The sequence below is a fragment of the Magnolia sinica genome, chromosome 3, assembly GCF_029962835.1.
Source record: "Magnolia sinica isolate HGM2019 chromosome 3, MsV1, whole genome shotgun sequence".
NCBI lineage: Eukaryota > Viridiplantae > Streptophyta > Magnoliopsida > Magnoliales > Magnoliaceae > Magnolia > Magnolia sinica.
The window spans coordinates 76,466,829-76,538,917 of record NC_080575.1 but is presented as its reverse complement, the minus strand read 5'-3'; the positions used below and the strand labels follow the sequence as shown (position 1 = coordinate 76,538,917).

The window sequence follows — 72,089 nt, the reverse complement described above, 5'->3', positions numbered from 1 at the left end:
TCAAAGGAATCAAAAGCCAGCCTCCCACCAAAGTCTCCCAATGAAAAACCTTCTTCAAAACTCTGGCGTCTACAGCATCTCATCAAAACTTGTAATTTTTTTTATCGCCTTCAGAACTTTGCTAGAATCATGCTTGTTTGTCAAATTTTATTTTTTATTTTTTGTGAGAATTTGCTTGTTGTCAAAGCTACAGTTGTGTATGCTTATACTTTTATTTGTAGCAGAAGGAGATTTCTTTAGCTTTCACCATTTTTTAAAAAAGGCAATGGCTACGGATCTAATCTTACTTTGGTTACGGATCTAACGCATTGGCTACGAACCAACTACAGGAAAAAAAAAAAAAAAAACGTAGCTATTAACCTATAGCTATGAATTTTGTCTGTTGCCTTTTCTCCTTTTTTTGATAGTGATCAATAAGATGTTGTAACTATTAAGAGGTTGTACTATAGTTCAAAAAAAAAAATCGTTGGATACTAAATTATTTTCCAACCCCTTACCTTTATAATTCATGTTGTTGAACTATTGTTCCATCATTTTTTTTTTAATATATCTGAAAAAGTCATATTGTTTTCGTGCATTTCTTCAATGTTGTTGTAATAGTAAATATCTACTCCAATTGTTGATTTTTTAATGTGTTTCAAGAGGACAGGTTTTTCAATGATATGCCTACCACATTGCATAAGAGTAATGCAAGACTGCCCATTTTTGGAGGTTTGTGTCCTTATCTCACATATGATGCTCTTGTGCATCTTTGGAGGGACAACATGTCTAATTTTGCTTCGGATCTTCACACAAGAAATGTTTACTATAAGCGTGGATGGTTCTGTACTTGATCTAATATCCAAAATTATGTTGTATCTTTGCCTTGGATCACCTGGGAAGTTTTTGAAGGAAAAGAAAATGTGTGTGTGTGTGTGTATTATCACTGATATATCCCTTCTTCTCTTAAGCTATGTATATATTATACCACCAATATCACCTGTCATCTCTATAGTTCTCTAGTTTGTATACATTGCAGCACTTTATCAAGATTTTTGATGTCATGAGAATAGCCTTATCAGCCATGAAACTATGAATACTGTAATACCCCGAACTTTTCAATACCGAGAATTGAAAGTCCTCAAGTGTTACCGTAAATTTAACCTATTATGTACACGTGTACAGTACCAATCTATCTAACCTAACCCTACATCCATCCTCCAACGTGAATCTGATCGATTAAGAATGATCTTCATCCATAAATCAAGTCATCTGACCGTTGATCATGTGGTCTGATAAACGTACCTTCCCTTGACTAAATCGGTGAATAACTCTTTATCCATAATGATTTGAATGTAAGTTCTTTTGTAAGGATTGTTTAGATGTGGGCATAGAACCACGTAGAACCATTAGATTTCACAAAAATCCTAGATCAACAATAATTATGAAAATGTCATTAACCTAGACCCCTGAATTCTAGATCACATAGTTCCCATGATCCGTTTCATGTAAAATTTTATATCAGGCCTAATTATCATAAATTAACCATACGCGTCAAATTTCAGCCCTTAGATCGTAGTAAATTAGCTACTTGACCTCTATATCCATTCATACACTTACTAGATCAAGATTCTGACCCATCCATCTTGTTCACCCCATATGGATATACTTAACCTCCGATTAGAATTTCAATCCGAGGAACTTACACATGTAAACAAGTCACTCGAATCTAAGAGTATATGTATCATACCCCTAATCACTCCAGAAACACAGCTTATGACCATCCATTTACGAAACTGACCGAACATCCACTGACATACATGGCCAAAGTGCTAACCATCAAGTCTCCTTATTATTAACAAGTCATCTGACCACCCATCATGTTTGGATCCGCCAAATGGGCGATGTAAACATCATAGCAAACTGATCATCATGAGGATCTTAGGGTTTAGGTCCCAACTGCCCGGTAACTTGTCAATCAGAGGAATACAAGTATTATTTTAGAATTTTGAAATATATTAGCCATTAAAGGATAATCTTAGTCATCCTTGAGAGATTAGAGCTTAAATTTGGGCGACGGAAAGAGCGTGAAAAATATTGCCTGTCAAATTTCATCACATTTGGACGGTAGACTCATGAGTTACGGATGGCAGAAGTTTTGAAAAAGAAAAGGGGTAGAATTGTAAATATGGTAACATACATGGCACTGTGTTGACGAGAGTTACAATTGAAGTTTTAAACAGTGAGAATTCTCGCTACTCGGCGGGACCGTGTAGTCCACAATTGAAATTTTAAACAGTGAGAATTCTCGCTACTCGACGGGACTGTGCAGTCCACTTGATTAACTAAACTACTCCGTTTTCGACAGAGTATCCTAAATTGATGTAACAAACCGGATAGACGGAATGGATCCCTCGAAAGAGCATCACAAGGGACTTCACCTGATGTCATAGCCAATACACGTGTTTGAACATAGACTAATGAGCATTTGTACGGTGAACTAATCAAATGTGTTGTTACCCACCTGGAATTTAGAATTTCCCTATAGTTAGGTCCCTGAGACTCTTTTTTAACCGTTGGTGTTTAACTTCGAGGCGATCTGACTAGCAGGCAAACTATAATATACAATTAGAGCTAAAAACAAGTGAAATTTTGGTGTATGGCCCACCTGGACCTTGGATCTGCCTCACCTTTGGTAAAAGACTCTGATTGGGCCCTTCAAGTGGGGTAGATGGGGTGGATCTATCACAAACATCATGGCGGACCCCACATAGCATGCACATGTGCACAACTAGTGTACACACGAGGTGCACCAGACTGCCTGCATAGTCAGACAAGCTCTAACTCATGTTTTTCCAAAAAAAAAGGAGAAAACTCTCCTTCTCTCCTCATTTGCAGCAGCTGACGGACGACAATCCGTTTCCCTTGATCAGTGGCCCACCCGCACGGTCCATCTGGACAATCCAGACCATCCATCATGTCCAGGGATTGGGTCCCACCAAAACCCACCTCACCTCGTACCTTGATATGTACGTGCGTGGGCACAATCCTTGCCGCAAGTGGGCTGTACAAAACCAGATTTTCTAAAAACGGAAACTGCCAGGTTGGCAATTCGCGTGAAGTGGAGACTCTCGATCTCAACCATTCATTTAGGACTATCCTTAGCGCCCATTTCAAACCACCCCAAGGTTTTCTGCCCACAGTAAAAAGGAAAACCGCAAATGGTTTGGTTTTGCCAGCTGTATTTGGAGACCGATGTAAGCCAACTCAATCCTAACCATTTATTCTTCACCCAACAGCCTGGACGGATTAGGGGAAGGTGTAGAAGAGAGGGGATTCAGCTACAGCGTCCTCCCATCTTGTTAGTGCAACCGCCCGAGAGAGTTGGGCCTAGGGCTTCCAAGCTCACCCATTGGGAAAACACTGATGGAGCTTCATTTCTCAGCTCCTACAAGCATTGTGAAGAAGATTAAAACCCCCTAGTAGCATCCTTTTGAAGAAATAAGTTGCTGTCAAAGAATCGCCATTGAAGCCGGGTTGCCTTCCTCGCTAAACTTGCACCGTTGCTGGTGTTGGTGAGGTGACGGATTTCGAATCCAAAACCACCAAGGTGTGGCCCATGGAATCATGGTGCTTATAGAGAAAGAGAAGCTGATGAAAGGAGGGCATCAGACTCAGCAGGTGGGTGCATGGCTTAGTGTTGCACCAAGTCGAGAAGAGTGCAAGACGACTGCTGCACTAGTGCCGAGTCTGGCCGAACCACGAGGTGGGCCTGATGTGCCTGTGAGTGTCTGACCTCCCTAAACAGACAAAAGAAGGAGATGGAGAGAAAGAGAGAAAAGAAAATCAGAGAGAGGGAAGGCGCGGCTGCTGTCTCATGCGGGTTTCCTGCCGCACTAAGTCGACTCAGTTCGACCATGACTGAGTCGGGAAGAGTAGGGTTGTGTTGGATCCGATCTAACCTCCTTGATGGCCTAGCTGTGAAGAGAGAAAAAAATAAAATAAAAATAAATAAGAGAGAAGTAGGAGGAGAGAGGAAGAAGATGCAGGTAGAGGAAGAGAGAGAGAGCCACCGCTGAGTCGACTCGGCTGAACTCCCTGAGTCCAGCGGTGCGAGTCGGGTCGAGGCTGGCTGATTACAACAGAAGAAGAAAATGGGAAGAAGAAAGAAAGAGAGAAGGAGAGTAGATGGGCGGTTGTGTTGAGCCAAGTCAACTCGACTCGAACGAGTTGACGAGGTGAGCCCACATCTTTTTGTCCAGATTTAATTTATTTTAATTATCATCGCTATTGTTATTACCATTTTTTTGGATTATTAAAATTAGATATGATTTACCATTAGAAGATTATTCATATGGGTATTAGTTGATTCATATAAAAATCTTCATTATTAAAATGTTAAAATTTTACCTTGTCATTCTTAAAATATTATTATTAACTCTAGAACACGTTATTTATTTTAATCAGAATGACTATTAGTGTCACATTGGCTAAATGTTAAGGATATTGTTAATATTACTAATTGTTTTGGAATTATTAGCAATATGATCCATCGTGGTTGTTGTTAGGTAATTTAATATAATAGTAGCCATGGTTAATATTTCTAAATTAATAACCAATTTATTTGACTAATCTTATTCACTTATTATTGCCTTTGATAATATCATCCATGACCATACAAAATAAGAGTTCAAATCCTATAAACAAAACCTAAAAATCTAGCCTAAGCCTAAACCTTAGGGTGAAACCTTAAATTTAAGTGATCCCAACCCTAGGTTAAAATCCTAACCATAAACAATGTATAAGGCTTGGATCTAATTGTATAACCTTATAATTTATGGTAGGGTTCGGTTCTAAGGGCGCAAGCACTTAGCGACATTGGTAAGCGATTCAAAGTGTAAGGTGATGATTCTTCCCCTTGAGCTTTCCATCTTCTCATTAGCTTAAGTTATAGTTTTTATTTATATTTGATATCTCTCTCTTATAATCACATGTGTTAGCTAGTGAAAATTGAATTGCTATATTGCCTGCTTAATATTTATCTTGTATATTTGTTCATGAATTATTTGTGGATTACTTATGGAACTTAAACTGGCACATCAGTGGGTAACCCCCATTTATAAATGTTCACCCATACTTGGGATGTAACTCGATTGATGATGATTGCTATGGACCTTCGATCTAGTGGTTATTGAGTGGTGGTCTAGATGGATCAATGATGTGGCCCTACCATCCAGGGTTGTTGTGTCTAATGGTTTTTAAGGATGATCTTTATCGTATGGTTTTGATATTCACCCTATGTGGCATATTTTGATACTCGCCCTACGTGGTTTTGTTTTGATATTTTTCCTATATGGATTCGATGTTTTATACTGTGCAACCATGCGATGGTAAGCCCCATATACTGTAATATGATTGACCACTAGTCGATGAGTTTCCATTAAACATCCTAATATGGTAGTCTCATGGGCCAGGGATGGTGGTAATGGGACACTATGCCCGAGCCGTCGGCCTACGCTGGGTCATGTGCTCCCCATAGTGACCGTGAGCATATTTAAATTAGCTGATTGTAACTGGACTAATAACGGTTTGGATAATCATGCATTCATAGCATATTGGCGATGACGGGTGGCTATTTTGGATGCTGTAGCACGTGCCCTAGAGTTGTTAGGGTATCGTTTCGCTAGCTCCCAGACCACCGACTATCGACCCCTGTCCGACTGGATGATTTTCCCAGGTCGATGATTTTCATGGGTGACGAGCCCAAGTCCGACTGGATGTGCATCCCCAGGTCGATGTGCATTCACGCATCCATGCATTTAAAAAAATTGCATCATGTGTTGTTTTGATTGCCTTGTTTTTTTATAACTATGCTTACCTAATGTGGCGGTGTGTAATCTTGAGGGGAATTCACACTGAGCTGGCCACTCATCCATCAAATATACAACCGTACAAGTAAAACAAGTGGCCCAGATGATGTATATGTTCAGACTTGATGAGGAGCTGTGCAAGTGCCATGGATGCACGGCCGTATTGCTATGAGGAGCTGCGTGGTCATATGGCTTACATTTATATGCTTTCTATTATTTCTTATGTGTGAAAATCTTGTAATCGTTAATGTTGAGACATTGGTTTGTATAAGTCATTATGGGCAACCTCTTGTATATCTAAATGTAATTGAAAATTTTTCTTTCTGCTTACTTGTCCATTCTACGTTCATCTGCTTACTCTGATAGTTATATATATATATATATATATATATATATATACACACTCGAATTTGACCATCCTTTAACACTCGGGTTTTTGGGAAACGAGTCATATACTCGGGTCCTGAAGATTCGGGGCATTACAAATACCCAGTATTCATATGAGATAGCATTCACTGTATTTCAGGACTTGATGAAAATTTATAATTTTGCCGGGCATTTTAATGTGAAGTATTGCTTTCTTACTTGCAGCCCCTTACTGTAACACCTTACTCATGTGAACATGTCTCATGTTTGGGAAATCCTACTCATTAGGAGGGCCTCACTGCCTCTCTATGGATGTAATTAACCATTTCCATTAAAAATAAATAAATAAATCAAGGTAGGTCGAATGATCCCAATCCAACTGGTAGGATTGTCCAATGGGGTGTGAATTTTGGGATATGGCCCATCCATGGTAGGACCTACTTGATGGTTGGTATAGATCTCATTTACATTTGCCACTAGTACAAAAAGTGAGTTCCTATATAAAATGTCTTTCTTTAATGTAGGTAAGATTTTTGTTGTTGGCAATGAATACAATGAGGATAACAAGCCCTCATAACCTGCTCCCCAAAAGAATCACCTCAATTCAAGTGGAAATAAGCTGCACCTATTACTACAGCGGAAGAGGATGACATACTTGTGGGGTATTGATTATGAGGTTCCTGGAAAATGCCTAAATCAAAGTCCTATTTCAGAAGATAAGTAAAACCGGTTTTAAAGGAAGCACTAAAATTAGCCAATACGTGTGGCTAGCTTGAATCTCACTAAGGTCTCTCTCATCACTATTTTGTTCAGTGCTAATACCTATTAACTTTAGTCATGCTTATTTATTCTAATTAAGCATAAATTTATAGAAAGAATTTCATAATTGATATTACATCTTTGTAGTTCTCTTGATCTTATTACAGGTCCAAGCAGTTGCATTAAATCAATATGTGACAATTCTTCTTAATAGCTCTTTTCATCACTCGATGGTCATGGTAAGAGAACATCATTCCACTTTTGAACTTTTCTTGCTACCTATTTACCTTACAAGAATTGTACCTTGCATTGGGCAATGAGCAGGCCAGATTGGCCTGTGGGTTCGAGACCTGACCTGAATGGGTTGGACTTGAGCCTAATATAAACCCACTCACTGGCCTAGCCCTAATTTAAAATGGGTTGGCCTAAAGCATAGGTTGGGTCAGCCCACAGTTTAACTGACTCAACCTACTTTTGAGGCAGGTTTCAACTAAACTAATTGGGTAGTGGGTCAGGTTCAAGCTAGAAATATGTGTCAGGTTCAAGCTAGAAATATGTCTGTTTAAGTAAATGGATCAGGCTTGTGTTGAACCTTACATTAGACATATAATCTCATGTTAGGGGCAGGGATAATAAAAATAAAATAAAATCAGTTTTACATGTGATTCAGGTGGGCCACACTGAAGAAAACAAGACATCCACCCTTGATTTTTATAGGGCCCACCGTGATGATTATATAAACCCCGGTCCAAACATTAAATTCTATGCCAAAATTTAGTCCTAGGGCCCAAAAATATATACGTGATTCAAATGGGCCACACCAAGGGTAACGATTTGAAGAGTGGATATGGACAATGTTTCCAATCATGTGGTCTACTTGAATCATAGATGGGACTGAGTTTTGAGCCCTGGTCCTAACATGGGGTAATGCACCTGGTAGTCGGGATGGATTTTGACTGTTGGCCCTAGCCTCCAATGATAATTACTTAAATTAATTAATGGGGTAGGGTAGCTTATTAAAAAACTTTCTAAAAAAGTTACTCATAAATACAGTAGTAATGGGGCATCTTGTAAAACTCTCTTTCAAGCTTGTGTGTATATAGTATGGTGCTGGCCCGTCAGGCTTTCAAGCCTGCCTCACTTTCGGCCATACTTGGACTGTGGTATCAGGCCCGAGGATCGGGCTTAGACTTAATATGCAGGCCCTTTTTCAATTGGGTAGAGCAGGACTGTGTACAACCTAGGCCTTAATGTAGCTTGGCCCACCTATGACTATTGGAAGGGCAATCCTGTGATACAAGAAAAGTGTCGTGTAGGTGGGCTCTAAATCCACCCCTACCATCAGATGCATGGTCCTATTTTAAGTCCAAGAATTTAAATCAACTCCATCCATTATCTAGGTAGACCACAATTATTTCATACATGGCAACCTTCACCTTACAAACTGTTTCTTTTGATGTGGCCCACCTAAATTATATATTTGCATGAATTTTGGGTCTCGGTTAAGTTTTGGTCTTGCACTTAATGGCTGGAGTGGATTTTATATAATCATCATGGCGAGTTCTATAAAAATTACGGGTGGACATCCCTCCCAACTCTTTCTGTTGGTGTGCCCCCACCTTAATTACAAGTCAGTCTAGTTTTTTGGCTCTATGATTAATGTGAGACTACACATCTAATGGTTTAAGTGGATCTCACATATACATTACTATGGGCCCCATCAAAATCAATGTTATCATGATCAAATTCATTTTTGAAGGTGTAAGTCCAACCAGTTGGACCACAGTAACAGTAACTTCTAATTTATTTAGTGAATGGACCTGCAAGCCATTCAATAGACTGAACTATAGTGAGCTTGACCTCCAAGCCATTCAATAGACTGAACCCATAGTGGGAAACATTTGTCATGGAAATCATCCCTCTCCACTTATCAAGTAGCCACACTTTTATCTTGTTATTTATCAATTGCTATATGTTTGTTTTCTATGGTGTGGTGTGGGTCACTTAATGAGTGGATAGGATGATCCTCATGGTGGGACTAATTGTAACGCTTGGTAGCAAAGGGGTCGGGACAACCCTCACCCTTATTCATGATTCAAGTGGACCACACAATTAGAAACAGTGTATAGGGAAAACCCTTACCCTCTTAGTTGTTTATCTTGTTATGGTCCACTTGAATCACGGATGGGCCTAATCTTTGGGATGCAAGCCTAAATTTTAGTGTAATGTTTGATGGATGGAGAGGATTTCATACAATCATGGTAGTGAACCCTGTAAAAGTCATAGGTGGATGTAATCCGACCTGTGGACCACTAGACGTGTGGACCAGCCTAATTTTTTGGTCTAGGGTCCTAAGTAGACCTGGGCATGTCTGACCCGATCCGGTGGATCTGACCCGATCTGACCCGTTCCGAACCAAACCGATGACCTAGATCGGGCCTGATCGAGTGTGTCCATCCAAATCCGATTATTTTTTGGGTCGGGTTCGGATAGTGGTCTATCCGGACAAATCCGACCCGACCTGACCCGGACTGGGTAGTTGGGTAGTATAAATACTATTTTTACCCTAAACCCTAACCCACCCAAATCATTTTTACCCCTCTTTTCTTACCCTACCCTCTCCCGCCCGAACGAGCGAGCGCTGCCCTGCCTGCCCGATCTTCTTCCTCTCCTCTTCTTCTTCGACGCTCGATCCGAACCCACCAGGCACCAGTTGCTGCTTGCCCGACGCCCGTATTCTGCTCGTCCGACCGTTTGCTACCAAGGCCTATTCCGATCCGCAACTTAATTGTGAACTCGTTGTCTGCTACCAAGGCCTATGACCTCCTGATCCTCTTTTCTCTTAGAATGAAGACCCCTCTAATCATTACAAGGTGCATTGCAAGGACGGTATCTTCTCATCCATTAAAAAAAAAATTCATTTTTCTTCCCTTTCTTTAAACATTTTTTAAATGGAAACTTCAATTTTATTAAGACCCAAAAAGAAAAAAGGGTTTTAGCAAAGAATGGTGAGAGATCGTCCTCGCTCCTAGAAAACAAAAGAAAAAACGAACAAACAAGGACAATCCTCTCTAAGTCAAGAAGAAATGGCTAGCTGGCAGCATGAATTAAAGAGTTCCAATATCTTATAACAGTGGAGAAGGAAAACCCTCTAAACTCTGGACCCGGTAAAAAGGCACCTGCTGAAAAATTATGCGTCACAGACACGGTTTGACTAGTGGTCGGTGCTATTTGGACCCCGCCATGATTTATGTACTTTATCCACGCCGTCCATCCATTTTGAAAGATAATTTTAGGGCTTTATCCCAAAAATGAGGTAGATCTAAATCTCAGGTGGACCACACCATGGTAAAAACTAGTGATTGTATTTCCACCATTAAAAAATCCTAGGGCCTATTTTAATGGTTATTTGACATCTAGCCTGTCGATTATGTCATACAGACTTGGATGAAGGGAAAAAATATATTTCAGCTTGATTCAAAACTTTCGTGGCCCCAAGAAGTTTTTAATGGTGGGCGTTCAATCAACACTCTGCGGTCCACTTGAGATTTGGATCAAACTAATTTTTGGGTCATATCATAAAATGATCTGGAAGAATGGGTGGACGGAATGGATGAAACACATACAACATTAAAAGTGGAATGACATACGGTCTACATATGCACCTGTCCCCCAATAGATGATCGGATAGTCATGGTTCCTGCACGTGGCATGCAAAGAGTGGGGGAGGCCAGATGAACAGCTCAGATGTCACATGTGTGACGGGGGAGTGAAGTAGGCAGAGAATGTCTGCTCAAGCAATTAATGTAGGGAAATCGTCATCATAGGGAGGGATGCTTGTCGCGATGGCCACCGAATCCATGTATTAAATAACAGGTGTAATCTCATTAAGAGATCTCTTTTGCAACTTCACCCCGTTCTCTCTCCCCAACATCTGCCCTGAGGTTTCATTCTATACATCTTGACGTATTATAATTATACGTCGCAAGTTTTGATATTTCAATTTTCATGCGTATTTCTAATATCCAAACCGTTTATACAATGTTACTCACATTGGAATGATGAGCCGCAAGAAACAAAAACTTTACATTGGAACATTTCGACCTTAGACTGTTTCTCTTTTCATTTGAACATGGATGATATCTTTAGTTATTTAATTTAATTTTTTTAATGGATATATCTCATAATGAGTTATTCCTATCTTTTAAATGGTTTGAATCATTGAAGATGATATCTATTCGACGGATAAAGTCTCGAAGTTTCCTGCCATAGTACATCAAGATGGATCCTAGCACAGGGGTTATATGATACTCAGGTAGCGTACATCGCTTGATACGCAGATGCTAAAAAATAGCGTACATTGCAGACTCACAATCTAAAACTTAGATCGGCTGAGCAATCTTAACCTTTGATTCTCTACTAGTTAGTTGAGATAGAGCCTTGGATTAATTTTTAATCATCAAATTAAATATGGAACAAGCACATTTTCAAATCATCCAATAACCATAAATTTTCCTCCGTGGGACATCTAAACTGGGACCCATGATATAGACAGACTGATTTAATTTACTGTATGCCAGGTATGCATTGAACCGTGCCGTGCCCAATCCGATCCGACTCGGTTTTTCTAACCGAGTCGGACTCGGATCGTCACCGACATTCCCTCTTGGCTAATGAAAAACGTGGAACTCTATTTTTTCCTAATTCATCTGTGTCATACAAGTGGTCCGCCAGATGTGTGGACCAGCCTGTTTTTGGTCCAGGTCCCAAGGGGGAAATCATAGTAATCAGTTAAAACCTTCCAAGTACTCTAAACCAATTTGCACTGGTGCACTATATATATATATATATATATATATATATATATATATATTCATGACAAATTGCCCTGCATGGTACATCTGACCACAATGCTGGGAGTCAGGACACGGAACGTGTACTATACAACTCAGCCCGAATGTGGCCCGACCTCCCTATAACCATTGTAAGGAGAGATCTTATAATACAAAAGAAACTTATACTTGGGAGGGCTCCACTATGTTGTTTATGTTAAATCCACCCTAACCACCAAATGTGTCATCCTATTTTAAGTCCGAGAACCAAAAATCAGCACCATTCATTGTTAAGGTAAACCACACAATTAGAGAAACAATATATAGGGCAACTTTCACCCTACAAATTGTTTCTCTTGGTGTGGCCCCACCTAAATGACATGGGCCTAAATTTGGGTCAAAGGTCTAAGTTTTGGTGTAGCATCTAAATGGCTAGAATGGATTTTATATAATCATCATGGTGGCCCTATAAAAAGCAAGGGTGGATTTCTCTCCCAACTCTTTCCTTGTGTGCCCTACCTTAATTACAAGCCAACTTACTTTTTTAGCTCTATGCTTAAACGTGAGATTACATATCTAATGGTTTTCACATATAACACAGTAGGCCCCATCAAATATCAAGGAGTATGTCTTGGTTGTGACCCGAAACCAGTAATATGGGTGTGACCCTGACTCTAGGGCCCTCCTAGATGTATTCAATACTATATCTAAGACGTCCATCATTTTGAAAGCTTATTTTAGGGCATGGGCCTAAAAATTAAGAAGATACAAATTTCAGGTGGACACACTGCAGGAAATAATGGTTGTTGATCATTAAAATCCTTTGTTGGCTCAAAAGGAAAGCTAAGATTTCTTTGTTGTACGCGCACCACTCACTCTCTGACACCTACCACCCCTGATCGTCCCCCACCTCAATTTTCTTAAAGGCACTCTTCGATTCCGATTCCAAAGAGATTGATCCATATCAGTTTTGGATCAAGCTGATATTTATTTTTCCCTTTTATCTAGGTCTGTGACCCTAGAAAATTTTTAATTATGACTGTTCAATGACCACTATATCCTGTGGTGCAGTCTTCAAATTTGTATCTACTTCAATTTTGCGACCATGCCCTAAAATAGGATGGCCAAACCAATGGACAACATGAATATACATCAAGGTGCGCCTACAGTTAGGGTCACACCCACATATATGGTCCCAGGGTTGCTGCCAAGTGGTGCTCAAAGTGAAGGTTGGCATAGGTAAAATTCTTTTTTAAGGGTTGTGGGGTTATAGTCCACCCAATGGATAACTTATAATTTATTAAGTGAAAAGATCTCCTTGAATGTTGAACCAATGGTAATATTTTATGTATGAAAATCATACATATTCACTCATCAATGGCTATACACTATTTTCTATGGTGATGGTCACTTTAGTGGATAGGTTGCCACATGGTGGGGCAACTTATCGAGGATTGGGATTTCGCAAGCACTTAATTGGTAGGAGTCGTCCACTAGGTGGACCTTAAACTATAGTCCAACCAGTTGGACTCAAGACATTCTCTTTTTTAATATATTAGTGTAAACCACTATGAGATGAATGGCCACCCTTGATTTCTTAGTGTCACCCTTCGGTCCAGCAAAAAATAATAATTTGCAAGGGCTACTTTGTGGCTGCTTCTTGAGGCAAAGGCCCACCTTTGGATGAGTAAAATTGTTCATATAGTGAGAACCATGCAAGAGGGATCAGAGCCAAGAAATGTCCACATCGGACTATCCTAACCAGTAAATTGAGTCTAGTTAATTGTCATTTTGTTAGAGAAATAGGTTGTTCAAATGGAGGAGAAACCGGGCATGGCAAATGTGATATGTCTTGACAGAGTAGTGAACATTAATTTATGATAGTTTCCTTGGTGCATAAGCCAATGTTGGACTTCTTACAAACATCACAATGGGCCCACCTAGGTTCCAATGCAGGGCCCACCCGTTTTGTGAGCTAAGTTTAGGACATAAAGCCAAAAATGATCCCAATTCAATACTCAATTGGGCTGAAATGGTGTGGACTGAACATCCATAGTTGAAATATTTGTAGGGCTTCAGAAGATTTGAAGAAGTCTAACATTTGTCTTCATTTCATCCCAGTAGAATGACGTTACGATCGGTATGGATGGCACGTAAACATCATTGACGACCCAGGGAGTTTCAACGGTAGGAATTTCCCTTCCTACCTTTTCCTTTAGTGTGGCCCACTTGAGTCTTTGATCCTATTCGAATTTATCCTAAAGATCTAAAATGAGCTCACAAAACGGATGGACGGGGTGGATTTCCAACAAACATCGTAGTGGGTCCCACCTACGTTTCCAGCGCAAGAACTTGGCGGCTTTAGTAGGAAATCCGCGGAAGCGTATTGCGTCCTACCCCGCCCAGACAAAGATCCGTCAGGTCAAGGATCCATGGTCCCCAAAGTGATGTAATGGTCTTATCCACACCATCCATCCATATTTGCAAATAATTTTAAGTTATGAAACTCAAACTAAGGCGAAACCAAGGCTTAAATGGACCACAAAGTGGGGAACGAATGTCCACCATTAAAAACTTCCTGGGGTTTGCAGAAGTTTCGGATCAAGCTGATATATATATATATAGGGAAACGCTCACCTGCGAACCAGTTCGTACGTACTACGTATGAACTTTTTTGAGAACCCATCATACGTGAGGTGGATCCGAAATCTGAACCGTTCATGTGAAGCAGCACCTCCTGAAACCCCCAGGGCCCAAGTTTTACTTTGATCTAAAACCTTAATGGGACATGAAAGATGAAAACAGTTTCCTCCCTTGATTTGCATTTCTCTTTGCTATGGCCCACTAGAATATTAAATCGGGGTGAAAATTTGTCCCATGGGGTTTTATGGGATTCCGCATCACATGGACCGTTCAGATTAGACTCCCATGGCACGTGTGCAAAGGTGCGCACGTGCGTAGGTGCGCAGGGGAGCATGACTATATATATATATATATATATATATATATATATATATATATATATATATATATATATATATATATATATATATATATATATACACTATATGCTCGATCGTATAGAACCATTCCATAAGGTCGGGTGTTGTCACCACCTAAGCCGTTGGATGGGGGATAAATTTTCTACGATGAGAGATGAAGGATAGAAGTAACCGAGTATATGCTCGGCCCTATAAACAGGGGATTTTACCCCATTCCCCTGTTGAGATCCCGCACACCTCTCTCCCTCAATCCCTACGACTGCTGTCCCTCTCTCTCTCTCTCTCTCTCTCTCTCTCTCTCTCTCTCTCTCTCTAGCCACGCCCGCCCTCACCGACCTCTCTCTCTATCTCTCTGTCCCTCTCTCTCTACGGTGAGAAAGAAGCCCTCAAATTACATATAGATTCTTTTCAAATCCAACTTAAAAGTAATGCAATTGCAATTTGGAGCATGGTTCCTCAATTTGAATGCAGAGGAAGGTAACTACAATTAGGTTGTTTCTGCTTCATTAGCCTTATTGTAATTCAATGTGATAGTGTATCCAAACACAACCTGATCCCTTACAACTGTCCTTCTTTCACCATTGCTTTGGCTTGTCTCGTGTCGAATGGACTACTGAATACTTTTATTGCTCTATTTTCAGTCATTTTCAGCTCCATTGCTAATCGTTGGAGGAAAGTCGATGTGGCTGTCGTCGTTCGCGGCCCGCCAAACCTTCAATCAAGTGTTGCAGCAGATTGCAGATCATGAACCATATGGGGCACATCCAATGGACCAATCTTCCACTTCAACAACCACAACTTTTGAGTTATAGGAACTTTCCACTAATGTATAAAAGATGAGAAACAGTAACAGATCAAACCTCGAGAATGAAACATGGCGAGCACATCTAAGGTCTTGTAGCAATCATTTGAAGCTTCAAATTCGAACCTCCAGTAGGCCGATGCCATTTGGCCAGCTTGGTTATTGCAAGATCCAAATGCAATTGAATTAGCTATATCTGGGTGGTAATTGTTAGTTGGTAGGCAGCAACAATTAGATCATTTGGAACATTACTCATGTGAAAACTCAGTTGTAATTTCTATATTCAACCAAGACCTGACTCAAGCCCGACCCAAACCCAAACCATGTGATAAATGGGTCGGGTTTGAGTCCTCTGCTCTTACTGATCACACCAGCAAGGGTACTGCAATGAAATCCCAACAACAGCCTAGCAGGAGTATTGTAATGAAATCCATAACAAATATAAATCAGCAGTTAAACATATAATGCAATGGCAATTCACAATTCACAAAATCATTGCTAGTTGAACCCTAAATAATGGCGTAATTCCAATAAACTTTTGTATTGGGATGGGTTTGTGGTGCATGAAATGTAATGGGCTGCTAATTTTGTTGTATTAGCTGTTGTTGGTCTCTTGTGCCAGTGTTGTAACTCAATTGTCATATTCGATAGGTGAGGCCTAGATTTTTATTTATTTAAGCCCCGCCCAAAAGAATGTGTATATTTTTCAATTAATAAAATTTCAGGTGGTGCGATAAATTCAATGGTATGATCTTTACATGTATTCTACAATGGTCACTACAGGTGTTGTGCAATCATGGTCTTATCAGGCTCACTTTTCATTTTGCTAAACTTATTAGCTCCCAAGTTCGTTCATGCCTCGTACATTCTGAAAATGGTACCACCCTGCAAAATCGTCGCTTTGGTGCAGAATGGTGTGATGGATCCGGGGCATTCTATCAAGGGGCCACCTAATTCAACTTCATCACCATTATCCTATCATTTCTCCCAGCAATTAGAGCAGCTCCTAATTAATGAGCCGTCAACCCAACAATCATGCCACTTGAAGTCCATGACTATCAAATCAATTGCACATTTCCGGAGAGAAACATATTTTATAGCAAGGATTCAGGAAGCAATTTAAAGATAGAAACTGCTTCCTGAATCCCTATTAACCCAATAATCATGCCGCTTGAAGTCCATCCACTATTCGCCTGTTAGTTTGGATTGATTCACATGTTTTCCAATCTCATGAGCTTTATGGTCAAAAAATAGATTTAAACGATATAGTATTTACATTAATAAAAGCATATTTAACCATTCTGATAGATTTTTAACCTCCTTTTTAAGGCCATCCCTTCAAGAAATGGAAACCACAACCACACCCACCACTACCAAAAAAAAAAGGGTTAAAGGCTACGGATAAAAGCCGTAGCTAATAGAAAATAATACAGTTTTAGTCCATAGCAAGACCGTAGCCATTCATTCAAATACAATCATCTAAAGTTGCAGCTCGCGCAAGCTTGATCGTGGCAGGGAAAACAATGTAAACCAACAAGGACAATGACCATCTTCCTCTTTAAGTAGCTTCTCTGTATTTGCATGAATAAATTGCAATCCACAAAGTACTTCAACCATCTTCATTACAAATTAGAGAATGCAAGGAAGATCAAACAACAATTTCAAGAAAATTACATCCCAAACAGTTATGACTATGAATGGGAAAGCTCTCCTACTCTTTGGAAGATTATAACCATCCAAATTTTGGACTTTTCCAGTTGAATGATGACAACCCCTCCAAGTAAGGAATTGAATTTTACATTTATTGGCAAATCTCAATGTGTTAAGAACACATTCACAACCCCTCCATTAAATGCAGCACTTCACGAAAACCTGCAGCCAGGAAATCAGCCCCATCCAAATCTTACATCCATGCTGTCCATTTGGATACACCCACCCAACTGGGTAATGTTTTATGGATTATATTATGATTTGGTGTTGATGATCTTACTAACCAAAACAAACAGCTCTCGCCTATCATCTATTTCCACATCACTGGGCCTTGCCTAAAATCTTGAACAAAGGCAATCGCCAATCAAACTGCACCTAATGAAGCTCCAGCAGATACTAGCGCCAGCAGATGCCTTCGACACAGCCCAATAAATAATAATTCCAGCAAAATCCTTACACATTCAACCCATTTACATAAATAATCCACATTCATAAAATTCACATCCATTCCAGATTTGACCAATATGAAAAAAAAAAAAAAAAAGAAGGAAAAGAAGAAAAAATTCACATTCTTCCAAATTTAATCCATATCATAAATAATTCACATTCTTCCACATCCACATTTAATCCATATCATAAACAATCCACATTATTCCATATTTAATCCATATCATAAACAATCCACATTCTTCCACATTTAATCCATATCATAAACCATCCACATTCAATCCATATACACAAAATTCACATCCATTCCAGATTCGACCTATATGAACAAAATGTAATAAAAAGAAAAGAAAAGAAGTTATTATGTGTTGCCCCAAGTTACCAAGGGAAACAAAGAAATCATGATTGATTTGCTTCTTCTTCTTTTTTAAGAAAGATGGGATCAAACCACTTGTACCTTTGTTGAATCTGCCAAAAAACTGTACAATGATTCGGGTGGGCACCACAAAAAAGAAATGGGCCTCACCTATCGTATAATATAACCTTTTCTCTTTTATAAAACTAGCAGATCGTTGTCTTCAATACGTACACTCTACTGAATACTAAGCTTGGGACTGCAAACTCTCTCTTCCCCAAATGCGGAATAAAAAATTCTATAAAATTACATGATAGGAAACAATGAGTATAATAGGTACAACTTATGGATAACAAAAAAAAAAAAAAAAAAGAATTCACCCCCATACAAACAGGCCATAATACTGCAGTTTCACAACAAGACATGTAGGAGCTTAGTTATTGTTCTTAATAAAGGAGCTTTTGAACAAGTAGTACAAATACAGAGAAAAGTTCTCAAGTAGAAAAATAGAATAGAGAGAAAAAGAAAAGAAAAGAATATGGACAACTATTCTTACATGTTTTTTTTGTTAACAATCATCTGCATCAAGGATTTCCACATTTCTCAAAATACCTTGATTCAAATGCTTAAGATTGCAGAATCTAGGCAGCCATTCTAATAAATCTTATGCTCTTGACAGAAACTACACACATTACAGGACAAAGCAAGAAAAAAAAATGCATATTAGAAAATCTTAAGTTTTAACAATTTCTCTTTTTTTTTGAAAGATTTGAAATGTGCCTATGTTTGCAATCTTTCAATTAGAATGTGCATCCAAACACAGCCTATGTTTGCAATCTTTCGATCTCGATCATCAGACCAAGTTCAAAAGGTTGAATTATAGAACAGATCCAATGCAGTTGTGAGTGTAACAAGTACAAAAACTGTATCTCAATTGCCTTTACCTATTGCTGCTGCATTGTAATGAAAATCACATGAAAAGTTGATAAACCAAATATCACATTCTGGCACAGGGTATTTCTGAAGAATGTCAACAACGTAAATAACATAAACATTGTTAAAGATGTGGAAAGATAAATGACTAACACATACAAACATGATAAATACCTGAGTCTGCATAAACAGCAAGCTGGTGCAAGCTCCTCCAAGGATTCTTCAATCTATAACCGAGGCAAAACAAAATTCATTTGTAACGATGAATCAAGTTGTTGTTTTAGGGTGATATTACCATGGAGGACAAGTCCATTGATGAGATTGTTGTAGTACTATAGGTCTTTTGGGCTGATAACTCAGGCCTTTTAGGATCATATTAACAAGGAAGTTTCAGTGATGCATCTAGGAAATTGATAACTCAGTTCACATACAGGTGCAACTCACCATTTAATGATCCGACCATTCTCTATGAGGAAAGAATCCTAGCAATTTGGGAAGAATATTATTAAAGATAGAAAAGTTAAGGCTATCTAATTATTATTTTTTGAAAAGGGAAAAACCAGATTAAGTGATGGCATTTTAGATGGCATTTTTTTTTTCCAAATCTAACACATTATATTCCAAAGGTTTGCTAGAGTTGGAAGCACAATCTCCACATGCAATCCACACCAAACTACCATGCGTAGGGATAGAGCTGAGAATCATGTAAGACCTACCATGTAGATTTCATTCCAAAGCTAGACCACTCAACTCATCATGTAGGACAAATTATCAGCAAGAACAAAGAGATGCACAACAAATGATCCAGCATTTATAGTAAATAAGTAGCTTTAGAAAATTTGCACATTATTGCCATGAAATGAACGTAGCATTCATTTAGGAAAAAATCATAAGTAAAATGAACTTAGCATTCATTTAGGAAAAAAATGAAAAATGCACAATACTGCCATGAAAATGAAATCAATCCATGTCGTCGAACTTAAGAGCAGTGGATGCTTCGACAACTCCATGATCTATAATAGGTATGTTTTTAGCAAACAATTTCAATTTATTCTTGCGTACAGAACCACCAAAAAATAAAATAAAAAATTAGTTATTTATACATTGAAACTTAAAATCGAAAGTATGCATGTATATGTATATTCATTTAAATAAAAGGGATAGAACTCATACATGTATCCGATAGCACAAGCTTGTAGATATTTAACAAATTGTGCCTTTGGTACTGATCAATCTAATCATGTGAGATTATATAAGTACTTTAAAATCGAAAGTATATATTAAGCATTCATTTATCAAATGATATTAATAGTTGCTTTATTAATACCTTGATTAAACATCCTACCACGACCATGTCCTATAATCTTTCCTCTTGGCCTACCAACTTCTTTTCCCTTTCCTCTTTCAACATTAGTGCAAAATTTGTGTGAATAATGAATATAGATTAAAAGAATGCAATGCATGTAAGAAATCAAATAAAAATATAAGAAAAAATATATATACCTAGCTTTTTCAGATAAATTATCAAGTCGGTTATATATAGGACAATTTCGTTTATCATGCCCAATAACCCACTTGTTACACCCACGACATAATTTACTTTTCTCCTCCCTGCCAGATTTAAATCTTTTACTCGTTCGGCCTTTAGTACTAACAACCATCAGATCGAGTACTACGTAGGAGTTCTTAGAATGTGCATTGACAAATATATTGCTTTCACCACCCTCAACATTCTTACCAATACTGGTTTCTTCTTCAACTCTACATTTTTTACGAACATTTACAACCAAATCTCATAAAGCTGACAACACAGGTTCCATTATTTCTGGAGTCCTCGTTCCTTCATTTATTAAATAGTTCATCATACGAGATATTTCATTGTGTTTGAAGATGGTTGACTGATCAACGTTTGAAGATAGAGGAGTTGAGTCACTTCTATGGATTTCTTTTGTATTACGTGTCCACCTTGTAAGTATATAATGAGATGACCTTTTTATGATAGATTGTTCCTTAAACACAACTAATAAATGCCTGCAAACAATCCCACGAAATTCGAAGCTCTGACAAGTACAAGAACCAAGCTATTCATCGTGGTTCCAAATTATTATATACATTTTATCATTCCTTCTATAGTCGAATATATTGTATTTACTTAATGGTCCTTCCCTTTCCACCAACTTATTAACAAGTAAAGCACTTTCCTTCACCTCAACTTGAAAGTCATAAAATACTTCTCTTGTATAAATTTTTGTCATCTCCGTTTCAATATCGATCGAGGTTATTGCTACAGGTGTACTATATTAAGTGTCACAATCTGCTTTCAACTCATTATGCCGACGTTTTTGTAAAGCACGATCATATCCTTCTGCAAATTCTAATAACGTTGACCTATGACCTATAAAATAATCAAAGAAGGCATTCATGCCTTCACTTCGTTGTGTCGTTGACATTCCTACATGAAATGTGTTCTTCACATAAGCCGAAATCCACATTTTACATATCATGTACAAATCTTGTAGCCATTTATTTTCTTGAAGGTTATAATTTGCAATCATTTTGGACCATAATGCATCAAATTTAGCTTCCTCATCACACATATATACACAATTTCTCCTATCAATGTTGAAGGATGAGTTCTCATTAATAACTTTACCTAACTTCTCTGGAAGCTTCTGAACAATGTGCCACATGCACAACCTATGCTCAGTATTAGGAAATACACTTGCTATTGCAGCAACAATTGCTGGATCCTGATCTGTGATTATAGCTTTCGGAGGCTTCCCACCCATAGCTTGTAACCATGCTTGAATAACCATTTGAAATCTTCAATGGTTTCACCAAACATAAGCTCGGCACCGAATAAAATAGATTGCTTATGGTGGTTGACTCCGACGAATGGACCAAAAGGCATATCAAATTCGTTTGTCTTGTATGTTGTGTCAAAACATACAACGTCACCAAAAGCTTCATAGTCTATTTTTAAAATATTATCTGCCCAAAAACAAGATGTCAATCTACATTCATATCAATCTGGATTGCATATGTAAAATTATCATCATTCATGTGCTTCTTTTGAAAGTAAAGAAGCAACTCTTGAGCACTTTTTCCATGTTTGTCACACCTTTGAATTTTAAGAGCATTCTTTCCATCTTCATCAATGAAACCCATTTTCTCATGCCCTCCAGCTTCATTCGTAAAAAAATTTAACACTTTAGCTGGACCAATACCTGCTTTCTCATTTTATCCATGATAACCTTATGAGAATCTGTAAAATGCCGATGTGATCGTAAACAATGAACCTTGCTTGGACTCATTAAATTGTGACTGTGCTTCCACAAATGTCCTAACTTCCCATCTATCTGATTCGTTCTTGCAAACTATAATTTTTGCCTTGCATTCGCATCTTGTCATAGCTCTTGGTCTCTTGTTATGATTTGTTGCTTCAATATACTTGCGATGTCGATAGCCTTCCTTAGAACATATAAAACTTCACATAATTGTTTCACCTGTTTTCATACTGTTCTGTATAAAACCTTTTCGTATGCTAAATCCACACCATTTGGCATACTCATTGTAGAAATCATATGCAACATTTTCAGAAATGAACATCATAGCAACTATTGGTTTTAATTCTTTAGGTGCTTCTGGAATGAATTCATATGGTTGTGAGATTGTTTCTCCATTATGGTTTGTCTGGTGTTCATCGCCAAATGGATTATCACCTATGGCATTATCGGTACTACATGAACCGATAGGGGGGCCCAATTTCATTCTCTACACCTGCATTAGGTTGTGACTCCATTTCCCCAACCACGAGTTCAAAGTAAACTCCGGCGTTTAACCAAAATCTACGAAATAAAGATGATAGCACAAAAATAACTGTTTATAAATTACAAAAAAAAGTAAAATAAAAATAAAAAACAATACTAATAACCTTTAGCATAATCTAATGGATCATATTAGGTAGACCTGGCAAGCAAAATTTTCCATATGGTGGACCTACCCAGATATGGGAGACTTTTAGCACGTGGTTGATTGTGGAGTGTGATAGATGATACACATAAATTTATAAATTGGGTATATGCATGCAAATTAATCCGAGTTGTGCGATGCATGCAAATTAATCCAAGGTGCAGGTTGTGGTTTAGACATATAATGAACCAAATAGGTAGTAAAACCAGTCCACTGTGCACACATTTTGTATGATGTTTCGCTAAACAAAATGGCCTTTTTTTTTTTTCCTCTGTGCTCAGCACAGAAAATGCAGAAGTGGGGTCCAACTTTTGGTGACCTAGTGTATTCATCTTATAGCCCTATTGTGGATTGACTATGCCCCAAAATGCTCCTCCATCTGATGATATTAGCAATCAGATTGGTGACCTGTAAAACAAATGATTTGTCCATCCATCCACATTTAACCAGAGAAAACTGCCCAATCATGTTAGTAAGATTTCCTAATGGGGAATATTTTGCAGATGGCACAGTAGGCAAATGTCCTTGATAACAAAAACGTGGGCTTGCCTGTCCAGTTTCAGATAGATAGAAAAAATAAAAATCAATAAAAATCCAGTGTGCCAATCTATATTGCCCCAAAGAGATTAGAAAATATATAAAGCTCAGGCTGAACAGGTTGTAAGGCTCCAGTTCAGGGCAGAGCCCCTTGTAGTGAGGCCTACTTCACGCATACAGACTACAATTTTTGTGGGCACCCCATCAATGGGCACTACTGCTTAAACCACCCCACCAGAAAATCCTACCCATCTTATTATTGGCCAGCAAATTATCCCTATAGGAACAGGATAAAGCCCACAAATTGGAGGACTAGAATTCTTTGACAGATTAGCATTATGGTCGATCGTTATAGAAACCAGGGCGCAGAAATTTAAATGACTGAAAGGTAGGTCCCACCAACGCTGCTTGCCATATCAAGCACCATATATTTCCTAATAGGTAAAATGACAAAAGAAAAATCAGAAAGAGAGCCACTCTATAAATCCAACAATCTGCATACCTTTATGGGACTTGAAAGAGTACACTCAAAATGAAAAAAAAAAAGTCCTCAAATCAATCAGCAGGGTGTGAATATCAATTCTAAGAGAAAGGAAATTACCGTAGAATTGTGATAGATGATCTTCTCTAGAGTCTGCCTCAATTCAAGAAGCCCTCATGCGGCCGATGTCGAAAGATCGCACCCTCTGAGCTCCAAAATCCTCAGCCGCCCGAACAGAAGCAATGAGATCGGTGTGGGGTCCCGGGCTGGTTGTGGGAGGACCGACACAACCTTCAGCCCACAGAGAGAGAGAGAGAGAGAGAGAGAGAGAGAGAGAGAGAGAGAGAGAGAGAGAGAGAGAGACGGTGGTCTTAGGGATTGAGGGAGAGAGGTGCGCGGGATCTCAACAAGGGAATGGGGTAAAATCCCTTGTTTATAGGGCCGAGTATATACTCGGTTAGTTCTCTCCTTCATCTCTCACCGTAGAAAATCTATCCCCCATCCAATGGCTTAGGTGGTGACAGCGCTCGACCGTATGGGATGGTTCTATACGGTCGAGCGTATAGTACCTTTTCCCTACACACACACACACACACACACACACACACACACACACGAGGAAACGCTCACCTGCGAACCAGTTGGTACGTACTACGTACGAACATTTTTGAGAACCCATCCTACATGATGTGGATCCAAAATCTAAACCGTTCATGTGAAGCAGCACCTCGTGAAACCCCCCAGGCCCAAGTTTTACTTTGACCTAAAACTTTGATGGCCCATGAAAAATGAAAATATTTTCCTCTCTTGATTTGCATTTCTCTTTTCTATGGCCCAACAGAATTTTAGATTAGGGTGAAAATTTGTCACATGAGGTTTTAAGGAATTCCACATCACATGACCGTTTAGATTAGACACCCATGACACGTATGCAAAGGTGCGCATGTGCGTAGGTGCACAGGGGAGCATGACTATATATATATATATATATATATATATATATATATATATATACATACACACACTTCATCCAGGTCTACGTGACATTATGAGTAGGTTGGATGGTAAAAAAACATCACGTTGGCTCTTAGAGATGTTTCAACGGTGAGTGTCATTATCACTGTTGCCTCCTTTCGTGTGTTTCACTGGGGATTTCTTCCTGCCTCAATTTTTAAATAATATCATAAATTGATCTGAGAGAAGAGATTAACGGAATGGATAAAACCATTACATCACGGTGGGCCCCACAGAGCCCTGCCCGGACGGATTATTGTCCGGGTAGGGCAGGACGCAATCCGCTGTTCAAATCCGCGTCGCTTAGTATGGAAGGAAATACCACAACGGTTATCTCTGATATGAAACTTAATACCCAAGGGGAAAAAAAAAAAAAATTCAAATTTCTCTCATTCGGCTTCTCTCGCTGGGCGCCCCCTCTCCCTTTCTCTATCGTTCCCAACGTTCCTCTCTCTCCCTCATACGTCGTCTACCCCAGCGTTCCTCTCTCCCATCTGGTCTCTCTCAGATAAAACCCTCGCCATTCTAGGAATTGGTCATTTTCCATGACCTTTATTGAATTGAGGTTTCTTGCTCGCTGATCCCTCACAATTTCTAGGGTTTCTTTCAATTTATTTCGAGAGATAGGGTTTCCTTCAATTTCTATTGCCCTTTGCATATATTCTTATCTGTTTCTCCCCCTCCCAAGAAATCCCCTCCCCCCAGGAAATCTAACGTCTCTCTCTCTCTCTCTCTCTCTCTCTCTCTCTCTCTCTCTCTCTCTCTCTCTCGAAATTCATCTCTCCTCCTTGGGGGATACGAGGTCTCGGAGTGTCTCAAGTTCTCCTCTCTCTCCATCTGTCTTATCAATTCCTCATCCCACTCTCTCTCCGAAACTCGAAATGACAGAGCATATCTGGAGGTTAGAATCAATATGGTGAGGAGTTGTACTGCCTTAGGAGAAGGAGCATCGAATAATGATACTCAGCCACTTCATTGGGTCATCATCATCATGGCCGCAGCTACGAAATCAACATGGACAACTGCAATACCAGATAGGAGTCTACCGTTGTTGCTCAAGCCCAAGCTATCTTCCATCCCTATGCTTATCCTTACCCCGGTGCAGTTTAGTATCCACTTCTTCCCCCTCTCTTAAATTGTTCATTTTCTTTAATACAGCACATGCATTTTAGCATATTCCATAAAAAAGCCCTTCCATATTTTAGATTTAGGATTTTTCACAATTCCACTGAATGTGGCTTCCTGACCAAAAGTCGTTACTTATTCAAATTGTTTTAATGGTTGGGCTAGTTTTTAGTGACAAAAACCTTTGATGTGCCCAGGCCATTTCAGGTAATCCTAATCATTCATATGCTTGGGCTTGTTTTGAGTGACCTTTTGGGTTGTAGGAATATAGTAGTTGAATTTTGAGTGATAAGCCATCGCTATGTCCATGCCCATATACATTAATCCAGTCAGTTGAGCTGATCTGTGGGTCCATTTTCTATCATCTAAAATGTTAAATATCACATGGACCATTTCTAGTGATCCAAGCTATTATTGTAGTTTGGTCCAATTTGAAACTGTCAGTATGTGGGCTTATTTTATTAAATTCAGGCAGTTCATATGGTTGGCTCGTATTAAGTGATCCAAATCATTAATATGGTTGGGTTTCCTTTTACAATAATCCAAACCTTTCATATGAATTGTCCCATTTTTAGTGATCCATACCTTTCATATGAATTGTCCCATTTCTAGTGATCCAAACCTCTGACATGCTTGGTTGTGTTTGTGATGATCTGATTTCTATAGGATTCTGAAGAATTCAAAATTTATTAGACCTGATTTCAATGCAATCCTGTTCAGATTACACAAATCTAAAATTCAAAACTCAGATTTTAAGCCTAATAATAGCAGGTTCCTGAAATCCCTCTGGGGCATGGATTTTCCCAATTCCCAACTTACACTGCTAAGGCACAAACTATCTTGCCAATCATTAGAGACTTTGTATTCATGAAAGCATAAATGGCAATGCGTATTCTACTCTTTTCACGGGATAAGGTTGGCTGCTCAAATTTAGTACAATCTGTGTGGAAAAATCTGTCTTACATTCGATCTGAATATTTTGTTGGTTGTGCCTGTGACAGTCTATTTTCTGTAGGATTTTGAAGAATTCGAATTTTATTTGACCTGATTTCAATGTAATCCTGTTCAGATTACCCAAATCTAAATTTCAAAACTCGGATTTTAAGCCTAAAAGCAGGTTCTTGAAATCCCTGTAGGACTTGGATCTCACCAAAATCCAACTTACACTGCTAAGCCAGCCAATCCTTCCCCCAGTTAGAGGTTTATTAAGCCACCCGCATATGAGGCTGCCCAATCTACATTCCATCACATGTGCCGCATATGCACCCCCCATATATGAGGGTGTCCATATATATTAAGCCACCAATATATGAGGCTGCCCAATCTACATGCCATCACATGTGTCGAGGTGCAACACTTGTAGAAATCCAAGCCGTTCATCAAGCAAAAAATCAAGTTCTTCAATATTTTCATATATCTAAACCTTGCCCAACTCCCAGAGGCATATCTGAACTAGTGTGAAAATGCTCCTACATTAATCACCTCCGGTGAGAAGTGTTGAATACGGAACCTCCCACTCTGATACCACTTTGATGTAGGACAACTAACCATTTGCTCTAAAAGCTTGAACTGATAGAGCATGGCAATTCAATCCCTTTATTTCATAGCCCAGGCTCCACTTCCCATGGTTTAGGTCCTTGGCCAAACCCCCCTCGTGGGCCCCATATCACATGAGTTTTGCCTCCCACGAGCCACCCGCCTCACACAAGCGCCCACCCTGAGTATGCCGCCACATCCGACAGGCCACCCCACTCGAGCTCGATGTGAAAATGCCATTGCATTAGTTTCCTTGACAGATTGGTGACTATTTTGCATTTAAAGGCATGTAAGGGGGATGCTTGTGTGCCCAATGCTGCTTGGCATGCCTTTCACATTCCAAAAGGGGCTTTTGAAATTTTGGATTTTGAAATGCTCACCTGATTCTCTCCCATGGGGCTATTTGGATGCAAGAGTCACGAATTACACTTGCATTATTCATTGACACACTTTTGCACACAAAAGGAGGCAAATGATGAGGACATGCACATCCAATTTGATTGTTATAATTGATTTCAAATCAATTTATAAATTGCTCCGACTGCAACTTATTATTGTGGAATTACTCTATTTTCTTACATTTGAATCTTTATGCATTTGTATTGTTGTGTCTTGTTTGACACAAATTGATAGAGTAAACAACATTGTAGGGGCCTCTATTACTTTTCTTGTGTCTAAAGCTTAATTTACGTAGTGCATAACTTTCATGAGAGAAGTTAGAAGGGTGCATCTCACTGACGAAACTATGGGACTTATCTCAAATCTAAGATTTGATCCTCAAACAAGTCTCTATCCTCTTATTACATTTACTTCTATGTTTGCATAAAGGGTTAAGTGGACATGAAAATGTAAAAGAGCATACTTTGGAAGCAACCACTTTTCTTTGGATGAGCACGCACTTTTCAGGAGCTGTGGTTTAACATGCTTCCTTAAAGCTATTGACCTAGCTTAGAATATGTTTAATCATTAGAAGAAGGTTTGATTGTATTGGGTCCCTCTAGTTTCCTATCCCTCTCAAAAAACTTGATTAGGGATATCCTTTATTAGTAAAGGTTTGATCATTGAATCTAGATTTTCTCCATAATATGGGATCTATCTTTGGTTAACCATTGTTCTAAAAAATCACTTTGATAAGATGATTCTAACCATGATCAATGAATAAGATCGATGACCATATTGCTTATACTAGAATGGCTTGACCATCCATCATTAATGTGCCACCCTCGAAATCTCTTTATGATCAATAGCTATGAAAATGTACTAACCATATTGATTATAGTATAAAGTTTCGATTATTGGTCTATACCGTTCATCATGTGGAACCCACTCAATTTATTTTTAATTTTTATTGAAGGGATCCTAACCTTTCGATGAATGGAAGGGAAAATGGATGGTGCATATTAATTTTGCCAGAAAAGGTTCCTCTCAATGTGATCACACCTTTGGTTACCTTGTAAGTGTTCAAAACTGTCATCGGTTATAGGAATTTTCTGCACGTGGTGACGCTCCTTCTATTGCTATTTTGTAATTGCTCTCATTTCTTTCTTTCTAGACATTTAGGCTTCCTATTATTTGAAAATAAATACTTTTCGATGCTCCCTCATACCGCTCCCGCTTGTGCTGCTAAGAGCAAGAGCATGATCTCAATACTTACAACACCATCTATTGGGCTCGTTTTGTTAGTTAAAAGTATCTTCACGGTTGTAATTGTCTTCATTGGTGCGAGTGAAGATGGCGTCAAAATGTTTAACTCAAACACCGTATGTTGCATTCTAAGGCATTGTTAAATGCCTTGAGAGACTATAACTTTGACTCTTTTATGGGGTAAGAATCATGTGAATTTTGACTTATGTCGGTTATTTTAGCATAGCCACTTAGATTATGAAGATACTGAGTAATATTTGGCTAGGTTATTGAGAAAATGATTGTTGAGAAAATGGTTAATCTCCCTCCAATCTTCAATACTTGACATAAGAACATCGATCATGATAGATTACAATTCGTGCTGCTATAGTGCTCTAATCTCATTTTAAGATTGAAGCCTCTTTCCACGACCCATCCCAATGGATTTGTTAAGTTGATCCATCTATTCGTAATATTTGAGGTTGGTTCTCAGTGATCCACATCGTTAATTTCGTAGGACCCTCTTCAGTTCTATACACAATTCAAACAATCAATTTTCTTTTTACAACGATCTAAATTCATATGATTTGGCCCATTTCTAGTGATCCAAATCTTTGACATTGGCCATTTCGATGGATACAAAACATTGACATGCTTGGGCCATTCAGTGGATCCAAATTGTTCACATGATTCGGCACATTCGGCGATCCAAACTCATCATACGATTGAAGCTGCTTTTCATGATCCAAACTCATAATATGATTGATGCTACTTTTCATGATCCATGGCAATGGATATGCTAAGTTGATCCATGCACTAAATTTTGTAGGAACCTCTGCAGCTTTATAAATGATCCAAACTATTCATATGATTTGGCCCATTTCTAGTGATCCAAACCTTTAACATGCTTGGGCCATTTCAATGGATCAAAATCTTTGATGTGCTTCGGCCATTTCAACGGATTTGAACTTCTTAGATGATTCGGCCCATTCAGCGATCCAAATGCATTATATGATTCGTGCTGTTGTTAGTGATCTAAACTCATCATATGATTGAAGCCTCTTTCCATGACCCATCCCAATGGATATGTCAAGTTAGATCCATCTATTCATAATATTTGAGGTTGGTTCTCAATGATCCGCATCGTTAATTTTGTAAGACCCTCTTCACTTCGATATGCAATTCAAACAATCAGGTTTCTTTTTACAACGATCCAAATTCATATGATTTGGCCCATTTCTAGTGATCCAAATCTTTGACATGGGCCATTTCGATGGATAAAAAACATTGACATGCTCGGGCCATTCAGTGGATCCAAATCGTTCATATGATTCAACTCATTCGGAGATCGATACTCATCATACGATTGAAGCTGCTTTTCATGATCCAAACTCATCATATGATTAAAGATCCTTTTCATGATCCCAACTCATCATATGATTAAAGCTACTCTTCATGATCCAAACTAATCATATGATTGAAGCTGCTTTTCATGATCCATGACAATGTATATGCTAAGTTAATCCATGCCCTAAATTTTGTAGATCCCTCTTCAGCTTTACAAATGATCCAAACTGTTCATATGACTTGGCTCATTTCTAGTGATCCAAACCATTGACATGCTTGGGCCATTTCAACGGATTCGAACTTCTTATATGATTTGGCCCATTCAACGATCCAAATGCATCATATGATTCGTGCTGTTGTTAGTGGTCTAAGCTCATCATATGATTGAAGCCTCTTTCCATGACCCATCCCAATGGAAATGTTAAGTTAGATCCATCTATTCATAATATTTGAGGTTGGTTCTCAGTGATCCACATCGTTAATTTTGTAGGACCCTCTTCAGTTCGATACGCAATTCAAACAATCAGGTTTCGTTTTACAACGATCCAAATTCATATGATTTGGCCCATTTCTAGTGATCCAAACCTTTGACATGCGCCATTTCGATGGATTAAAAACATTGACATACTTTGGCCATTCAGTGCATCAAAATTGTTCATATGATTCGGTTCATTCGGCGATCGACACTCATCATACAATACAATAGAAGCTGCTTTTCATGATCCAAACTCATCATATGATTAAAGCTGCATTTCATGATCCAAACTCATCATATGATTGAAGCTGCTTTTCATAATCCCAACTCATCTTATGATTAAAGCTGCTTTTCATGATCCAAACTCATCATATGATTGAAGATGCTTTTCACGATCCATGACAATGAATATGCTAAGTTGATCCATGCCCTAAATTTTGTAGATCCCTCTTCAGCTTTACAAACGATCCAAATTGTTCATATGATTTGGCCCATTTCTCGTGATCCAAACCTTTGACATGCTTGGGCCATTTCAATCGATCAAAACCTTTGACATGCTTGGGCCATTTCAACGGATTTGAACTTCTTATATGATTCGGTCCATTCAACGATCCAAATGCATCACATGATTCGTGCTGTTGTTAGTGATCGAAACTCATCATATGATTGAAGCCTCTTTCCATGACCCATCCCAATGGAAATGTGAAGTTAGATCCATCTATTCATAATATTTGAGGTTGGTTCTTAGTGATCCACATCGTTAATTTTGTAGGACCCTCTTCAGTTCGATACACAATTCAAACAATCAGGTTTCTTTTTACAACAATCCAAATTCATATGATTTGGCCCATTTCTAGTGATTCAAATCTTTGACATGCGCCATTTCAATTGATAAAAAACATTGACATGCTTGGGCCATTCAATGCATCAAAATTGTTCATATGATTCGGTTCATTCGGCGATCGACACTCATCATACAATTGAAGCTGCTTTTCATGATCCAAACTCATCATATGATTGAAGCTGCTTTTCATGATCCATGGCAATGGATATGCCAAGTCGATCCTTCCCTAAATTTTGTAAGACCCTCTGCCTCTTTAGAAATGACCCAAACTGTTCATATGATTTGGCCCAAATCTAGTGATCTAAACCTTTGACATGCTTGGGCAATTTCAATGGATCAAAACCTTTGACATGCTTGGGCCATTTCAATCGATTTGAACTTCTTATATGATTCGGCCCATTCAGCGATCCAAATGCATCATATGATTCATGCTGCTGTTAGTGATCTAAACTAATCGTATGATTGAAGACTGTTTCCATGACCCATCCCAATGGATATGTTAAGTTAGATCCATCTATTCATAATATTTGAGGTTGGTTCTCAGTGATCCACATCGTTAATTTCGGAAGACCCTCTTCAGTTCTATACACAATTCAAATAATCAAATTTCTTTTTACAACAATTCAAATTTATATGATTTGGCCCCCATTTCTAATGATCCAAACCTTTGACATGGGCCATTTCGATGGATAAAAAACACCTACTTGGGCCATTTCAATGGATCAAAACCGTTGACGTGCTTGGCCATTTCAATGGATTTGAGCTTCTTAAATGATTCGGCCCATTCAACGATCCAAATGCATCATATGATTCGTGCTGTTGTTAAACTCATCATATGATTGAAGCCTCTTTCCATGACCCATCCCAATGGATATGTTAATTTAGATCCATCTATTCATAATATTTGAGGTTGGTTCTCAATGATCCACATCATTAATTTTGTAGGACCCTCTTTAGTTTGATACGCAATTCAAATAATCAGGTGTCCTTTTACAAGATCCAAATTCATATGATTTGGCCCGTTTCCAATGATCGAAATCTTTCACATGGGCCATTTCGATGGATAAAAAATATTGATATGCTTGGGCCATTCAGTGGATCCAAATCGTTCATATGATTCGGCTCATTCGGCAATCAACAATCGTCATACGATTGAAAGTTGCTTTTCATGATTCAAACTCATCATATGATTAAAGCTGGTTTTCATGATCATGATCCAAACTCATCATATGATTGAAGCTACTTTTCATGATCCAAACTCATCATATGATTGAAGCTACTTTTCATGATCCATGGCAATGGATATGCAAAGTTGATCCATGCCCTAAATTTTGTAGGACCCTCTGCCGCTTTTCAAATGATCCAAACTGTTCATATGATTTGTCCCAAATCTAGTGATCTAAACCTTTGACCTACTTGGGCCATTTCAATGGATCAAAATCGTTGACGTGCTTGGCCATTTCAATGGATTTGAGCTTCTTAAATGATTCGGCCCGTTCAACGATCCAAATGCATCATATGATTCGTGCTGTTGTTAGTGATCTAAACTCATCATATGATTGAAGCCTCTTTCCATGACCCATCCCAATGGATATGTTAAGTTAGATCCATCTATTCATAATATTTGAGGTTGGTTCCCAGTGATCTACATCGTTAATTTTGTCGGACCCTCTTCAGTTCGATATGCAATTCAAACAATCAGGTTTCTTTTTACAACGATCCAAATTCATATGATTTGGCACATTTTTACTGATCTAAATCTTTGACATGGGCCATTTCGATGGATAAAAAGCATTGACATGCTGGGACCATTCAATGGATGCAAATCGTTCATATGATTCGGCTCATTCGGCGATCGACACTCGTCATACGATTGAAGCTACTTTCCATTATCCTGGACTCATCATATGATTAAAGCTGCTTTTCATTATCCAAACTCCTCATATGATTAAATAATGGCTATACACTATTTTGCACTAGATTATCCTCATGGTGGACTAACAAGCACTTAACTCGTAGGAACTTAACTAGACCCACTTTTAAATCAGGCCAAAATAATGGGACTAGAAGTTGACCCAATTACTATTATGAATCCAAGTCTAACGGACGCACTCAATAAGCGGACCTAATTATACTCTTAACGGTGAATAAGCATGGAGCTATATGTGGGGTCCTTAAATCATCACAGTAGGCCCCCACAAAGGCATTAAGTTGGACCCTAATGATCGTCCAGGGCAAGGGCTGAGCCAACTACTCATATTAAAACTAAACGTGGCCTATGTATGGGCTTAAATAAGGAATCCCATTGGGCCCTAATGAAGGGTTCCACTAACAGTGTGAACCGTTCATGTGGCGTGGCCCCCCGTTGGCCTTATGCACTAAAATGATCTGGTAAAACGGATGGGCGCCATGGCTTTCAAGTACATACATCATGGTGGACCCCATGGCATGGGACACATTTTGTGTGGACAGCGTGGCCCACAACTATGGCCCCTGTATGAACAGCCTGGTGGGCCCAAGGAAGGCTACAAAGGTGGACCCATACTCTAATACTAGCTAAACAAATGGATGGCGTGAATATACCATAGATCTCCTAGCTGGACGGCTTGGATAAAACATTACATCATGGTGACCCCTGCCCTTAAAAAAAAAAAAAAAACTATCGAGATTGAATAAACCCAAACATCATGGTGGACACTGTCTATTGGACAGTGCTCTATGGGCCCCAACATTATATATGCGTTTTATCCATGCCGTCCATCTATTTTTCCATATCATTTTAGGGCATGAGCCCAAAAACCAAACAGATCCAAATCTCAAGTGGACCACACCACATGAAAATAGTGGTGATTGAATGCCCACCATTAAAAACTTCCTAGGGCCGATGTTATTTTCCATCCAACCTGTTGATTAGGTCACAGAGACCTGACTTCAACCAAAACTTTGTGGCCCTAAGAAGTTTTTAATGGTGGGTATTCAATCACCATTGTTTCCTATGGTGTGGTCTATATGAGATTTGGATTGTCCTCATTTTTGGCTGTTGGCCATAAAATTTATCAGAAAAAATGGATGAATGGAGTGGATAAAACACATACATCATGGTGGGGCCCATAGAACACTGTCTAGGCAATCCTCTTCCTCAATCAAGACTGTTCCAGAGGACAGAGAGAGAACATATGCATCACGGTTATTGCCGAAGGAAGTTACAAATGGGGCTCACCCATGCCGGGTCCACGTGACCCAATGGGCGGGTGGGGTGGCCCAAAACATCACGGCGGAGCCCCACATGTGCTGCAACGGTGGGCCCCACCAGGTTTCAACAGTGGTCTTCAATCTCTACCATTTCAAGTGGTGGGACCCACTAATCTTTGGATCAGATGATACTTATGTTACACCTTCCACACTTGTCACACGTGACATAGTGAACAGGTTTGATGTCAAACAAATTTCACGGTGGGCCCTAGGAAGCTTTCAACAGTGGACATTCATTTACCATTGTTTCTTACAATGGAGTCCACTGTAGCTTTAGGATCAAGCTAATATGTATGTTTTCACCTCTCCCAGGTCTCGTGTGGGTCATACATGGGTTTGGGGGCAATCGACCACCATGGTGAGCCCCACCCTGATGTTCATACGAAATCTGCTCATCATGTATTGATGAGCATCTACTCCTGCCATCATGCAGATCTTGTCCTGTTTGAGCTTGGGCTTAAAAATTATGGCATTCATGGAGTATGGCTTAAAAAATTTGGAGGGCGAGTGTCCCCCTATATACTTGTGGCCTAGTTGATTCAAGATTCTGCTGACTTTTTAACTTCTCTGTCTACTATTGGTTCACACACAATGTTTGGAGTAGATTTCAAAAATACATGACAGTGGAACACCCTAGCTAAATCACATCTTTTGGTCAAACGACCTTTCACTTCACTTAAGTAGTTTGCCAAGCTACATAAGAGAGTGGATTAGGAGGCAGGCCCTGGGCCACCTAAGACAGTGAGGCTAGGGCATCTTAATATATGTATTCTATATCTAATTTTCCAGATCATTTTAGGGCCTGAGACCAAAAATGACAATCCAAATGTCAGGTGAACCATAGTATAGGAAACAATGGTAATTGAACACGTTACTACTAAAAACTATGTTTTCTAGTAGTAACGTGTAGGTTTCTCTAGAAAAATATGTTTTCTAAGCTTCTTTGGTTCAACTTTCATTTGAACATGTTGAACCATTTTAATTATAAATAGAATAAATTGACCTTTGGGAAGTGAAAACCTATTAGATGCATATTCCTGTACAAGGGTTTCGTGAAACAGCAGGTCTGTCCCTCATTTCTTCAAGGCCGACATAAAGAGCTAATGGAACTGTAAGAGGAGGAGAGAACTTTTGAGAGAAATAGAGAGGGATGTCTCCCTATCTTATTTAGGCTATAGTCGGGCCTCTTTTCCCTTCGCCTGCGACGGTTAGTGTTCTTTACACTACTAATAGAAGAAGAGCAGCTGTTACCGCAGTTTTCTTCACTTGTTCTTTTCTCTTCTTCTCCAATTTTCCCTTCTTTCCGTTGCTTCTCTTTCCTGTTTTGGTGGACTCCAATGCTTTTACTCTGAGGCAGTGTTTTTTTTTTTTTTTTTTGGTGTAATTGCATGATTTTTCTTTTAAAATTTTCATTTATCTTTCTGACTTATATTTGTATTTCTATTCCAATACTCGGATTCAAATGGCCGCGAGTCAATGAATGATTTCTTTCTTATTGTTTGCAATGTATTTGACTTCTTGTTATTTCCCATCCTTTAGGCCGTCAATCTATTTCCTGGTGAAATAGATTATTGGGAAGGCTATTCTTAGTATTCTAGTTTTTTTTTTCTTGGATGTTGGGAATGAGTTGTCAGGACTCAGGAGAGGAGTGGAAAGGCCTTTTATTTTCAAAATATAATTTTTGGATGGGAATCTGTTTCCCATCATCTTGCAACCATCTTAAAGATGGAATCATCAGTTTTTGGGAATTCATTTCCCACACTTCCCCAGTACCTGAACACAATCACTAATGAATTACATTTCCCTGGGATTGGATTCCCATATATTTCTATATATATGGTCTGAAATGGTAGGAAAGGCCTTTTATTTTATTTTATAGGAGAGTTGGATTTTAGGTGCTATTATAGCAAATTTGGAAGGATTGAGTTACCAGAAAATCTTGTCAGTACAGAGATAAGAGGTTTTGAAGCTGCTTTTTTTTTTTTTTCTTTCTTTCTGTCTTGGAGGTAAGTTGCATTTAAATGATACATGTAGAAATATCACATTTATTGAGCTTGGGTAGAACTGATATTGAATGAGGGTGCAATGGAGCTTACTGGAAGGGATGTTAGTGAGGCAAATATAAATAATTATTATCGAAGATGTTTCAAGGTGGATGATTCATTTGTATTTCAAATCCTAGTGATATAACCTGAGCTAGAGTTTGTGGATGAAAATTCAGATCTGCCCTAGTCTCCTATTCTAGTAAGTTGCTTCTACTCCCATCTTAGCTATTGACCTAAATTAATCTTCACCATCTTTTACTGATGTTTGTTATCATTTTTTGGATGTGGATATTGTTGAAACTTAAAAATGCAATCTTACTATCTTTAGCAATGAGCTCTTTTTAATAAAGATGTAGGGTGTGTTTCATTGCAACAAATATCATGAAATTTCATGATTAATCAATTTACTTTTGTGCAAAGTATCATGATATTTCATGAAATTTGGTGTAACCAAATGCAGCCGTAACTACATAGTGTTCCATGCATGCTTCAATCTTTATAAATGTTTTTCATCCTGCCCCTTCCGTGTTGCCACTGCTTTTCACTCTTTTTAAATGTCATTGGCTTCCTCCTACTTTATGGGATAAAAACATATTGACTAACTTTGCAGGGATACTTAATGCTAATTGATGGTATATTGAACAAATTAAATACTACAAGTATTGTTTTATCTTGTTAATTTCAAGCAATATTGTGCTTATGAAGCTGCTGTGCTATATGGCTATGTATATTTGTTTACTTGCAGGTGCTCTTCTTTTAATAACTTGTTTCTTTTAAAAGAATTTACCCTAAATAGGGTATCAATAGGATGAATCCTAGAGTACCATTACCCCAGGCCTACTGAGGTTCTCATTGTTCTGGGTTTGGGCCTCTTTCATGTAGGACCTGAACCCAGGCATAATCGGGATTAGAATGATGCTTGAGCTGATCATGGCATGCACTCGTGCTATTACGTTAGTTAGTTGTCATCATATTTGTATTAATCAGGCCCTTGTTGCAGTCTTGCTTTTAGTATTTAGCTTATAGATGTTTCCAAATAACTGTAGACATCTTATCTTGCGTATGATGATTATGGCATTGTTAGTTCCTGTAACTATGCCTATCAAATTCTATTTTGATCTTCTGTTTTTCAGCCAAAAAGATAGTTTTTAGGATCATACTTATGGCACTGTAGTTCCTGTAATTGTCTCTAAAATTCTATTTTGATATTCTGTTTTTAAGCCGAACAGATACAGTTTTCAGAATCACACCCGGTTTCTCTCAACAGATCTAGTTCCTATAAAATACACAATTTGTTTTATCTTTGCATGGTCTGGTCATAATCACTCAAGAACCATACATCTACATTTGAATTTTAAGGAGTACACTGCTTGGCCCGAATTACCGTTGTTTTCATTATACCTGCATTCCATGCAGGCTGGTCCATTTCTCACTTATATACCAATACAATAAATAAGTCCGGTTGCTTGAACCATGGATGAATGTTGCACAAAGATTACCACATCGAGCAGTTCTAATCATTCAATGGTCAGCTTGCAAGCTTTAGGTGGTCTAGGAGCTGGTATAATAGCTCTGAGGTACCCAGGGATACTGTACTGGGGCTTTACAAATGTGGATGAAATCCTACGCATGGGGAAGAGTGCTTCAGCACCTGGAATTTGGCTGTTGACTCAATTGGTGGGGGCCAAAGTTGTGGTGACTGCTCTTTGCAGGGGATCTGGGCTTGTGGGTGCTCTTTATGCCCCAAGCTTGATGATCGGTGCTGCTCTTGGTGCCGTGTTTGGGGGTTCGGCTGCAGAAATCATCAATTCAGCCATCCCAGGAAATGTTGCTGTTGCCCAGCCACAGGCCTATGCTCTGGTAATATTTTCTAGTTCTTGTTTGGTTGACTCTAAACGAACATTCATCCATGCGATTTGTTGTTTGTTGGTATGAGTACGTGCATATAGATTTATATTTCCTGACCTCTCCATGCAGGTCGGGATAGCTGCTACTCTAGCTTCACTTTGTTCAGTTCCCTTGACATCCGTGCTACTTCTGTTTGAGCTGACAAAGGATTACAGAATTTTGCTTGCACTCATGGTAATTTTCAGCCCAGAACTTGTTTAGAGAACTGGCATTTCTTTGTATTTTTAAAAGCTTCCTGTCACAATCTAAATCTGGTCAAGGATGTGTGAAGCTGTTTTAACTTTGAAAGTGCCTAGAGTAAATTGATTCTTCTTATGGAAGCTGGTCACTTGTTTTGAAGTTCACTTGGCTAAATTTAACTTCCTAACATGGACAAGGTTGGCTGCTACGATTTTGAGTGCAAAAATAAATTGTGTTATCTGTAAGAGATTTTTATGATGATCAATCAAAAGGACTTCTGCTTTTACCTTCAAACCTGTACAACCTATGACTAAAAAAAAAAATACACTTATTTGATTAGCTGACTATATGATTGATGGACATTTATTGGAGGTTAAAAAAATATCTAACTGTACTATTTCAACAAGTATCCACAATCAGTGGTTAGAATTTGTCGACCAATCTGATTCTTCTTTCTTTCTTTCTTTCGTCTTCTTCTTCTTCTTCTCCTCTTGTGTGTGTGTGTGTGTGTCTGTACTATTTCAACAAGTATCCACAATCAGTGGTTAGAATTTGTCGACCAATCTGATTCTTCTTTCTTTCTTTCTTTCTTTCGTCTTCTTCTTCTTCTTCTCCTCTTGTGTGCGTTTCTTTCTTTCTTTCGTCTTCTTCTTCTTCTCCTCCTCTTGTGTGTGTGTGTGTGTGTGTGTGTGTGTGTGTGTGTTTGTGTGTGTGTGTGTGACCATGTTTAACTCAAAAGGTCAGTACTGTACCAGCTATTTTCTCTTTTGTATCATTATTGACTAATGGAAAATTGGGGATTAACAGGCACGCCTTCAGGTTCCTGAAACAGTTGTCCAGCAGATATTTTTGTTAAACAGCCTTGACGTGGAGCTTTATAAGCATGCGCAGGAGGACATCTTTGCACAGCAGCAGAAACATCTTGCCGAGAAGTTGGATAAAGTGGTAAGTCCGGATTCCTAAGATTGTGTTAGGTCACATATAATACAAATCACTCGTATTCAGTTGGCTATCTTCCTGAAGATCCACCAAATGCTTCTCTCGGAGATTGTAAAATTATAGCGTATCTAGCAAAGCTGTTCCAGCCCCCTGCTTTGCTGTTCTGTTTCGATGATCAGTTTCAAATATATTGTAACCATTGGAATGGAAAACTAGCCAGAAGATTAAGACGTGTTTGAATGTACAGTTTAACAGAATCAGAATAGTTCAATGACAGAGAGCGAATGGCCAAAAGTGGAGGTGGGGGCATTGTGGTCTGTAATAATAACCAACTGCCAATTACAATTCCATGTGTCTCAAGTTGGCTTGAAACAATGAAAATTGCTTCTGCATCCCTTCCATGAAAATCTCTCTCTAAACTCTAAAAACACCTAAACCCCCCTGAGAATGCCCAAAAGCTTCATCTTATTTCTCTGAGGAGCAATGGACGAGACGATGGTCTAAGGAAAGGCTACTTGGGATGGTCCAAACCGGTGAGATCTTACCCTTTGTTTCTTTTCTTAGTTAGCTTAATCTTAGTATTAGTTTTGATCTCATATCTTTCTTTTCTAGTTCATCCCATTTCTTTTCCTTTTGCTGGATTCATCCATCCATCCATCTTTTCAAAACTCTTTGCATCTTGCTCCCCTATGGAACAAGCTTGTATTGTAGATCACTAGCAAAATTCCATAGGGAGGCATTTAAGAAGTCATTCATAGTTTTGCAATTAGACAATCCTGCTGATCCCATGAAGGATCGATCTGGAGTTATTTTAAGTATCGAATCATGACTTTACATGCATCATATTAATTTTGTAAACATCAGCCTTCAAACCATGTTTTTAAGATCAAGGGAAATGAAGGGAGTATCTGGTGAGACAGACGTGATTCTCTTGTTGTGTAGTTGATCGACCATCCCTTTGCTTTGGCTTCTTTATTATTTTATATTAAAATTCATAGTTTGTTTAATCTGAGTTATATAGGATCTTCCATAATTCTCTTGTTTTCTCTTCATTCTCTTTTCTTCAAAACCCAGAATGTGAGAATAAGCAAATTATGAGAATTTCTTCTGAGGTCACTTTTTGTTTCTCTTCTTTGTAAGGTTCTTTTCTGTCGCGTAGATTTGTTTAGTCTATATTTTAATTGCGTTGATTTCACTATCTTGATAGGGATTATATTTGAATAAATTAGGATTAATTGCTGCTTGAATTAGATTTGAATAAATTAGGATTAATTGCTGCTTGAATTATATTTGAATAAATTAGGATTAATTGCTGCTTGAATTAGATTTGTATTCATCTCTCTTATTTTTGAGTCCTCTCATTCTGAAATATACTTCTGTGCATCTCTGAAATCTGGAGGAGAATGAAGATTGGCATCACTGATACTGATGCTGGTTTGTCAAAGCCAAAACATGTGTCACCATGTCCAACGCCAATCGTCTGACCTTCAATTTCTCATCTTGTTTCCCCTTATTTTGGCAAGATCATTGTTATAGATATGTCCCATTCAGTCTCTGTTAGTTCGATTCTGGTACTGTTTCATTTATTGATTAATTGAAATCCAATTTCATTTGATTAAAAAAAAAAAAAACAACATAGCTATTAACCTATAGCTACGAATTTAGTCTGTAGCCTTTTCTCCTTTTTTGGTAGTGATCAATAAGATGCTGTAACTATTAAGAGGTTGTACTATAGTTCAAAAAACATAGTTGGATACTAAAATATTTTCCAACCCCTCACCTTTATAATTCATGTTGCTGAACTACTGTTCCGTCATTTTTTATTTTATTTTTTAAAATATATCTGAAAAAGTTGTATTGTTTTCTTGCATTTCTTCAATGTTGTTGTAATAGTAAATGTCTACTCCAATTGTTGCTTTTTAATGCGTTTCAGGAGGACAGGTTTTTCAATGATCTGCCTACCACATTGCATAAGAGTAAATGCAGGAATGCCCATTTTTGGAGGTTTGTGTCCTTATCTCACATATGATGCTCTTGTGCATCTTTGGAGGGACATGTCTAATTTTGTTTCGGATCTGTCACACAAGAAATGGTTACTATAAGCGTGGATGGTTCTGTACTTGATCTAATATCCAAAATTATGTTGTATCTTTGCCTTGAATCACCTGGGAAGTTTTTGAAGGAAAAGAAAAGGGATAGAGATGTAGATGGTATATTTATTATATCACCGATATATCCCTTCTTCTCTTTAGTTATGTATATATTATATCACCAATATCACCCGTCATCTCTATAGTTCTGTAGTCTGTATACATTGCAGCACTTTATCAAGATTTTTGATGTCATGAGAATAGCCTTATCAGCCATGAAACTATGAATACCCAGTATCCATATGAGATAGCATTCGCTGTATTTCAGGACTTGATGAAAATTTGTAATTTTGCCAGGCATTTTAATGTGAAGTATTGCTTTCTTACTTGCAGCCCCTTACTCCTTACTCATGTGAACATGTCTCATGTTTGTGAAATCCTGCTCATTAGGAGGGCCTCACTGCCTCTCTATGGATGTAATTAACCATTTTCATAAAAAAATAAATAAATAAATTTAAAAAGGTAGGTCGAATGATCCCAATCCAACTGGTAGGATTGTCCAATTGGGTGTGAATTTTGGGAAATGGCCCATCCATGGTAGGACCTACATGATGATTGGTACAGATCTCATTTACATTTGCCACTTGTACGAAAAGTGAGTTCCTATATAAAATGTCCTTACTTCTTTAATGTAGGTAAGATTTCTGTTGTTGGCAATGAATACAATGAGGATAGCAAGCCCTCATAACCTGCTCCCCAAAAGAATCACCTCAATTCAAGAGGAAACAAGCTGCACCTATTACTAGAGCGGAAGAGGATGACATACTTGTGGGGTATTGATTATGAGTTTTCTGGCAAATGCCTGAATCAAAGTCCTATTTCAGAAGACATGGAAAACCGGTTTTAAATGAGGCACTGAAATTAGCCAATACGTGTGGCTAGCTTGAATCTCACTAAGGTCTCTCTCATCACTATTTTGTTGAGAGCATTATACCTATGAACTTTAGTCATACTTATTTATTCTAATGAAGCATAAATTTATAGAAAGAATTTAATAATTGATTTTACATCTTTGTAGTTCTCTTGATCTTATTACAGGTCCAAGCAGTTGCATTAAATCAACATGTGACAATTCTTCTTAATAGCTCTTTTCATCACTCGATGGTCATGGTAAGAGAACATCATCCCACTTTTGAACTTTTCTTGCTTCCTATTTACCTTACAGGAATTGTACCTTGCATTGGGCAAGATTGGCCTGTGGGTTCGAGACCTGACTTGAATGGGTTGGACTTGAGCTTAATATAGACCCACTCACTGGCCTAGCCCTAATTTAAAATGGGTTGGCCTAAAGCGTAGGTTGGGTCAGCCCACAGTTTAACTGACTCAACCTACTTTTGAGGCAGGTTTCAACTAAACTAATTGGGTAGTGGGTCAGGTTCAAACTAGAAATATGTCTGTTTAAGTAAATGGATCAGGCTTGTGTTGAACCTTACATTAGACATATAATCTCACGTTAGGGCCAGGGATTAAAAAAAAAAAAAAATCAGTTTTACATGTGATTCAGGTGGGCCACACTGAAGAAAACAAGACATCCACCCTTGATTTTTATAGGGCCCACTATGATGATTATATAAACCCTGGTCCAAACATTAGATTCTACGCCAAAATTTAGTCCTAGGGCCCAAAAATCTATATGTGATTCAAATGGGCCACACCAAGGGTAACGATTTGAAGAGTGGACATGGGCAATGTTTCCAATGTGGTCTACTTGAATCATAGATGGGACTGAGTTTTGAGCCTTGGTCCTAACATGGGGTAATGCACCCGGTAGTCGGGATGGATTTTGACTGTGGGCCCTAGCCTCCAATGATAATTACTTAAATTAATTAATGGGGTAGGGTAGCTTATTAAAAAACTTTTTAAAAAAGGTACCCGTAAATACAGTAGTAATAAGGTATCTTGTAAAATTCTCTTTCAAGCTTGTGTGGTATATAATATGGGGCTGGCCTGTCGGGCTTTCAGGCCTGGCTCACTTTCGGTCATACTTGGACTATGGTATCAGGCTCGAGGGTCGGGCTTAGACTTAATATGCAGGCCCTTTTTCAATTGGGCTGGGCATGACTGTGTACAACCTAGCCATTAATGTAGCCTGGCCCACCTATGACTATTGGAAGGGCAATCCTGTGATACAAGAAAGGTGTCGTGTAGGTGGGCTCTAAATCTGTATTTATGTTAAATCCACCCCTACCATCAGATGCATGGTCCTATTTTAAGTCCAAGAATTTAAATCAACTCCATCCATTATTTAGGTAGACCACAATTATTTCATACATGGCAACCTTCATCTTACAAACTGTTTCTTTTGATGTGGCCCACCTAAATTATATCTTTGCATGAATTTTGGGTCTCGGTTAAGTTTTGGTCTGGCATCTAATGGCTGGAGTGGATTTTATATAATCATCATGGTGAGTTCTATAAAATTTAAGGGTGGACATTCCTCCCAACTCTCTGTTGGTGTGCCCCCACTGTAATTACAAGTCAGCCTAGTTTTTTGGCTCTATGATTAACGTGAGACTACACATCTAATGGTTTGAGTGGATCTCACATATACATTACTATGGGCCCCATCAAAATCAATGTTATCATGATCAAATTCATTTTTGAAGGTGTAAGTCCAACCAGTTGGACCACAGTAACGGTAACTTCTAATTTATTTAGTGAATGGGACCTGCAAGCGATTCAATAGACTGAACTATAGTGAGCTTGACCTCCAAGCCATTCAATAAACTGAACCCATAGTGGGAAACATTTGTCATGAAAATCATCCCTATCCAATTATCACAAGTAGCTGCACTTTTATCTTGTTATTTATCAATTGCTATATGTTTGTTTTCATGGTGTGGTGTGGGTCACTTAATGAGTGGATAGGATGATGTTTACACTAGTTGATCCTCATGGTGGGACCAATTGTAATGCTTGGTAGCAAAGGGTTCAGGACAACCCTCACCCTCATTCACGATTCAAGTGGACCACACAATTAGAAACAGTGTATAGGGAAACCCTTACCCTCCTAGTTGTTTACCTTGTTATGGTCCACGTGAATCACGGATTTTGTTGTAATGTTTGATGGATGGCGAGGATTTCATACAATCATGGTTGTGAACCCTGTAAAAGTCAAAGGTGGATGTCTCTCTACCAATTGTTTCTTGGTGTGGCCCACTTTTCTTTTTTGAAAATTCAAAGCTAATGCTACTTGCACGAAGACTGATTTAAGAAAATATGCAAGCTGCAAACATGTGGAAGATATGGGCCGCTCATCCATGTCATTATCATTCCCTCCTGGCTAATGCAAACCGTGGAACTCAAATTTTTTTTTTTTCCCTTATTCATCTGTATCATACACGTGGTCCACCGGACATGTGGACGAGCCTGATTTTTTGGTCCAGGGTCCCAAGGGGGGAAATCATAGGGAGCAGTTAGGGCCAGTCTACCAGAGTAACACTAAGTTCAGCCTGACCCACATCAATTTGTATTGTATATCTGCATCGTTCATTCGTATTTTCAGCTCATTTTAAGGCATGGACCTAAAAATGAAGCTATCCAAATCTCATGTGGACCACATCACAGGAAACAATTGTGATTGAATGCCCACCATTAAAACCTTTATGCGGCCCACAAAATTTTTGGATCAAGCTGGTCTTTTCATATTCATTTAATCCAGGCTTGTGACTGTATCAACCAATTTATGGAAAAAAACATTATGATGGGCCTTAGGAAGTTATTTTATAGTCGGCATCTAGTCACCCTTTTATTTTTTGGCATGATTCACCAGAGATATGTATCTGCTTAATTTTAGACCCATGCCCTAAAATGACATAATAAAATGGCTGGACGGTGTAGGAGATTCAAAACTCGAGTGGGTAGCAAGGTAGGAAACAATGAGAATTTAATGTCCACCTACGTTTTGTATTAGGCCAATATTTTGGTTTTTTCAGTCTATCCTAACAGGAATGGATGGCGAATACACATCACATTAGACATGGAGATGTTTCAAATTAGGCATTTCCCTGCCCACTTTTTCTTGGAAACAGATTGGCTGGTGACCCTACCACTAGATCGGTAATCCATGGGCCCCACCACCATGATGTATATGTTTCATCCATGCCATCTACCCATTTTCCAAATCATTTTATGGCATGAGCACAAAATGAGGTAGATCAAAATCTCAAGTGAACCGCACAATGTTGATTAAACTCTCACCATTAAAAACTTCTTGGGGGCTACAAAAGTTTTGGATCAAGTTGATATTTATTTTTTCCCTTCATCTAGGTATGTATGGCCCAATCAACAGGTTGGATATCAAATAAATAGTATCCTCCGCTAGGAGATTTTAAACTGTGGACATTCAATCGCTACTTTTTTCCAATGGTGTGGTCCACATGAGATTTATATCTTCCTCATTTTTCGGATTAAGACATAAAATGATATTGAAAAATGAATGGACGGTGTGGATCAAACAAATACATCATGGTGGGTCCCACAGAGCACCTACCACTAGCCACCTGGCTAGTGGCAGCGTCACTAGCCAAACCGCGACCCTTTTTCTTTGATATGCGACCCACTTGGGTGTTGGATCTGCTTTAATTGTTGCATCATGCCATAAGATGTCCTGAAAAAATGAATGGACGGTGGATTTCTCACCAAAATCACAATGGGCCACTTAACCTAATCTTGCTTAATGCACAAGCAAAGGCTTCTAATGGTTGAATTTTTCTCTCATTTTTTCTCCACGTTCCTTTTTCTTTCACCCTTTTAAACTCGTTCCAAAAAAGCGCCGACTCTCCTCTCTCTCTCACTCTCTCTCTCGACCCGCAGCGACTCTCCTCCCTCCCTCCCTCCTTCCCTCCCTCTTGATCGACCCGCAATCTCTTTTTTCTCGACCCTCTCTATTCGTGTTCTCTGCCAACCCTCTCTCTCTACCTCATCTGTCAGTATTCATTCTTTAACCTACCCTCTTTCCCTCTCTCTCGTCTAAGGACCCTATCCGTCTAGACGGGCCCCTCCAACGGTATGCCTCGGAGAACCTCATTGAAGGCTTGCCTGCAAAAGTTGGCATCCTAGATATTTCGGGCATCTTTACAACACAAGAAAAACCAGGCTACATGTCTAAATCGCTGGATATCCTAGCCTGTGAGTAGAGATGGGATCTGGAAAATCAGCAACATCTCCGTTATTGATGTTTGTGGCTCCATCTCAAGATGTCGTTGCTGATGTATTGATTTTCAGGTTAGCATCTTGTTTCTTTGATCTGTTGTGTCTCAGTGCTTTTAGGGCTTTTGATGGTTGAATTGCGGTGAAGTTCTGTTTCTAAGGTTTTGATTTTCGCTTTATTTGGGTTTAAAGGTGTTAGGTTTAATTGAACTCTTTTTCTTTTTGGTGTTGGGAAATGTGATCGAACTAAATAGACGTTGATACTAGTGTGTGAATTTTGGATGTTTATGAGAAGTGAGGGACTATATGATCCCCTACCTTATATGTATTATCTCTTGGAGTCTAGAGTTCAGAGCTGTGGGTCCGACATTTTAATGATTGTAAAACGTTGGTTTTATTGTCCCAATCATGGGGAAAAGTTCCTCAAAAGAAGAAAAAAAAAAAACGTTCCCAGAGTGGAAGATCCTCACATCCAATCTTTCATGTAAGAATGTTTGCCATGCTATTTTGTTGATTGTTCATTTAGTGGCCACCATTGGAAGGCTTAGCATTGTCCCATCTGGGCAATTTTTGTGGCCCCATCCATGGTGGTTGATAGTGTGTATAACTGAGCCATGGGTCTCACTTGTATGGGCGTGGGGCCTGATGCTGCTAACTATCTTTTTGCTGATATAATTGTTGATGAGATGGAGCGGTTGATTACGGAACCTGCATTGATCTCTATATGGGCATTGGAAATAATTGGTAACTAGCTCTAACCATTGAAGAATCAATTTGTCTGTGCCCGTGCAAAAATACAAGGGTATTATTTGAAGGTTTTATTATGGATACACAACTTCAAATCATCATCATTACGATCCACCTTATCCCAAGCAATTAGGTTAGCTACAAGAATCCTTTTTGGCTACCCAACATAAAATGCTGATAGTGTTTTCTAGTCGGGTGTTGAAATTAGGATGTTGTACCGTGCTAGTTGGATGCCAAGATCTATGTCCAACAATCAAATCTATTGATGTTTTACAATGCTTGTTGGATTCAACATCCACTAAAAATTGTTGTGGGTGGAGGAATTTATTCATAGGATATTTTGACATTTTGCCATTGAATGCAGATTGTTGAGGTATTTCCCTTCTTAACTGTCAATTTGTTAGCTACTAAGTTTAGACTTGCAATCTTTTCTTGTTCAAGATAGTTGGTGCCTAGGTCAACTGCAATTGGCCGGTTTTCATAGGTTGGCATCGCATTCAATGATCTAAACATTTTATATGATTGAGCTAATTTTTAGTAATCCTTAGTGGTCTTATGATAGGGCCCTTATTTTGTATGCCAAATCTTTTACACAATTGGGCTTGGTTTCGATGATCCAAACCTTATTATCACATAGACCATTTCCAGTGGTCAAAACTACATCCATAAGTGTCCAATTTGAATGATCCAAACCATTGATATGATTGGGCTCGTCTTCTCCAATTTTGTCTGTTCATATGGTTGACCCATATTAGTGATACAAACCATTAATATGATTAGGTCTGTTTACGATGATCTAAATTGCTTCTATGATTTGCCCTATTTCTAGTGATCTAATCCCATGATATGATTTGGCATTTTCAGCAAGTCCAAACCATTCATATGATTGGGCTCATATTTGTCTATCAAAATGCTTAATATGATTTAAGCCTCCTTTAGTGATCCGGACTCGTCATATGATTGAGTCCGTTTTCAGTGATCAAAGGTAATTGATATGCTAAGTTGATCCATATCTTTCATTTGATTGAGTTGGTTCACATTAGTCAATATTTCTATATTGTAGGGCCCTTATTTAGTGCTATAAATTGTTCAAATGATTGGAGTTGTTTTCAATCTAAACCATTCATTTGATTGCTTTGTTTATGTGATCCAAACCATCTATATAGTTAGTCTTGTGCTCAACAAATCATTCAGTGGGTGCCATATGCGCAAAAATCTTTAGTGATTCAAATTATTCTTATGATTGGGCTCGTTTTCAGTCACTCAAAACTTTTATACGAGTGCACCTATTCAGGGGATTAAAATCATTCGTATGATTGTCTATTTTAAGTGATCTAAACCCCTTCATTTGTTTGGATAAAAATCAATTGGTAAACTTAGGCGTCTGCTTACAAAGTCAATGAATGAATGTTTTACAGTCTTTGTTGGGTTGGAGAAGAAAAACAATCGTTATGGGAGGAGAGGAATCTTGGCATATCATTGTGCTTTTCAACAATCCCTACTAATCATACGATTGACAAGTTTTTAGTGATTCAAATTGTTAATATGGTAGAGTCTGTTTCCAACAATCAAAACCGTTCATATGGTTTGGCCTGTTTTGTGACACAACCCTTTGTGGATCTGTAATTGTGGTTTCGCTCATTAGAGACAATTGAATGCATGAGTCATGCACAAGGGGCCCATTTTCAATTATCCAAGCCAAATAAAAAAACATTGACATGCTTGGGCCATTCAGTAGATCCAAATTATTTATCTGATTCGCCTCATTCACTGATCTAAACACATCATACGATTGAAGTTGCTTTTCATGATCCAAACTCATCATATGATTAAAGCTGCTTTTCATGATCCATGGTAATGGATATGTTAAGGTGATCAATGCCTAAAATTTGTAGGACCCTCTTTAGCTTTATAAATGATCCAAACTGTTCATATGATTTGTCCCATTTCTAGTAATCCAAACCTTTGACATGCTTGGGCCATTTAAATGGATCAAAACCCTTGGCATTCTTGTTCCATTTCAGTGGATTTGAACTTCTTATATGATTCGGCCCATTCAGCAATTCAAATGCATCATATGATTCATGTTGTTGTTAGTGATCTGAACTCATCATATGATTCAAGCCTCTTTCCTTGACCCATCCCGATGGATATGTTAAGTTGATCCATATATTTGTAATATTTGAAGTTGGTTCCTAGTGATCCGCATCATTAAATTTTGTAGGATCCTCTTCAGTTCTATACACAATTCAAACAATCATATTTCTTTTTACAACGATCCAAATTCATATGATTTAGCCCATTCAAAGATCCATACTGTTATTATTTTAGGGCCCTTATTCAGTGCTACAAACCGTTCAAATGATTGGACTTGTTTTTAATGATATAAACTATTCATATGATTGCTTTTTTTTTTCTTTTTTCTTTTTTTTCTATGATCCAAACCATCCATATAGTTAGTCTTGTCCTCGACAATTCAATTAGTGGGTGTTGCATGCACCAAAATTGTTAGTGATTGAAATTGTTCTTATGATTAGGCTCGTTTTCAGTGACACAAACCTTTGATATGTGTGCGCCTAATCAAGGGATCAAAACTGTTCATATGCTTGGCTGTTTTAAGTGATCTAAACCCCGTCATCTGATTGGATGAAAACCAAATGGAAAACTTAGGCTTCTGTTTACCAAGCCAATGAAGTAATGTTTTATGCTCTTCGTTGGGTTACACAAGCACAAAAGTTCATTATGGGGAATCTTGACATATCAACGTGCTCATTTTCAACAATCCAAACCATGAATATGCCAAGGCCCATGTTAGTGATCCAAATAGTCGGTGCGATACAACCATTAGTAGTAGCTCTTAAATTGTATTTTCACCCATTTGAGACAATTGGTGGGTGCATAAGTCATGCATAATGGGCCCATTTTCAATTATCAAAACCATTAATATCTCTTGTTCTGTCTTTACTGATAGAAACCGTTCTTATGGTTGAGTCCCTTTGCTGTGACCAACACTATTACTCACTCAACTCGTTTCTAGGTTATGCGTATTATTTATAGGAATGGTCCCATTTTTAGTAACCAAACCATTTGTAGGATGGGCCAACCTTTTCAACTGCTTAGGTCATTCGAAGTGATCCAATTGGGTTAACCATTTGAAATGCATGGACGTTTGGAATGATCCAAATTACTCATATTACTACCTCTTTTTAAGTGACATAAACCTATCATATAATCTAGGCTCGTATTATTTAGGCCGTTTTCATTGATCCAAATCAATTGATATGCGAAGGCCCATGTTTTAACAATCCATACAAAGTGATCCAAACCATTTATGTAACTTGGGCTATTTTAGTCATCCAAAACCTTCGTATTGTTGAGGTCGCTTTTGGTGATCCAAATTAATTGATATGCTAAGGCTCATGTTCAACAATCCAATCAAATATTTTATACATAGTTTAGTACATTGGTCTCCCATTTCTTTTTCGTATGGTCATACAGAGCTCCACCAAGGGTGGTGGCGTTCACTTGACTTGTGGGAAGAAAGCTGACAATCAATAATTTTCAAACAATATCCCTTATGCTTCTTAACATATGTATAATGTGTGTGGGAGATGCGAAGTCATTGATTACCTCTTCATTCACTGCATGTTTGCTTGAAAGGTGTGGAACTACTTTCTGAATGCTCTCCAAACAAGCTTAGGTGAGGTCGAATTCTTTTGTGGACCTTCTATGGTCTTGGCATGTAGGAGGGGTGGGAAAAGTGGGGAAAGCTTTGCGGAGATTGCTTTTTTATAGGAGATATTTTCAAAGTAGGAGCTCTTCGCATGTTGTGGTTGTTAGGGAAATAAAATGTAATGTTTGGGTTGAGCTTTTTATGTAAAGGCCATTAATCCTGCTAATATCTCATCTGATTCCCCTCAATTGTAGAGGTGGGTTGTTTTCTTTAACACATTTTGTCCGCCTTTAATAAGGTTTTCTTTCAAAAAGAAAAAAAGAAGAATGCAAATTGAAATGAGCCATCGCTAAATTTTTATTTTATTTTTATAAATTATTGGGCCTTTTTTGTTATCCATGAAAGCAAAGAGAAAATGATTCTCCTTTGGTTTTCTGTATTTTAGACAACCCTAAAAGGTTGAATATATAGAGATATACAACATCTATACAAGGAAAAAGATAAAATCAGAGTCAACTATATAAGGAAAAAGATAAAATCAGAATCAATTATCTATACATGGAAACAAGACACGTTTCCTGTCTAACAATCCAATCCACTAATGTCAACCATGAATATTTGATGAGGTCCATGTTTAGCTATCGATGTAATTGATGTTATACAACCTTTGTTGGATTTGTAAATGTGTTTTCACAAATTTGAGACAATTGAGTGCATGAGTCATGCACAATGGGTCCCTTTGCAATGACCTAAATCTAATCACTCGGCTCTCTTCTAGTAATGCGAACAATTTACAAGCATGGTTCTATTTTCGCTAACCATACCATTTATAGGATGGGCCTACCTTTTGGATTATTGGTGCCGTTAGAAGTGATCTAAGTGGGGCAACCTTTTGAAATGCTTGGGTTGTTTGGAGTGATCCAAATTTATCATGTTATCAGCTCTTTTTAAGTGATCCGCACCATTTATATAATTTGGGCCATTTTAGTGACTCACACCCTTTTGTATAATTTGAGTCATTTTAGTGATCCACACGCCTCACATTATTGATGTCATTTTCAGTGATCCAAACCAAAGCAATTGATATGGAAAGGCCCATTTTTGAACAAGCAAGCAAAGTGATGCAAACCCTTAATGTAATTTGGACCATTTTAGTGATCCTCACCCTTTATATAATTTGGCCCATTTTAGTGATCCATATGCTTCATATTATTGAGGTCGTTTTCAGTGATCCAAATCAATTGATATGCAAAGGCCGCAAAGTGATGCAAACCCTTCACGTAATTGGGGCCATTTTAGTAATCCACACCCTTTATATAATTTGGGCCATTTTAGTAATCCACACCCTTTATATAATTTGGTCCATTTTAGTGATCCACCCGCTTCATATTATCGAGGTTGTTTTCAGTGATCCAAATCAATTGATATGCAAAGGCCCATGTTTAAACAACCAAGCAAAGCGATCCAAACCCTTCACGTAATTTGGGCTATTTGACTGATACAAACCCTCTTGTATTATTGAGGTTGTTTTTAGCTTGTGTTTGTAGGATTGATATGCCACTATTGTCAAACCATGAATATGCTAAGGCCCTTGTTAGTGATCCAAATAGTTGGTGTGATACAACCCTTAGTGAAACTGTGATTGTATTTTCACCCATTTGTGACAGTTTAGTACATAGGTCAGTACATTGGTCACCCATATCTTCTTCGTATGGTCATATAGAGCTCCATAAAGGATGGTAGCGTTCACTTGACTTGTGAGAAGAAAGAGGGTGTGACAATCAATAATTTGCAAATAAGATCCCTTCTCCTTCCTAACATATATATAATGTGTATGGGAGATGCGAAGTCAATTGATCACCTCTTCATTGACTGCATGATTGCTTGAAAGGCGTGGAACTACTTTCTCAATGCTCTCCATACAAGCTTAGGTGAACAAGAACAAAAGAAGAAGAAGAAGAAGAAGAAGAAGAAGAAGAAGAAGAAGAATCTAAACAAAAGATGGTTCTTGAGCAAGATTTCTTAGCAGGTGAAAACTAAATAATGCCTCAAATTTTTGGTTGGAATGACCTTTTATCAATCAATGAAAGTCCATACATAGATTTACTTATGATCTCTTAAAAATAGATTATTTGAAAATACCACTTATGAATTGTATTTTTGTTCGAGGCAAACTAATCTTCATGCTAAGGGTCTTTCCTGTTTTAGGAAACTCTTAATCTTAGTAAGGTTTGACAGTTTACACATATAGCTAATTACACCCTAAACACACAATACACAACTTCACTAAATGCAATATCATTCACCTCCAATAGAAGGATAGTCTCCTAATCTCCTTTTTTTTTCACCTTTTACTTGGATCGAAGGATACAAAAGATGTGAGGTTTTACTTCCCAAAACCCGTCATGAGTTTGGGCGAACGACTTTGGTCGTGGGTTTGCTCCCCATAAACACGAGTTCGATTTCCCCTCCCCCGGTGGATTACCTATCACGAGTTTGGGCAAAAGACTTTGGTCATAAGTTTGCTCCCTACAGACACCAGTTCGATTCCCCTCCCTGTGGGGATTACCTATCACGAGTTTGGGCAAACGGCTTTAGTCGTGGGTTTGCTCCCCACAGACACTAGTTCGATTCCCCTCCTTGTGTGGATTACCTGTCACGAGTTTGGGCAAACGACTTTGGTCGTGGGTTTGCTCCCCATAAACTTGAGTTTGATTCCCCTCCCATGGATTACCTGTCACGAGTTTGGGCGAACAACTCAGGTCGTGTGTTTGCTCCCCACATACATGAGTTCGATTCCCCTCCTCATGGATTACCCATCATGAGTTTTGGCGAACGACTTCGGTCGTGGGTTTTCTCCCCATAGACACGAGTTTGATTCCCCTCCTCATGGATTATTTGTCACAAGTTTTGGCGAACTGTCATGGGTTTGCTCTCCACAGATATGAGTTCGATTCCTCTCCTCGTGGATTCCCCGTCAGGGCGAACAACATTGGTCATGGGTTTGCTCCCCATAGACACCAGTTTGATTCCCCTCCTCGTGGATTACCCGATGCACGTAGTCGACGGGTGATTGCGTGCATCTGCAGGGAATAATTTTGCCTTAAAGAAAGTTTTATTCTTTTAAAAAAAAAAAAAAATTTCCTCACATCTAGAGACTCCTGAAATCTTAACCTTCAATTTCATTATCTATCCACATTGACGAAAGGATTAGGGTAAGTTCCCATGAGTGTGCACACGGCTTCCCTTTTATTGGACTATCTTCAATAAGCAAAATCACATACCACTTTGCACTAGGGTTGATTAGCCATGGAATCAAAGTAATAATGGTCGATCCTTAATTAAGATTAAGACAAATAAGAATGGTCAGACTCTTATCCGAAGATGAAGTTAGGTTCAAATAAGGACACTACTTGGATTAGGAAGTTACTCATAACAAAATGTTTCTCTAGCTGAAAATATTGAGGCATAATTTAAAATAGACAAATTTTATGCATCATCAACAAAAGGATTTTGCGCTAAAATCAAACACTAGAAAAATTTGAACGACTAAGAAATAAATTGATAAGAAGAATACCATACGACTATATACTCTGAAATAAATCAATACATCAAAGTCTTTGCTCCTTAAATTCCAATCTAAACTTCTATTCTCAAAGTGACTGGCTGACAATGAATAAAGATAAACATGATTATATATATATATATATATATATATATATATATATATATATATATATATAGGGTCTAGTTGTTAAACAACAACTGGATTCTTAAATGGGTCGGGTATGGGAACCCCAAAACCCGACCCAACCTAACCATATGCACTCCTTATTTCACTAACAGGCGATTGTCTCACTGTACTGATCTGGAGGGCTTAGGAATGTTTAAACCTTTTTCAAAATAGCAACAAGGTTTTGTGCCACTTTGATAATTTGCATATTAAGAACCCAATTAGACATGATTTTTGATTGGGTCGAAAAGGTGAGACATGAACCTGACCTAATTTAGTAATCTGCCCAATAAACAAGGCCTATACCTATTAAAATCGGGTCAAATTCACTAGGTAAACCCAAACACCCTGGGGGAGCCTACTATTTAATTTTTAGTGAGAGTATCTTGACAATCGGACATAAATGATGCACAACTTTTATATCCCATTGGTCTACACATGCGATGCCTAGTAGACAACATTGCCTTAGCAAACCTCTTGGAAAAGTTCATTGATATGGCTGCAGATGGGTTGGGTTTGGGTTGGTTCCTAGTGCCCATACCTGGGCTTAGCTAATCGGGTTTGGTTCTCCCGGAGCCGCTATAGCATTGAAGACTTGGATCCACTTGAGTTTTGGTACCCATTAGGTCTTTGGATCTAGTTATTGAGTTCGGTACAGGATTGGACAATGGCTGAACATTGAGTCAGTTGAGTTTTCAGATTTCTGAACTATGCTGCAACATGAAAGGTTTTCTAACAGTTGTTGCAAGGTTTTTAGGATGGGGTGGTGTCGGAAAATAAGCCGGTTGGTGGGATTCTCGAGGAAAAGGTGAAATTGGTGTGGGTGCTGCTTTTAAACCATGCTTGTTTGTATCCCAGAATCCAAATGCTTCCAAGTCTTGCCATAAATCTTCTGTTTCTCTATGCATAATAATATGGTGCTCATACGATACGGGGCATTTTGTCTTGCCATAAAGGTTTTATCTCATAAGGATGATGTATCTGATACTAGGAATTTGTTTTGCCTCAATCGGAATTGCATAATGAAATTTATTATAATAGTATGAATTGTTTAAGCTCTTAGCTGTATGAATTGTGATGATCTAATATGCTGATTCTGTTCTCACACAATGATGGTAACTAACGTATATTCTGTTTTAGGTAAACTGATTTTATTTTCAGTTTATGGTCGGTCTGCTCGAATTGAAACTATTAAGATTAACCTAAGTAGTTGATTTTTATGCAACTTTTATGATCCTGTGCTACTGAGTAGTTTATTTTGTCCAAAATGCACAAGGATAGTGAAGATGTTCTCTGTCAAGTAGACATGGATAGATTTTCTTTTCACAAGTCTTGTTGACTACCTCGAACTTGCAAATACTAGGGAGGATTATGTTTTCAGATCTTAGCTAATAAATTGTTTTGATATTTACAACCAATGTGGATGTTTCCAACACAATGAAAATGGCCATTTGGTAATATTCTGCAGATCCAATGCAGTTTGGCTGTATTCCCCTATCATCTTTGTAACAGCATTTAGTTTCATTTTTTGAACGTCTTCTTTTACAGGAGAGGCTTATCTGAATCAGAAATACACTTTCTTGAGGAACTATTCAGCTTACTTTTTGGCTGCGAGTTCCTTTATACATTTTTTTGGTAGCATCTTTTTTAAGTTTAGAGTCATGAATTCATTATTATAATATGGGATAACTGTTTCAGTTTTTCAGAATTCTGATGAAAAGTTTCTGTATGTTGATTAATTTGTGCCATATCTTCAGATTAACCTAGAGACAAAATTGTATAATTCTTTTACAGCAAAAAATAAATTTCTCATATTCCTAACCTACTAACCTAGTCATCTTTTTGGCTGCCACATGAGTATGGTATGCCAAATCGGTTACGTATCGGCCGTATCGGCCGATACGTAACGGTAACGGTGCGAACCGTTACCCGTTTCGGGGCCGAAACGGCATTACGGGCCCGAAACGGTAACTTTTTTTTTTTTTTTTTTAGCTCTGTTTTTGCTGTTTTTTTTTTAAACCTCTTGCTTCCAAACTGTTTCTAACTCCTTCTACTACTAATTTCGACCAACCTTAGCTAGGTATTTGATAGAAAAACACATTACATTATAGATTTTTTTGAATCAAAGCTCGGTGGGCCATTTTTCAGAAATTCGTCAAAAATAGGTATTTATACTTTTTTTAATATATTTTGCTGTTTCAATCATGTCATATGATGTGTTAATCATAGTAGAACATGTTAATGTACATTTTACAGATTTGGGGTGCCATTTAATAATTTTTTAATATTTTTTTCTATTTACGCATGAATTTTGGCCCCTTTTTTTTAAATTCGAAAAATCAGTTTTTAATGGTTGTTTTACTGTTTTAATCATGCCATTTGATGTATTAATCATAGTAGAACATGTTAATGTGCATTTTACAGATTTGGGGTGCCATTTTATATTTTTTTAATATTTTTTTCTATTTACGCATTTATTTTGGCCCTTTTTTTGAAAATTCGAAAAACCATTTTTAAATGATTCTTTTGCTGTTTTAATGATGTCATATGATGTGTTAATCATAGTAGAACATGTTAACGTGCATTTTACAGATTTGGGGTTCCATTTTATATATTTTTTATATTTTTTTCTATTTACGCATTTATTTTGGCCCTTTTTTTGAAAATTCGAAAAATCATTTTTTAATGATACTTTTGCTGTTTTAATGATGCCATATGATGTGTTAATCATAGTAGAACATGTTAATATGCATTTTACAGATTTGGGGTGCCATTTTATATATTTTTTTATATTTTTTTCTATTTACGCATTTATTTCGGCCCTTTTTTTGAAAATTCGAAAAATCATTTTTTAATGATTCTTTTGCTGTTTTAATGATGCCATATGATGTGTTAATCATAGTAGAACATGTTAATGTGCATTTTACATATTTGGGGTGCCATTTTATATATATATATATATATATATTTTATTTTTTTTTTCTATTTACGCATTTATTTCGGCCCTTTTTTTGAAAATTCGAAAAATCATTCTTTAATGATTCTTTTGCTGTTTTAATGATGCCATATGATGTGTTAATCATAGTAGAACATGTTAATGTGCATTTTACATATTTGGGGTGCCATTTTATATTTTTTTTCTATTTACGCATGAATTTTGGCCCTCAAAAATAATTGCAAACACCTAAATGTAAGATATTTTCATATTACATTCATTCTAATATATCTATCATTGATAGTAGATAGTTAGAAAATTAAATATATGAAGTTTGTAGTCAAATTCAGGTTATCTAGTTCATAAATTCATCAGACAGTCCGATACAACTTCTCACTAAAGAGTGGACCGTTACACCACCATAAACATGTTCCAATTTATAAATGAATGCATATTTGGAATGCTTAGAATATTCCGGATTTAATCCATATTTATTCATATTTTTTTGGCAAAAAAAAAATTTTGCGCCGTTACGGGCCGTTACGCCCCCGTATCACCGTTACGCCCCCGTATCCGTATCGGTTTTGGAGGTCACCGTTACACCAACCGATACCGATACGGGACACCTTGACATGACTGATAAATTGAGTGGAAGTTTTCTCAAGTATAATTCTTTTACAGCAAAAATTAAATTTCTCAGATTCCTATGCTAGTCATCTTTATTGACTGCCGCATTACTGAAAAATATGAGCAGAATTTTTCTGGAGGTGTTTTTCTTGACCCCCTCTTTTCTTTCATTCTCCTACCTCTGGAGGGTGGCCTCCACACTCCACAACATTTGGAAAGCACCAATCCCTATTAGGCTATCAGCGTTTAACGGGAACAGTGAGGTAGTGGATAGTAACTCATTAGGTGGGAATTTTCATTCCATACCTAATCTAATTACCTCCGTTGAGATACCTCTTAAGGATTTTGGATTCTGGTACCTTCCATTAGATTGCTGTAATGAATGCTAGTTGAAATGGCTGGTTTTTTTTTTTTTTTGGGTAAATGACGAAAATGCTTCTCTACAAAGACAAACTTGAGTAATTCGATACGCCGTATATCCATTAATTGAGTAGTTAATGTGCACCAATTTATCACACTATGCCACAACTATTCCAGGGCCTAGGAATAAAAAAATGTCAACCTGCTTCAATAACATAACCTCTTCCCAATCTCTCTCATGGGTATCAACTAGTTCCAACTTGTAAAAGGTTGTACAGCTGGAACTTTTGTGTATAAGAGAAGCTATTGATACAAAGGCAGAGTGTGATGATCCATGATAATGTGCACAACCACCACAATCTAGACCATTCAAAACATGTGCCTTATTCATCCAAAAGTGAGTCTAAACATGGTCCAAGTTTAACAAACGGTTCTATGAGCTTTTGCATGTCCCCAGTCAATCTGATTTTGGGGTATGTTCCATTTAAATTGAGGTCCATGACTTGGACCTTTTGCATTGATGTATGGGGGGTATAAAATTGGTAGAGTTTTTGGAAATCCTCCAATCTAGGGTCACTGAGTGTATGGCCTTGGTTCTTGGGCTGGGTGCATTAAATGATACCACACATTCATTATTAGAATATGGGATAACTGTTTCAGTTTACCAGAATTCTGATGAAAAGTTTCTGTATGTTGATTAATTTGTGCCATATCTTCAGATTAACCTAGAGACAAAATTGTATTATTCTTTTACAGCAAAAATTAAATTTCTCAAATTCCTGACCTAGTCATCGTTTTGGCTGCCACATGACTGATAAATTGAGTGGAAGTTTTCTCAAGTATAATTCTTTTACAGCAAAAATTAAATTTCTCAGATTCCTAAGCTAGTCATCTTTATTGACTGCCGCATGACTGAAAAATATGAGCAGAAGTTTTCTGAAGGTGTTGTTCTTGACCCCATCTTTTCTTTCATTCTCCTACCTTTGGAGGGTGGCCTACTCACTTGAGTTTTGGAATATCCTTGATTTTTGGACATGCAGTCATCCTTGTAAAATGCACTTTATGAACGATCCTGGCGTCACCATCCCAACTGTTCCCTGTGTGTCCCACCTGAGTTTTGAATCAGCCTGATTTTTAATATCTAAGGAAAAACTACATGGCACAAATGATGGTCATATTAAATGTCACAATAACTTTATGGTGGCCACACATGTCGATTTGTATGTTAAGGTTAAAGTAGAAGCGATTATATTGGATGCAACCGCATATTAAATATTTTAAAAGTGTATCACTACTATGTTGCAGTGTCTTTTCAATTTGATGAAAGCTATGAACGCTCTAAAATGCTGGCATCCAATGCACGTGGAATGTATTCATGTGATGGCAAAGCATGGGCGGTACACGCCTTGATTTTCCTCTTTTTTTCCCATTATTTTGTTCCTATAGCACTTGGGGCAAAGAGCTTAGTACAAATTTCTTAACTTGTGTTTTTCCCAACAGATATTCATGTGCAGTATGCCAAGTCCAAGTATTAGAAGAGAATAGATGATGAGGTAAGTACCTAGTACTTAGAAGCCATGCACCCCTTCATAAGACCTATGGTTATTTAAGGATACAAAGAAAATTCTTAAATTAAAAATTTTCAAACCTTTGATCATTTAACTCTTTTTCTTAAAGAGGCAACTAGGATGCTTGGCCGAGTTCAACTCATTGCCACCCTTATAGGAAGATCATTTTACCTTTTTTTGTCAATCAGGATCAGTATATGTCTCTTTTCTAAGGTGGGCCAACTCATCCCAACTTGGAAATTGAAAAACTCCTATTTACCACTTGAATGCTCATAATCCATCCATCAATCAAGTGGGCCACACATCTACAAAGAAACAGACACTTAAGACAATGGTTTGCATCTAAGATGTATCAGTTGATAAATCTAAGGGTTAGAATGAAATATTTTTAGGATACAAGACATGTACATGTGAAGTTTGGTCACACCAAAATGACTTGAGCCCTCACCCTGCCCGAAAATTGACCAGCCTATGCATGCCAAGCCCAAGCCAAACCCAGATCAGGCTCGTCGACCCTTAACCAAATCATATTTATAGCATAAGCACATGTCTAAGTGTAGGTCGCTCTCATACATTTACAGGAAAACAAGATCCAAACTAGTCCATGGATCGTATTTTTCTTTTTATTAGCCAGGTTAGGCCTCACTGAAAATTAGTCAATGGGTCGGATTTGGGATTGGGTCAGGTCGGGGCATGGTTTTATGCATCATATCTATAGCTGCCCACCCCACGCGTGAAACAGGGGCAGTTACAGGGTGATATAGGCAGATGTGGGGCTGTATCATATCAGTGATTGAAGCCTGTTACTGATATTTAAAACCTTATTTTAGGGTCAGCCAGAGCCCAACCCATTACCAGATTCCCAACATTTTCATTGAATTGTGCGTTTGGTTGTGCTAAATGTCATGAAATATAATGATTAATCAGTCTAATTGGGTGCAAATTTTCATGATATTTCATGAAATTTGGTGCAACCAAACACCCTCTAAAGCAAGTGCAGAATTTTTTTGGAAGTTGCATATTTGTAGAGATGAACTCCCTATTGGTGACAAATGGAGAGCTTCCCTGTTGCACACCGAGTTTGTACATGTGGGATCTATGCTTGGTTTATCCAAGCAAATCATCTAGAAGCCCCTGTCATGGAAGGACCATGGCCCCCCCCCCCCCCCCCCCCAACTCTCTAGATATGGGAGATCCTAGCCATCAAATCTTTGGTCTTCCTTCATTGAATGTGGCATACGGCAAAATTCTTGCAAAAGTTAGAGAAATGGTCCAGATCCATCAAGGGACCCACTAGATGAATGCTCTGGTCACCATTTGGTGGGGTAAAAGGGCAGTCCTCTTTAACAACGACAGAAATCAACTACTGAATCCTTGCATTGTAATTGCACTCTCGAACAGAAAATAGACTGTTATCTTGATTTCTTGCTGTCGGAAGGGAAAATGCTGACCGAAGAACAACTGACCATGTTGGTCTGGGAAGCAATCATTGAAACATCAGATACTACTCCGGTAACAACAGAATGGGCTATGTATGAACTTGCGAAAATCCCCAAGAATCATGTAGCTCTCTCAGCAGATTCAATCATCTCTTCATCTTTACCTTTTCAGTTTTATATGTTTCTAATTCCGATTGTTGTTTTAGGACCGTCTATACCATGAGGCTGAGATTGCAATACTTGATATACAGCTGCAATAGGGCACAAATACAAGATAGTCAAACCATCCTTGATCTTGGCTATGGACAAGGACCATTTACTTCACATGTTGCTCTGAAGCATAAAAATTGTTGTTTTACAACTGTTACTGATTTGATCTCTCAGAAGGACTTCATAAAGGAGCAATGCAAGTAAGACTTCAAATCGTATTAAAGTGGATTAGTTTGTAGATGTGCTTCCTTGGATTGTATATGTAAATCTCATACTGTTATGCATGGTTTGCATCTTAGAATTGTTCTTGAATGATACTAGTAGCAATTGCACCTACTGGCAGCATCACGAAGATCTTAGCTGGACAACTCTGTCTCTATAAAATCAACTCTCTTAGTCAGACAATATATCCCTATAAAATCAACTCCGTGTACACTTAGGTTGACCACTACTAGATCTGCACTATCAACCATCCAAGGGCTTCTTGGAGGACCTTATATGAGCGATTGTGCAAAAAGTAAGTTTGGTTGATTTCAGTGTGGCACCCAAACGGGACCTTATATTGTCTACAAAAAGATATGATTGTTGAGGAAAAATCTCTAAGCATGTTAAATACAATTAGAGAATCCTATTGAAGAAGTTATATCAGATAACTTTCCACATTCATTCCTTAGGAACCTTCAGCTATCAAATGCTGAGATTATATTACCAGATGTAAATGATATTCTCTCATCTTAAAATCAAAGCTTATTATTTGAATCATGCAGATTGAACCAGGAGTACTTAAACCTCATTTGATATTTCTGTATTTGATACAAAAATGCCATTTAGCTGCATCTCTAGATCGAAGTATTGTACATAGGCAGCAACTTTCAAGGGTTTTTTTTTTTTTTTTTTTTTTAAATTTTAATTGTTTTTTTACGATACTATTGTCGAGATTTTCCCCGCAACATTAGTGAAGAAAGTTGCAGGATTCTTCTTCCTTCTTGCTCCTCCCACTTTGAACTTGTGCCCAATCTCACTCCCAGCTTTTTATACCTTTCGACATTTTGAAATAGATGTTTTGCCTTTCCAAATATCTTCTATCGCTTCTATTCATGCTAAGAGAAACTATAGATAACAGTGAGGTTTTTTTTGGCTTGATTTGAAACCAAAAAAATAAAATCAAATTAATCTATCATCCAAAGACAGTAAACAAGAAGACTGAAAAATGGGAAAGAAAGAAAACCCAAATCTCAGAAAATGTAAAAGAAAGAGATTTACAGGTCAGGGAGATGTTTTATTCAGATGAGCATTTATTCAGATGTAAAAGAAAAGAAGACCTCCATATATATATCTATTTTCCCCTATTTGTGGAAAAAAATATTGATGCAAACTTTTTCCATTTTCAAGCTTTTCAAGGAAATTATAGATATTGGCTTCTTTCAAAATGCTAGACTTTCAAGGTGTTTTTCATTTTCAAGCTTTTGGTGAAAACTGTGGTTTCTTACTTTTAATATTTTCATGAAAAACAGAACTCCAAGCTAAATAATAGAATTTCTGTTAGAATCTGCAGTTATTTATTCCTAGAGGATTCATGTTAGTTTTCCACATCCATGTTTTAGTTGCTCTCTATTAAAAGTAATGATTTTCATTGACTGATTATATGAAACTCTCCTAGGTGATAGTTTGATTGGTTTGGTTAGAGATATAATTAAATAGCCTATGTTATGTTATACGTTGTTTCATTTAACTTCTTTTGGTGATCTTAGAACGACCCAACTCCTGGGTGTATGATCGGATTGGTTTTGGACTATATCAGTCAAAGCAGAAACAATTTGTGAAAGGAAAAATAAAAAGAACTATATCAATCAAAGCTTATGCACAGGACTTGAAAATCAGACAGTTCCACTATGCTAATAATGGAATACTTGTTATTTTATTTTATTTTTCTATTTTTATGATTTTGGATTGAGCAGATTTTCAGGCTAAAATGAAACAGAGTTGGGTCTAACCAGATGGACTGCCGGTTGGATCGAACCGCCGCCTAAGTCCAATCCATGTTTTAAACCATTGCTTAGAATAATCTTAGGATGTCATTTAAACAGTTCAAAAAATAAACAAACAAATAAAATGAAGTACAAAAGGAAAAAATAAAATAAAAATCACCTTGGGCTTCAAATGGAAAGCCAATGTATGGTTCTAGACCCAACATGTCTACTTTTATTGGGTCTAGATATTAGCCTCAAACCAAACTATGAATAAGTTGGTTGGATCCAACTTAATATAAGCTGGATCTGGTTGGGTCAGGATTGTTTTAGGTGAAATCTGGACCAAAGAGGATCTGGATTTGGATCGGTCTAGGTTAAGTTTTCCTAATTTTGAATCCCAATTTAATATGGACACAGGAGGCTTTTGGATAGTGTGAGCAGCAATTTTTGCCTGTGTTTTGCATGTGAATATGTACACGCTTTTTTATGTGTAAAAAAATGCAGGTTTTAATCAAATTTAAACAGTGGCCATCACATATACCTGCACTTTGGCAAACTTTTACCGGCACTTGGAAATACCTTTACTGGCGCTTCAAAATACCTTTACCGGCACGTTGAAACACCGTGCTTGCCTGACAGCTGGTAAAACCCTACATTATAGTGGCATCCAACACAAATGCCGGTAAAGGCTACTGGCCGCCAGTAAATCCTTTACTGACAGAGCCTTTCCCGGTAAACCCTACATGTATAAAAACGTCTTAAAAGCATTGAATGATAACATGTGCATATAGGGAGGTAATGATGTAAGTAACTTTAGAAATTTTGAGTGGTATCTAGATTATAATAATCTTTTTTTTTTTTTTTGATATCACCTCATTTCACTTTGACAAAATCTAAAGTATTCTTGCAAAGCCATCCACCACGACTGACTAAGAAAGCACTGACTTCTGACTATTCTAACAAGAAGCCCCTGAATAATTTATAGACTGACCAGGATGAAAAGTATCAACTGAGCCAAATTAGAGAAAATATTTGACATGCCACACCAGAAATAGCGATCGTGCCATACAAATAAATACTGTGAGTTGCCTAGCTGGCAATATAAGTAGAAAGTGAATCTATACTTTCTATTGTCAAAGTGGCTAGGGAAAAAAAATTTAGAAGTCTGATTTAAGTTGAAAATTTAAGTATGTAAAAGATTGAACAGGTTTCAATTTTTATAGTGATGCCTCTTATAATAGATATTTCTTTCTTTGTATTCTGAAACACTTCTTACCAAGACTATGATAACACTTGTAACTTGATTGGATTATCACTGTGTCTCAACCTTAAGATCATGGGCTGGATCCTAGCTTATCTACCAAAGCACACGATTGCATGAAACTGGTAAAGAAAACTGACAAGTGATGGTGTCTTTATTTGTGTGTGTGTTTTTTTTTTTTTTTTAAATCTTTTTAAATGACTGGCTCTCTTGGTCTTACTTTTGCCTAGATTTACATTACTAAATCCATAAGGGCTCTTCCGTTTACCATAAACCTTTGGAACCTCATTGCCATATATTGAAACCTCCCAAATCTTTGACTGAATTATGGATGGAGCATAACCCAAAAGTAAAAGTAAGCAGATTTGGAACCATCTGATTTTTTTCAGTTGGAACTAGGGCCACTCACTGTTTTATTCTTAACCATACATTTGATAAGTACCATTACTTGGATGGTTTGGTTTGCTTGATCAGTACTTACTGTTTTATTCTTAACCATACATTTGATAAGTACCATTAATTGGATGGTTTGGATTGCTTGATCAGTATGGTATTTGAGATATGCTCCATCCATAATGTGCCCCACAATTTGGATGATTGGATGGCCTGGATGGTCTGGGTAATAACCACCATTATCAAAGTGTTGGTGAACTATCATATGGGTGTAACCATCTGAATTTTTTTTTTCATCCTGTTTGGAAGGGATTCTTGGATGATCAATACACAGCTGCAGCAGTTGCAAGATGAGAGCAACCCAGATTTTGTTTTTGAAGTGGTGTCTCTCTTCTTTGATGATTCTGAGAAGCTTCGTAATGATTTGAGCAGAGCTCTGTGAGGAATTTGCTTCTCTCTCTCTTGTTGGATATTGAAAAGCTCACTTTTTCTATGTTTTTCTTTTCTTGAAGAGATCAGCAGCCTGTAGATTTCAAAAAGGTTGATGCCCATGTTCAGCAGTTGAAGGGCAGCAGCTCCAGGTATTTCACTCCATCCAAATATCCAATACATCATTCTTTTGTTTCCATCTCTCTCAAGAAACCCAACTTCCTAATTCTATGACAAACCTACTTCTTTGAAACCTGTTGTGGATGGTCCATGCACCAGAAATCCTAATCCTTCAATAGAAATCTGACAAAGATGCTTAACAAATAAATCACATCATAGGCTCACATTCAACTCAAAAAGGTCAAACTAAACAAGGGACCACTTGACTAGTGTTGGACGTGCATGAAAATATTAAAATGTGTACCTTGGAATAGGACCACTTGACTTGTGTTGGACATGCATAAACACCACTCTCTCTCTCATACATAAACAAGGGATCATGTATATATGGATGTGAGTGTGTGCACACGTGCGGGGGTGTGTATACATACATGCATATATACATGATCCCCTGTTTATTTGTTGGTGAACTTCCACAATAGTGATGCATTTTCTATGACTAGCATGCTTATGTGAAAGCATGAATCTGGAGAATTTGGCACGCATTGAGTTCCAATAATTGAGTCAGTTGAGTTTTCAGATTTCTAAACTATGCTGCAACAAGAGAGGTTTTCTAACAGTTGTTGCAAGGTTTTCAGGATGTGGTGGTGTCGGAAAATAAGGCAGTTGGTGGGATTCTCGAGGAAAAGGTGAAATTGGTTTTTTTTTTTTTTTTGTAAATGACGAAAATGCTTCTCTACAAGGACAAACATGAGTAATTCAATATGCTGCATATCCATTAATCGAGTAGTTAATGTGCGCCTATTTATCACACTATGCCACAACTATTCCAGGTTCTGGGAATAAAAAAATGTCGACCTGCTTCAATAACATAACCTATTCTCAATCTCTCTCATGGGTATCAACTAGTTCCAACTTGTAAGAGGTTGTACAGGTGGAACTTTTATGTATAAGAGAAGCTATTGATGTGAAGGCAGAGTGTGATGATCCATGATAATGTGCACAACCACCACAATCTAGACCATTCAAAATGTGTGCCTTATTCATCCAAAAGTGAGTCTGAACACGGTCCAAGTTTAACAAACAGTTCTATGAGGTTTTGCATGTCCCCAGTCAATCTGATTTTGGGGTATGTTCCGTTTAAATTGAGGTCCATGAGTTGGCCTTTTGAATTGATGTATGGTGGGTATAAAATTGGTAGTGTTTTTGGAAATCCTCCAATATAGGGTCACTGTGGTTCTTGGGCTAGGTGCATTAAGTGATACCACACACATTAGACAGATATTCCATTCTGCTGAGAGCGTTTGTGGCCATGTGATAACCCAGAAATACATTATGTACCCCAAATCATATCCATTGCACATCAGTTAGGATTTGAGACAAATGATATTATTTGGCAGAAAGCATCCTGCCTACCTACATCTCTAGTTTCTACATACACCCAAACATATCCTTAATGTCTTTCTATTTAAATGGATACCTCATTTTGTTCTCTATATGTATGAGTCAATATTTATGTAAGGATATGCTAAGTGTTTGTGTGTCTATTTATATGTATATTTAATGGTGGAGACATAGTGGGGATTGTTGTTTTCTCCAAGTCTCATGTATCTTTCTTCATATTTTTCTATGGAAGCTTGATATTACTCGTACTACTATGCTTCTCTTGTCAGATTTTGGTTCGGTCCTTCATAAAATCAAGATATCAGAGGAGCAAAGAAAATATTTTATTGATAACACAGAGCCCCTGGTAGCATTTGCTTCCGCTCTTTATTATCCTTTGTGATAGTTGGCATTACAGAGCTTGTTTCCTGAGTTCTGAGTACAATTTAGCCAAGTCAGTTGCAAGCTTATAAAAATTGATCCGCAGGGCCATTTTCATATAAGATTTGAGTTCAGGCTGGTACTTGGAGCTCAGCCAAACCAGGCTAACTTAGCTGAGTCAGCAAGGTGATTAGCGTATTTTAAAATTGCCACATTAGATTTAATTATGGAAACAAACTTTATCTTGTAGCTGGAGCTTCGAATCTTTATGCATCTTGCAAACTGTCAGAGCATGTTGAATGCCTTAAAGGCTGGTGGGGATTTCCATTCAAGGATGGCAATGAATATGTACCCACATATTCGCAAGGCTGTAGAGGGAAAAGGGGTGTTGCTTGAATGGTAGCCTCAACCCGGGGAAGACAGACCTCCAGTTCCTCTATTAAAGGTAATTATACAGAAAACTGATCTTATGAAAAGGAAAAAAAAAAAAGAAGAAGACAATGAACCTAGGAATATAGAATTATAATATGAAGGAATAAGACAATCATGAACAGTGCCTCATGAATTACTAAAAAGTGATGAGGAAGTAACTCTTATATTGTAGTACTAGTTATAGGCCTCTTAAGCCCCAACTTCAAGTAGGATAGTTGCAATCTGGAGCCACACTATACTAGACTAATAGTTATTGTCATTTGAATTCAAATAGCCGGTCCAAACACACCCACAAAGTTTGAAAATATTCGTGAACATATTTTAACTATGTTATGCTGCTTAACCTGTTTCTTGGTAATGATTTTTTTTCTTTTTTAATTATATATATGCGTCCTTATTTCAGGATGCCTTTGCTTTTGAGAGATGAAAAGCGAAAATGCTCAACTTCTCTATTGCATATGGGAAAACTCCTGCTGGGCTGGCCCATGATTGTAAGGTATGCATGCTGTTATAAATTGTTGTAACAGGGGGTAGATGAACATGTGGCTGCCTGTGGCCAGATTCTTTTTATATATATATATATATAGTTTTTTTTTTTTAATAACCTGAAAATGAATGCTGGTTTGATGCAGCATAGCCACTTTCAGGTCTTCAACTGTTTGTCAAAGCAATTAGTTACAGTTCCCGTTGGTTTTTACTTTACTTTTTTCTTTTTCTTTTTTATTTTCCAGTGGCACTACCAAAGATCATGAAGGCAACGGAGTATGAAATAATTAACAAAGGTAAGGAAAACCACTTCACTTTTGAACTTTGATTGCTATTTATTTTCCTCATAGAAATTGTGCCTTGCATGAGGAAGGAACATGTCTGGGTTTGAGTCCCAACCTGGGTTGGACTTGGGCCTAATATAGACCCATTGACAGGCCTAGCTCTAATTTAAAATGGGTTGGCCTTGGGCCTAAGTCAGGTTAGCCTATGTGTTAACAGACCCAACCTGCTTTTGAGGTGGGTTCAAGCCAAACTAATTGGGTAGTGGGTTGGGTTCGAGCTAGAAATTTGTCCATTTAAATAATGGGTTAGGCTGGGGTTGAACCTACCTAATGGGTTGAGCCGGATGACCCTACATAGGTTACTAATGGGTTGAGCCGGATGACCCTACATAGGTTTCTAATGGGTTGAGCCAGATGAGCTGGTTTGACTCGAGCCAAAACCCAAAAAAAAATAAAGAACAAAAGTATGGATAAATTTATTACCTGGACCCAAACTCAACATGATTTCTTCAGTCCAATTGATTGAACCTGAGCTCGTTAAAATTGGGTTGGGTTCATAGGCCACGGCTTCGGGTACCCATTGGCATCCCAATCGACCTTAATATGACCCCTATGATAAATGGGGTTGGATTCAGATAAGAGGCCAGTATCGACCCATTAAATTAGTGTGACGGTTGCTTTAGATTTCTACCCAACCTAAACTAGCCCAAATTTTAATGGGTCAGGTTTAGAAAATTTTGGCTTGGGTTGAACCCTACCTACCCACATAGGTTATTAATGGGTTGAGCCTTGACTCCACCCAAAACCCAAAACAAAATAAGAAGAAAAGTATTCATAAATTTATTGTCTGGACCCAACTCAACTTGATTTGTTGGGTCCAATTGATTGAACTTGAGCTCATTAAAATTGGTTTGGGTTCATGGGTTGGGTTCATCGGGTACCCACAGCTTTGGGTACCCATTGGCATCCCTATCAACTTTAATGCGACTCGTGTGATAAATAGGTTGTTTGGATAGGGGGCCAGTATCGAGCCATAAAATTAAAGGGTCAATTCCTTTTGATTTCAACCTAACCTAAACAGGCTTGAATTTTAGTGGGTCAAGGCTAGGTCCAAAATTCCAAGTGGATTCTTAAATAGGTCGGGTATGAGGCGCCCCCTAGACCCAACCTAACCCAACCCATCCCATTTGCAACCCTACCCGTTGACTTTTGGGAGCTTAGGCTTAAAATTCAAGCTCGTTTTTTAATGATTTGGACCATGTTCAATACTATTACCCCCTAATTAGGATTAGGAAGGGCAATTTTGTGTGTGTGTGTGTGTGTTTCATTACAAAATTTTTACTTTGAACCTCATGAAACCCCCTGGTACCAATTTTTACTTTGAACCAGAACTTTGGTAGGCCATGAAAAATAAAACAGTTTCTTCCCTTGATTTGCATTTCTCTTTGATATGGCCCACTAGCAACTTAGATCAGGGTGAAAATTCATCCCCTGGGGTTTCATGGGATTCTGCATCTTATGGACCGTTCCGATTAGACGCCCATGACACGTGTGATAAGGTGCGCACGTGCGTAGGTGAGCATGCCTATATATATATATATATATATATATATTTGTGAACAATGGGCCCCACTTTGTACAAACCGAAATCCTAAGCACTATTGTACAATCTCTTGGCCCATCCATATGATTGTACCTTACTTGGATTTCACAAGGCATGTGTCTGCCTTCAATTAGGGCTGTCAATGGGCTAGGCTCGAGCCAGTCACATTTAAAATTTTGAATAAGCCCAACTGGCCCAGCCCGTTGACAGTGCTAAGTTCGATCATCAATGTACTAGTGGACCCCACAAGAGAAAATCCCAAAGAAGGCGTTGCGATGATTAGGTGGTGTTGCCCTCCCACCACTACAATGGTGTGGTGACGTGTTCTTCATTTTTGGGACCATGCCCTAAAAGAAGCTGGAAAATCTGATGGACAGCATGGATACACAATATATACATCAAAATGGGTCCCACAATGCCC

At 38.1% G+C, this 72,089-nt stretch overlaps 2 protein-coding genes, 1 long non-coding RNA gene and 1 pseudogene across 11 annotated transcripts; all 4 read left to right on the top strand.

Moving 5' to 3' along the window:
- Window positions 1-36,323: 36,323 nt before the first annotated feature.
- LOC131240037 (chloride channel protein CLC-f-like) lies at window positions 36,324-52,381 on the top strand. 5 transcript variants are annotated; one of them, XM_058238047.1, is made up of 7 exons: window positions 36,324-39,166; window positions 39,284-39,388; window positions 40,202-40,339; window positions 42,267-42,337; window positions 43,119-43,381; window positions 43,522-43,593; window positions 52,042-52,381. In XM_058238047.1, the coding sequence occupies exons 1-5, from the start codon at window positions 38,780-38,782 to the stop codon at window positions 43,120-43,122; spliced, it is 705 nt and encodes a 234-aa protein (XP_058094030.1). In that variant the 5' UTR covers window positions 36,324-38,779; the 3' UTR covers window positions 43,123-43,381; window positions 43,522-43,593; window positions 52,042-52,381. The 5 variants fall into 5 exon arrangements, with proteins under 5 accessions (XP_058094030.1, XP_058094029.1, XP_058094027.1 ...); XM_058238046.1 differs by having other exon boundaries at window positions 43,502-43,593; XM_058238048.1 differs by lacking the exon at window positions 52,042-52,381 and having other exon boundaries at window positions 36,328-39,166; window positions 40,202-40,866; window positions 43,502-44,424.
- Window positions 47,008-63,227, top strand: LOC131240038 (pavine N-methyltransferase-like). 3 transcript variants are annotated; one of them, XR_009168578.1, is made up of 4 exons: window positions 60,784-61,106; window positions 61,210-61,262; window positions 62,679-62,840; window positions 62,923-63,227. XR_009168578.1 is itself a non-coding variant. In XM_058238050.1 (2 exons), the coding sequence occupies exons 1-2, from the start codon at window positions 47,624-47,626 to the stop codon at window positions 63,128-63,130; spliced, it is 294 nt and encodes a 97-aa protein (XP_058094033.1). In that variant the 5' UTR covers window positions 47,008-47,623; the 3' UTR covers window positions 63,131-63,227. The 3 variants fall into 3 exon arrangements, 1 of the variants encoding a protein (XP_058094033.1); XR_009168579.1 differs by having other exon boundaries at window positions 60,784-61,262; window positions 62,716-62,840; XM_058238050.1 differs by lacking the exons at window positions 60,784-61,106; window positions 61,210-61,262; window positions 62,679-62,840 and adding an exon at window positions 47,008-47,709.
- Window positions 63,228-66,754: 3,527 nt separating this feature from the next.
- On the top strand, window positions 66,755-67,258 carry LOC131238935 (histidine-containing phosphotransfer protein 1-like; annotated as a pseudogene).
- Window positions 67,259-67,268: 10 nt separating this feature from the next.
- LOC131240040 (uncharacterized) lies at window positions 67,269-70,713 on the top strand. 3 transcript variants are annotated; one of them, XR_009168582.1, is made up of 5 exons: window positions 67,269-67,797; window positions 68,773-68,849; window positions 68,970-69,308; window positions 69,699-69,791; window positions 70,027-70,713. It is a non-coding gene; the product is annotated as an uncharacterized LOC131240040 (long non-coding RNA). The 3 variants fall into 3 exon arrangements; XR_009168581.1 differs by having other exon boundaries at window positions 67,273-67,797; window positions 68,773-68,936; window positions 69,114-69,308; XR_009168583.1 differs by having other exon boundaries at window positions 67,275-67,797; window positions 69,114-69,308.
- Window positions 70,714-72,089: the final 1,376 nt, after the last annotated feature.

Excerpts from the sequence above, each read along its gene's own strand:
- LOC131240037 (XM_058238044.1), top strand. The coding sequence starts at position 38,780 with ATGGATGAATGTTGCACAAAGATTACCACATCGAGCAGTTCTAATCAT. Across the intron at positions 39,389-40,201 it reads GAATTTTGCTTGCACTCATG|GCACGCCTTCAGGTTCCTGA; the intron begins GTAATTTTCAGC and ends GGGGATTAACAG. Across the intron at positions 40,340-42,266 it reads CCGAGAAGTTGGATAAAGTG|GAGGACAGGTTTTTCAATGA; the intron begins GTAAGTCCGGAT and ends AATGCGTTTCAG.
- LOC131240038 (XM_058238050.1), top strand. The coding sequence starts at position 47,624 with ATGGGATCTGGAAAATCAGCAACATCTCCGTTATTGATGTTTGTGGCT. Across the intron at positions 47,710-62,922 it reads GCTGATGTATTGATTTTCAG|GACCGTCTATACCATGAGGC; the intron begins GTTAGCATCTTG and ends TTGTTGTTTTAG.